Here is a 72,089-nt window from a genome sequence, read left to right as displayed (position 1 = left end):
TCTTTCGCACTGAATCGAGCCTTGGCACTAAATTGCATTGCTTGTCCTGCAAAAAATGACAATTTAAAAAAATCTTCTTTAAAAACTACATTTACATGATGGTCAGCAGTCAGCCTTATTGTGTCATAAAAAAATAAATTGAGAAAAACGTAAGATAATAAGTTGTTTGATTGAAAAATAACTAAATTAGTGTAGTAATTTAGATGCATGATCAACATATTTATTACATTTTGTTTATTTTAGTGAAAATGAAATGTTAAATATTTAATTGGTCAAAGATTACTGATCAGTGATCACACTAGCCTACTTCGGCTAACTGAAGAAAAAAACGCAATGCTGATCCTGAAAAATATGACAAGGTAAAATTCTGTTGAGGAGTGTATTTTGCTGTAACACTTCTCACTAGAAATAGAAAGCAAGAGACGAATGGTAGGAACAAAAGTGCACAGAAAATGAAGACATACTCCAACGCAATCTAGTTACATAAACGTTGAAAGCAGCTACAAAAAAAATAAGCAACATTCAATCAGATGTTAACGAATATGATAAATTCTTGATAGTCAAGATAAAAGTAAAAATAGAAGGAATTCATAAAAAACACACGATGAAAACTGAAGAACACCTGGAATAATTGCTATTGATGGTTATAATGAAAGTAAAGCAAGGATAGATTTTTTTTTTTAAAAAGCAAAAGAAAACGCTTATTTGAAACAATAAAAAGAACTTAGCAATGTTAGCATCAATAAATCGGGCACATTCTTTGGCATGGAGACAAAAAGAAAAGAGAAATATGAAGGTTTTTAATTATATAATAAAATAAATTACAGTCTTTATGGTGAAATAAAGAAGCACGTGACATAGGCTGCTAACTTGTCTGAAGTCATGAAGCTAGCCCAACGTCACATGAGCGCTTATTTCAAAAAATGCTTATTTGTTACGTTGACACATAACGAGCAAAAGCAGTAATTTAACCTATAAACAAGTACTAATGGAATCTTATTGCTGTATTAACCAAGTCTATTTATACTTAGGCTACCCACATTATCTCAACAGATGTTTCACAACAAAGTCGTAGTCAACAATAAAAAGCTAAATCAGGCCAAGTTGCTGTAGTGCTAAATTTTTAGGTGTTTTGTTAGGGTTAGGTTTAGGGTTAGGATCGTCGCAGGCATGCCTACGCTATAGATCCCATACGATAACGGATAAGGATGTGTGGAAGCAGTGCCGGTCTTAGGGTATTTCGGGCCCTGTGCAGAATATGCTTTGAGGCCCCAATGACAATGATCTAATTCAGTAGCGTAGCTAGGTATTTTGAAAGGGGAAGGGGGGGTGGTTTAACGGTCGTCGGGCGAAGCCTGACGGCATGTTCGCCGAAGGTGACACCCAGCGGCGGGGGGTCTTGGCTCCCCCCAGAATATTTTGAAAAATTACTTTGAATTTGGGGCATTCGGAGAGCATGTTCAACAAAAATTTGTGTATGAATATTACTGTAAAATGGTGCTTATCCGGTGGCATAGCAAAAGGATAAGATCATGTTTTCTTTGGCATTTTTCGAAAATAAAGTTATGTCTCTTTGTTAAGTCTGGATGCAACCTATTTCGTCCCCTGAAAAATTCGTACCTCGATTTCGTACTCTGAAATCGGGGTACGAAATAGGTTGAATCCTTAAACATTTCTAACCCTGACGTGATTGCATAGCACGAACAACTGTTGAGAGAATGTAATTTCCAGCGCATTCTAGGGCGCATATGGAAAATGTTAATACTGTATCCCTTAGCTTCCATTTAAGCATAAAAGCTTTAGATTTTTAGGTTGCTTCAACGATTGATGACATTGAATCAGCGAAATAACGATGAATTCTTCGCTAAGAATGGATGGGAGTACCTACTTCTACACTAATCAGCGCAATTTAGATCTCCGAGTAATATTGACAAGGCAAGGTTGGTTACAAAATTAAATTATACGAGTAGGGTAAGTTTTGGTATTACTGTACAGTAAGAAAGAAAAAGCCCAGGGAAAGTTCTACAAGTGAGAATGAATACGATGAACCTACTTGCTCTTCATCACGTTCACTCACATGACACGCAAAACTAAACCTAAGGATAAAAGCTTAGTGAAACGTTGCACAGCAGAAAACAGTAACGTGAGTGTAGAAGTTTTTTGACTCGTGCCCAGAGCATTGTGACGCAAGAAGCCACACGACCTCGTTCGGTGGAAGTTAATCAGTTATGTTGTGTATTGGGCACCTATACGTACAGGGTGCTTTGACTCTTCAATGGTCTGGTCTGATGAAAGCCTTTCAGAGTGAAGAATTATCAACATAAAGTGATTAAGCATGACGATCTAGGTTAAATCTGGTGTGTCCGCCGTGAGACTTAATTTGTTCGCCAAGATAGCTGCTCAGACTGGACACGTTTGTCCGCTGTCAACAAAATCGAATTTCGACCTATTTCGTCCCCTGAAAGGATCGAGAGAAACTTTGAAATGTTTGCGGCAACTCCGATCAGCGACTTCGGCTCTGTTGTTTTTTTCTCGATCTTTTCAGAGTACGAAATGTTCAGGGTACGAAATAGGTTGCACCCGTTGAGTCTCTATGTTTTCTTGTTGCTAATTCCTTTGTTGAATTCACTTTATGAATTTTTCCATTGGAAATGACAAAAATTATTGCTTTTTCTGAGTAAATTGCCGGCCCCCTAATTTACGGGCCCTGTGCGTTCGCACGGTTCGCACACCCCAAAGACCGGCACTGGTGAAAGAGATGTCTGATAAAGAGAATTGAGATTCTGTGGATTAAATATCGGAGAGCATTAGATGTGAGGAACTATCCTTCCCGAAAAAAAAATCCCTGAAAATATCCTTAAATATCTTAAATTCAACCAAATCACAATTTTCCAGTTATTCGAAAGAAACTCTACCTGCATTCCCACTGTATCCTCCAATAGTCATCGTATAATCTGTTCCAACTCCAACCACGAAGTCACTGAAACAAAAACAAAACATAGAAACCTAAGATGTAAATTTCACCTGTATGTTGACGAAGGACACGGAACACATACAAAATTATTTTCCAACAGATCGGTGAATGTGAAAGTTACAACTAAGATACAGGTGGCATACAAGTAGCCGTACTTGAGTATAAAGATGATAATTATGAATACAAAATATATAAAATAATTTTATGTTGCTCTAGTGGATAAACTGTTCCATATTTGATCTGTGAACGTAAGTTCAATACCTTGTCGGGTCATATAAAAAGCTCATCAAAATATCCCTGAATCTCGATTGTGCTCCTCACAGAATCTATAGATTTAGAATGGTACTGTAATGTAAACTTGGCTCTTATGTGACTGCGTGAAAGAATTCTATTTGAAAATTTGTTGAAAGCAGCATGCATCGGGTGCGGAATGAAACAGAAGGCATGTGTATTAGCGACGGAATGCAAATCGGCGAAGAAATGTGTCGATATTTCATATTTACTCAATAAACAATGTTAACTTCGTTGGGTTAGGTTTAAATGTGAGTTTGTTACATTTTAATTGATCAGTGAATATTTTTGTGAAATTTATCGCTCTTCTTGCCAGAAAGTTTTACTATTAAAATGTAAAATCATGTTTAGTTATATAGCTAATATTGATTTTATTCAATGTTGAAAATAAAAATGTATCTACTTGTATGAAGCATGTCTAGTTTGGTTTTCAAAATCCTCCATATCAACTCTCATTTCATATTCTCCATCTTTAGTCAATTTATGGAGAACATCCAATCCTGAAAGGAATGAAACAATTTTACAAAACTTATTAAAAACATTGCCTTCTTCCAATCTCACAATCTTTTTTCACTTACACACTAAGGCAAGACGGCCCACCTTGTTGTTTGCAGGGCGTTTTAACAAATCATATTGCTAAAATTAATTGAAAATTTGGACAGGCATGTTGTATGTGGCTTAGTTTTTCATTTTGTAGTGTTTACATATCCAAGAAAGGAAAGATAGGCTAACCCTAAATAAATTTTTGCAAGAACTTAAATATTTAAATCAGGGCTGGCCAAGTTGTTTTAAAATTGAGGCTTATTTTAATTTGATCAGAAATGATATTTTTTTCTCAGTTACGTTGACAAGTGCTACTTGCTCTTTGACGTCATACATAGAATTTTAATAAGGAATGTCTACACCGAAGCGCAATGTAACTGCACAGGAAACGGGGAAGTTGATAGTGGGCCATTTCAAATTCTAAGAATGGTTTATGTTTCAGTAAGATTAAGTTGGGCTTTTATAAATATACGTACACAAAAAAAATGTCACTAGATATACTGTAACAATGGAAATGTTAACTTGATAGTATAAGTAAGTGGTAACTTGTGTTGTGGATTTAGGCAATAACATCTGCATGCATTCCATTATGCAAATATCAATCACCTGATGAGAACATATTGTGTTTAAAACAAGTTTAACTATTTCAGTTCACATTTCCAATATATTTCTTCACTCAAGGCCGTGTGAGCACCATCTCGGCTGTCATTTTGCACCATCTCGGCAGATGTCGGCTGCGTAGCCGAGTGGTGAGAACGTTTGCGCGACGTTCGAAAGGACGTGGGTTCGACACCGTTCCAGAGCACGCCGCTGTGTCTTGGCAAAGACACTTAATGGCAAGCCAAAACAAAGGGAGCAGCCGACTCGAAGACTATATGTCCCTTCGCTGCTTCCTGTCGTCTGTTGTATTGCATCTGTGATCTCAGTGTACTGTATGTTATCGCAATGGGCGCAAATAAAAACCCGATTATTATTATTATTACTATTATTCGCCCCCCCCCCTCAGAAATTCACTAGTGACCTTCTATGTTGATTGATTTCTCTTAAAAGTAGCACCAGAAAGCCTTTAGGGCGGAAAACTCTTTCAATGTGGGGAAAAAGTTTACATTCATCATTTGAACAAATAGTAAACAACTTTTAAGATTTCATAGAAAAAATAGTTAAAATAGGCTATGCCGACAATGCAGAAGGGGATCTAGAAATAAGTTAGGAAAGGACCAGAGTTTTAACAAAACAAATTTGTAACATAAATGAACATTGCAATGCAAAACTTGTCCAAATAAATGAAACCAAAAGGGCGTGTGGGGGGGCTGCCCCCCAGAAATGATTTGACAAATATAATATTTTTTTGGTCACTTTTTAGGCATTCCTAAGAGCAATATTATTTTTGTCAAGACGCACTCTTTGTATACAATTCAATTCATCAAATTAAAATTGGATTGGTGTAGAAGTTTTGTTTAATATTTAAGGTAGCCTACCATTTCAAATTTGTTTAATCACAACCACAGATGGATTTCAATAATTTACTTCTTGAAAGTTTGTATAGCCTGGTGTGTTGTAGTCTTTCAGCACGCTAGAACTTCGAAAATTTTACCTGGGGTTTGCCCAACGCTCATCTTCACAGATAACATTTTCACTTCATAATCTATCTCGGTTCACATTGAAAGTTATCAATGCAATTATTATTAACTTGGCTATTTGAGTAAGCAGTGTTTACTTGAAAATATTGCATCATTTTGTTAGTTTTTAGACACAAAAAACTGTTCACTTCCTTAATCTCCAACTACAGCCTACTTGCGCAGTATATCGCCGAGATGAACGAAATGTGGTTGAGCAAGCGAAGCGAATAAAGAAAATGTTCAAAAATGGAAAAAAGTTGTAAAATTTCAAGGCAAAAAACGCTGCACGAACTAAATATGAGTGGGCTCCTAGTTGGAGGTAGGCCCCTATAGTCGGAGTTTGGAAAGCAGTGAATACGGCCTTGCATGATTTAATTAGCTATTGATTATCTAGCTTTTAGAGTATTTTTTTTTTACTTTTTAAACAGTTAAAAAAAATTAAACAGACTAAAATAAGTGGGCTCCTAATTATCCGTGGGCCTCTCCCATTTGGGGGTTACGGGGGCGCGGTTAACACGGCCCTGTTCTCACCCAACCAGAACTCCGATTCCAATTTCCCAAAACCTTTAACGTAATCGGCAAAATTTCTATAGAAATCCTCCGAACCATCAATTCTCCTCTGAAAAACCTGAAAAATTGTTTACAGTGAAATCCTAAGGTGTATCTGGAAACTATCGTAATCCAAGCTCAAAATCATAATATACCGCAACTCAATGTTCTCAACAATGCTTGAAACCAAACAAGTTATATCGACCCGAACCAGAACCAAACTTAAACCCAAATGGCAAACCAGTGTTATTTTTAATTTTTTAAGTCATAGAATACTTTATGCATGAAATATTCTTACTGAACACTAAACGAAATTGTATAATCATGCAACAAAATAAACAGCACAACAAGAATTTATTCACTCAGTTTATCTCAGTGCGATATCGGGGCCTGTTTAGATGAGCACAAAGTTAATATTCGGACAGGAATTGCAGAAACACAAACCGGAAGCTTATATAATTGTGATCTTCGACTGGTGTTCCACTGTTCCATGGTACACGAGTCAAATTAATGAATTTCTTTCGAAACAACTGACAAGGTTTCACGGCACACCAAGAGTTTAGAGAATGCCGGTTAAATATCACTCCAGTAGACAAAGCCAATTATATCTAACCACAAAAAGTTGTCAAATTTTGTATGACCGACAGCAGATTCCAGTGTTGCCTCTGACCCATATAAGTTGCGCGCTGTCAAAAATGTTGCCACAGCATCATGTTGTTTTATTTTGACCATCAATTCAACACTGTCATCAAGCGGCAATAGTGCTTTGCTGCGTATTTACCGAACCATGTACAAATGGGATATTTTTTTACGTAACTAAGCAACAAGATGCAAACAAAAGTTTAACAAACATTCAAGTATAGTTTGGTTATATTATTGTGTATATATAATATAGTTTATCGTATGGTTTATAGATCGTTCTTGGATAGGTACAAAAAAAACAACTCTATAGAGTCTACTGTAAATTAGCTTTGGTTGATGAATAATTAATTGATGCATAAAAAAGTATTTTTGTCACTCACCATCCATCCACCACCATCAGTTTCCATGTCACAGTAAACCCTTAAACGAGTCAAGTCTCCATTCCCATATGGATAGATGGTATAAACTCCACTCTCGTTGATTCCATCATCGGAAAGAAAGTCTGAGCATGTTTGTGGTAATATTGCACCTTCAAAATTTTAAATATTTCAATAATGATCTAGTAACCGAATCATACTTTTTGATAGAAGACATCCTTCAATGAGTTCTAACATGAATTGAAAATCATTCAATGAGTTCTTCGTGTCCCACCACATCATTGCACTGTGCATATTAAAAATAAGTTACGATTTCACGATTTCTATAGGCTATATTGGAATATATGATTATTGTCTGGTAAACTAAAAAAAAGTATACCAATGTAGACAGTGGCGTACACAGGATTTTCTCAAGGAAGGGGGCATTCGAAATTTTTTCGAATTGAAACAAAGCGAATTGAAAAAATGCCCATTTGCTAATAATAACCGCTACGTAATATCATGTAAGATTAGCCTACCATACTCAGCTTGCCTTGACGGTACTTTTTTTAGTTTGCAGCAACTAGTTTACTTATTTAGATAGATTTTGCGTTGAAAACAAAAAATATGATATAACATTCTTGACTTGACGTCGCATAAAATGTTTTACATAGACGACGTAGTTAGCTTACGCAATTCAGTGAACCACTCGTATTGAGGGTACGTCAGTGGCGTACGCAGGATTTCTTACTGGGAGAGGGGAGCGTTCAATATAAATTGACATTTTTTTATCAAGAGTAGCCTAATGCTACTTTATAGTCTGACCAAAGTTTAAGATAGCCGAGGATATCTGTTGGTGTAATATAAACTTTAATGGTCTTTGCGTACGTCACTATACTTTTGGATTGAATGATTAGATATGTGAATATGAAAAGCATGATATTAGGTCTAAAAATGGATAAGTAAAAACTGTAATAGTTCTATTAACAGGCAATGTCTTTCGATTAAAGCATGTACCGAACCTCTTTGTGAAAGTTTAAATATCAAACGCAATTTATTACGGTACCGTACTTTAAACAACAATGATCGCACTCTGAAGATATATAACAAAAAAAAGGCCTAGGCTACTCTACAGGATTGTGTGAGCACCATCTCGTCGTCCCTTGTTCAAAATTTACAAGTAGGCCTCTAATTTTTAATAAAGGTGCCTAATATGTTTTTCAAACCCACAGGTTGTGAATTCAAATTAAAAACATCAGACTGACGACACGATCTGTTGGGACGCCATCTTTGACTACATAACAATGAAAAGGGCAATGGAGTTTAACTAAAAAAACTAAAAGGTTTTACAGGGCCATTTTTAGACGGGAATTTTGCAATGAAAAACGCCGTCTTTAAAACGTGTAATTGCATAACTTTTGATCTACAAAAAAGCAAAACTAGAGAAAAGAATGACGCAGTGTTTGTCTTAAAAAAAAACGCTCGGTTGATAAAAAAACAGTTAAATTTTTTTTTTTTTGTATCCAGGCTTACACCCGGTGGTTGAAGATTTAGATTAAGTGGACGGGAAGGCAAGGAAGCCAATCTCCGTGTCCACCTTCAGGCATGCCTTTAAGTGTCTTGCCACAGACACAACCGCATGCTCTTAAGCGGTGTCGAGCCGACGCCCTTTCGATTGCCGTTCCAATGTTCTCACCACTCGGCTATGCAGGCATAAAAAAAATCATTTCTAATGCAATAGTACACGTTGGATAATGCCTGTCAACGCTTTTGACTTCTGTTATTGAACATTTTCGTCGTTTCATGAGCATTTAATTTTGAACAAGTCTTATGCTATCAACCGTTGAAACACATTTTCCAAGAAAGCGAGAGCGTAGTACAGTAGGCTAGTATTATTTCTGTAAATTTTACAAAATAGCATAGATTTACAGGTTTCGCTGATTTAAAATAGTCATTCCAAATGAGGATCAAGAATAGAATACCAAAGGATGCAATCTTAGCTATAAAATGTCGAGTTTATGTTGCAGTATACAGTAACATTGTTTACAGTTAAATGACGAAAAACGCTGCACCAACTAACTATGCACACGGGTGGGGCGTTAAACAGACATGTCAGCCCACTAACCGGGGTTTTAAAAGTGGTAAATAGGGCCTTGCGTGATTTAAGCTATTGAATATTGAGCTTCTGTAACAATGTTTACAACATTTTTGTCATTTCAATTAAACAAAAAAACATAAAAATAACTGAAATGAGTGAGCCCCTAAACAGTTGGGACTCCTCCCGCGGGAGTACGAGAGGCGATTAATACGGCCCTGCTACCCAAGACCATTCTTGAATAATAACATATTTGCACTTCACAACACATCAACGCTGAAAAATAAACATTTTTTAAGATTGGGGCATAACATTATTGAAGATTGGGTTATGGCCCAATGGACCTCCCTTGCGTACGCCACTGAATGTAAAACGTTTATTTTTCGTTTCAAATAATTTTTATGTTATTTTTAAGCAAATTACTAAACTAAAAATCAAACAAATTACTACAGTAAGTCCCAATAGCGTAAAATTACTTGGCCCTGGGAACAATGTTTTCTTTTGCAAACGATTACGTCATAGCCACGAAGAAACTGAATTAAACTTTGCGATTTTTTAAATGAGGATAGCGCATAATTGTTTGTTGTATTATGACGTACGTTTTAACTCTTTTACGTCTTGGCAGCTGCATTTTTCTGCAGGGTTCTGGATTTTGATGGGTATCTGACTTATTGTTGGCAAGCCATTTCCATCCCCATCACACTGGAGTTGACAAGTTTTTATATCAATCTGAGCCTGGCAGCCTAAAGTCAAGATCACAAGCAGAAGAATTGTTACAACTGTCATGATTAATCTGCAAAAATAACATTGGTTAAAAATCTGTAGGTTTTTTGCTCATCATCGGTAAGCTGATGAAGCCATAGTTCGTCCTGAGCATTACAACCTTTAGCAAAGATCAAAGTTTTTCAAATGACTACCAAAGTCATAACTTTTTTAAAAATTGTGATATCAAATACTTTATATTTTGCACCTAAACAAGATTGTTATCATCAAAAATTTAACTACCTTGACACAGACAATATAACCTATAGCTAGCTCTACTAATGAAAAAGCATCAGGGATTTATTGAACTTTGAACTTATGCTTGATATCTAACGAGTCAAAGACACCACTTGGGCGATGATATGAGGACAAGTTTGATTCTCATTATAAAATCCCTACTGGCGTCTTCACATAGTAGCATCTACTGTGGAATCTCACTTTCGCAACCGCAATTTATATTAAAGTACCTTCCGCTTTGTACAGGAAGTTTTTTTTCTATTTTTTGCAATGCGCCAGAAACTTTTTTCTTGCTGCTGTTACATTGAATATCTGCCTGATACTAGAAATAAGTTTTGTCAAATAAACTATTCTTCATTCGCTGCTGCTGGGAATCACTGATAAAGTTTCCATTACTTTACAGCATGACGTTGTTATAAAAAATAACTTATAAAAATAATAAATAAATAATATATGTAACGATTTAAGTATTTTGTCAGCTGTATTGCCGAGTGGTGAGAGCCCTGGAACGTCACTCGAAAAGGCACCGGTTCAACACCGTTGAAGAGCATGCGGCTGCGTTATTAGTAAGACACTTAAAGGCATGCCTGAATGTGGACACGAAGATTTTCTTCCTTGCCTACCCGTCCACTTAATCTAAATCCTCATCACTGGGCATAAATCTGGATACGACAAACAAACATCCGAATATTACAATACGATAAGTTCAGTTTATCTTTTTGTTTTGTTGGCGAAAAAGAAAGACACAAAAAGCAAAAACACAATAAACACAAATAATTCGCACAACAAGGATGGAAGCGAAAGACCAAAAGGTCACCAAAGTCAGCTGCCCCCCAATGTGTGTAGATTTATTAGCAAAATAGTAAGGTTGTAAGTAATCCTTTATACTGGCCTTCTGGTTCTTGTGTTTTTTTTGTCCACAGAAGTTCTACAGAGTCTGCAGAAGTTTTTCCATCCTCTTCGACCAATCGCCATCTTTCGGTGAAGCGGTGGCCATGTGCTCCAACCAGTTGTTTTATATCAATATCTTGGTCTGGATCGTCATGCTGTTGTCTGATTGTTTATCTATTTTTCTATCATGCCGAATTGGATTTTTTTTTTCACTTTTGTTATGGTTTAACGTGTATAACATACGGTAACCCAAATTTATCATACTACTGTGACATGCCACTACTACATCCCAGCTGGCGATGCCTGTCGTTTTTGCATAAATTCAACGTTTGCTAACGTTGGATCAGTGTGGAGGTGACGAGTTTAGCTGACTGGGGTCTAAAATTATCGCTTTATCAATGCAACTTTTATCAAAGAACGCTTCATATCTTCAAGATATAACTTCCCTGGGTATAAATTGAATTTCCGCAAGATGATGATGTTGTTTTTGCTAGTTTGTTTTATTTGTTTTTGTCATTGTTTTCATGTCGTCAAGTTATAGCCTATCTATTTTGTGAGTCGTGCAAGGCCTATGGTGCTTTGCGCTTGAAATGGCTTTGCCCGTGGTATGATTTCTTTGTGGGGTTTTCTTTGCCTGCCTTGCTCTTTTTTGCTATGAGCTAAACGCATGAAGACGTGTTCCACTTACGACCATCAGCACTCTTGATAACGCACCATGGCCGATCTTCATAGCAACTGTCCATACAAATCTTAAATATATCAGCTAAAGCTATGTGGGCTAATAAAGCTATAGCCTAAATATTATGTTGTTTATTTGTTTGTTTTTTTTTGTAACATTTTCTTTTTTTTTTTTCCCTTTATACTTTAAATTTTTCTGAAGATGTTGCGACCGTGCCAAATTTCTTTCAACTCAATAACTTACTTCGGTCTCATGCACGTTTTAACGTTCGCGTTTTGTCGCTTCTACCTTTTTCTCGACCTTTGCTATGTTGACGTGTATTGTTTTGATATGATGGTCAGAAATAAAAACAACTGAACTGAATTGAAAACAAAAGACCCAAAATTAAGAACATTAACACATAATATAGATAAGATATTCAAGTATAAGATTCAAGTATATATTGGAATTACTCTCAGGGCTTGTGAGAATCATTTGCCCCTCCTCGAAATCCATAATTGGGCCTCTATGTCTATTGATAATGCATGAAATGTTTCTCAAACTTGGGCCCGTTTATAAATTGTTCAAGAAAGTGCTATAAAGGAAAAAGAAATGCATTTATCATATTAGCAAAAAGTAAACAGTTCTCAGATTTTTTAAAAAAGATTAATTAATGTACCGACAATGCAGTGACGGATTTAGAAACCAAAATTAGAGAGACGTTAGATTTGTAAGAAAACGAAATTGAAGGTAAATGAACAATTCGGAAAGCATAATAAAATTAATAAAAAATTTGAAAGTAGATTGGAGGCTTATTCTCCAAGAAAATTTTGATTGATTTTATATTTTATATACTTTTTGGACATTTTTAGGCGCATTAATATGTTGCTTTTGTCCTTTTATCAACAAAGCACAATTTGTATTTAACCAAACATATCAAGTTAAAATTATATTTCTGTTTAAAAGTTTAAAGGTTTAATAGAAAGTTTACCTTAGCTTACATTAAAAAATATCATATAAGACCACAAAAACTTTTTTCTTGAAAGGTTTTTTACAGCTGGGTATATTGGTATAGCCTTTGAGCAGGCCAAAACTATGAAAGTATATCTGAGCTGTTCACACCTTCACCTATCTATATATTTCACACCCATCTATTCCACACCTGAACCATTCCAGTCAAAGCTACTGCTTGTCAACATCCAACATTTCCGCCATTTCATGAGCGTTTAAAGTGCTACTGCACGATCAAATTAACATTGGCTAGAATCCATTGCCAAGACATCCGGTCCCTGTTGAAAAACTCATTTCCTTACAATTAAGACCCACAGCCAAGAAATCGACACTTTTTCCACGCTCTCTAGCGCTTCTCTCTCACGCTACCTGGAAGTGGCAAACCAGTCAACGCCACCTAGTGATATGACGTCAGTTGGAGTCGAACAGTGGAGACCAAACTAGCTTGGCTTGGTAGATAGGCTTGGTTGCTAGTGAATGCGCAAATTTATAAGGCATCCATAATGAAGACGCATCTTGCAGCCAGCACTATACAAATTTAGTTGTTCATGCCTGTGTGCCAGGAGTGGTTTGCGAAGCCCATCACCGAAGGCTAGTTTCGTAGATTACAACAGCCAAACTTAATTGGTTATATCGAAAACACTTTGCATTGTAAAACATAGTACAGTCGACCATGAGTCCACTATCATGCGATAACGCTTTAGCATTCATTGGGACTGTCTTCATCTAGCTTTTTAAAAAATAATTTAGATCAGGGGTGGGCAAACTTTTTATCTCTAGGGCCGTATTCAGAATCTGAATTTTTTCGAGGGCCACAGTTTAAGATTAGGCTATAAGCCAAAATATAAAACCTAAAATACTCAAAGCACAAGCTTTTATTTAGGTTTGAAGTGACGAAAGAAACGGAGATTTTATATACAGTACATGTGTTACATAAAAGATATAAAAAATGTTTGTCTTAATTGTTTATTTGAATACAACCCACATCAAGATAACACTTTGCCAGACGAACGTTGAGCGAAGTAGGCCTAAATAGATTACATCTGAGCTAATTAACACAATTAGAAAAATTGTCGCAATCGCTGCTTTTCTCTCTACCAAGAGTCTTGGCCTTGATCCAAAACTAAAAGAAAGTCTCATGATGCGACAGGCTGAAGTCAGAAATTTCGATTGTAACTTAGGCGAATAAGCTTTTTAGCAATGGCTGCTTTGACACTAATAACAGCCATGCATTCATGTAAGATCACAATGTGGCTGGGGAAACAAACTACTACAATGCGACAAAAAGACTATAATTTATCTTTATCAAGATGAAATATATGAAGAAAAAGTTTAATTAAGTCATTGTAGTAATTAAAATTTTCAAACAATTTTAGGATTATGTTTTTATATAATTACTTCAGGTTTTCGCGGGCCGCAAAGAAAATTGTTTCGGGCCGCATGCGACCCGTAGTTTTCCCACCTTTGATCTAGATGGTAAAGCTTTGGGAGAGAGTTTGCTTTGTTGAACCATAGAGAAATAAAACTCCTGACTCCAACTGCGTGTTGCGCAATGCAACCTGCCATTGCAGGAACGTGGCCAAAAATACAAGCGCGTGGAAAACCATGGTTTTGATAATTTTTATTGAGATAAATATAGCCTTAAAATGTAAGGGCGAGGTTAGTATTTATAGATTGAAACATGCTCTTTCAGATAAAGTGCAGTTAAAGTCATCATGGAGCATCACTTTAATGAACAAGTCCCGTTATATTAGCTGTTGAAAGACACTTTTCAAGTATGTGAGAGGATAATATTTGTTGTTTTTCAATAAATTCTAACAAAGCAGCATAGATTTGCTGGTTTGTTTAATTGGAAATCGTCATACAAAATCATGACTGACAATATAAAATCTCATTGATGAGAGTTATTGCATGTCGAGATTTTGTAACAATGATTTCTCAATTTTTATTTCAAATAACCAAAAAACGCTGGGCCAACTAAATGTGCATGGGCACTTTGATGGATGTGGGTCCCCAAGTGGGAGGTGTGGAAAGCAATAAATACGGCCTTACATGATTTAAGGCAGGGGTGGGAAAACGTGCGGCCCACGGGCCGCATGCGGCCTATTTCCATTTTTTGTGCGGCCCTTCATCTTCTTTCAGCTATTTTTCCCCAAATAAGGCTATTTAAATTAAGGCTATTTTCATCTCGATTTAGACAATTTCGAAGCTTAAGAAGTGATATGACCGTTTTTCACTCCCCTGTAGCCTACCTGTAAAATAAGTTTTGCGCCTGTTGAAATCCAGCTTGAATTGAATTTGCTGCAGGAGGATGGCATTCTTGTACAAAATTTCAATAAGATAAACTCCATTGCTGAAAATATGAATTAGTGTTTATTTGATGTGCGGCCCTCTTGTAAGCATTACATTTCCCTAAGTGGCCCTTGTGTTAAAAAGGTTGCCCACCCCTGATTTAAGGTATTAAATATCGTGCTTCTGTAACAGCTTATTATATTTTTAAATAACGCAAAAACATTCAGAAGACTGTAATGAGTGAGCTTTTAAACAGCTGTCCCACCCGGCCGGAGTGTCCGTCGTCTGTGGTTTTCAATCTTACTTCACATATGGCCCATTGTATGGTAAGTTTTGTGTCCCACTACCACTTTTATGCAAGCAACAACTCGGAAATATACGCACAGCCTAAGTTTTTTTTGTTTTTTTAATTGCGTATTAATAAGAATTTTGACTATTGACAAACAAGCTGGAATCCAATTCAGTTAGCCCCAATAAAGTTTTCGTTCTGGCCAGTTTTCCCTCTAAGGTGCGCAACTGAGCAAATGTGCAGTACCACCAGACTTGCGCAGTAAAATCTCATTCTTGCGCACTTGCAATTTCCAAATTTAAAAGTAAAATGATCTTCAACATTATTTTTGAACAGAACGCTTCTGCGCTTATCGCATTTATACCGTGTGTTGATGCACATGAGCATACAGTAGCAGTGCCGGTCTTTGGGGTGTGCGAACCGTGCGATCGCACAGGGCCCGCAAATTAGGGGGCCCGCAATTTACTCAGAAAATGCAGTAATTTTTGTCATGTCTAATGGAAAAAATTCAATTCGATTCCCAAGCAAGTACCGGTATCCTTGAAGTCAGTTGCGGCTTGAGGGTGAGGCAAGTGCTGAAATTGTCGCGTCGGGCCACCTTTACATGCTTTTAGGCCCCCCATGACATTTTACCATGTGCCAAATAGTTAACATGGCAGTGTGACAACAGAATTTCGTTTTGTGACAATTGCATTTAAATAGAATACATGTTAGTTTCTATACAATGACCATTGTTATTATGCCATATATATGATGTGTAGTTTTAAAACTAATCATTTAAAGGGCCCGGATTTTTAAAACGCCATGTATCAAATCACTTAATATTCTATGAATTCAGGAAACTTCACTCTTGTGAAAATTTAAATGCATGTTACTTCCAGCATTAAACTATCATTATTTTGCCCTATGCATGTAATTTTTAAAATCTAATATTGAGGGGCCACCATGTAGGCTACCAAATGTTTAACATTGCTCAGTGACAACAGAAACCAAAATTTTTAACCTTGTTGCAACTGTGTTTAGATACATGTTACTTCCAGTGCGGTACTAAAATGTCATTGTTATTCCATGGGTTGAAAAATAACATTTAAGGGGCCCGGATCTTTTCAAATTGTTTCAAGTTGATTACTCTGTAGTACCCAACCTAAACAATTTTTAAATCTTAATATAGGCTACTTGTTATTGTATTTAGATATGTACAGTTTGTGCAGTACGCTACAATGTACACTTATTCAATATTCATTGCTTGGATTTTTTTCACTGAATAGTAATATAATCAGGACTGTGATTGATTGATGCTATATAAAGACACTGCTGCTCTAGTTGCAACAATTGGGAGATGTTACCTGAATTGCTGCCTCATAAGCAAGAAGAAGATTGATGATATACCAATGTAATTTTTGTACCAGCAAAGGTTGTTTAACTCAATAATAGAGTACCATTAGTGATTTATCCATTAGGCTACCTAATCATTGTAAAAGTGGAGCAAAGAAAAAAAGAATTTAAAAAAAGAGTTGTTGAGCAATTATACAAAGCATTCTTCAATTTCTAAGTTTTTAAAATATACTTATAGTTGCAGTAATGACACCAGTGAATCTACTTCTTTGACAACATCTTAAATGATGTCACTACTGGTGGTAACAGATTAATTCCACTAAATTCTGAGGTCAGCTTTGCCTTATTCAAACTCCATCTGCTTGCAATGATGTTAGATCAATAGCAGAAATGCTCGATTTCCTCTAAATGTGATGTGCTGGCTAATTTTTACCCAAATGACCTAAACGCCAAGTCTTTGCTCGAAGAGCTAGTGTGCGTACAAAATGTCTATTCAGTTAAATTTGGTGTTGATGATAAGAAATCCCAGATAAACATTTTCTCAAACGGCCCTGGCCATAGCATTTTTGCATGTATTTTACATCATTCATTATATAGCCCTAATGAACTACATGGCATGCTTAGTGTGCGCTATACCATAACCTTAAAATTGTTTTACAACATGTCTTTACTCTGAGCTACTAGATGTGGCATGCAAATAGCAAGTGCAGTGGTTTTCATTTTTTTATTATGTTATATATGATTCTTCATATTTAACTTATTGAGATATACATCTCAATGTGCTTTTTTCCTTGGATTGAGTAGCTGTATTTATTTTTCAATATGTTTGTGTAACATGACTGAGGTATTTCACCGCAAAGTATTTAGATGCATGATTGCATGGTTTACGTACTTGATGCATGATGTCTTTAATAATAACACCTTCACTCGTCTTCAAAATTTCCCCTTGTTGTCTTGCCTGTTGTGGCTTAGTTTCATGTACGAATCCATTTCTAGCCTGCTTGATTATGTTTTAACTTGCATTTGCAGGAATGAGGCAAACAATTTAATTAAATGCTGTTCTGCCACTGTATAGAAACTGACTCTGACAGAGAATATTGCCCATCTTCAGTTGCAGGGTTACTTTGAGTTTGGCAGCCAGCAGTTTTAGTAAAAACTTTTTCTGAAGTGAACCTGCTGGACATTTTGCAAGCATTTCAAACAACTTTAATCTAGGTACCTACTTCTGAGTTCAGATGGATTCCGACCAATTTAGGCATGATAAGGAGTCCTTGCTGGTTGCTGCACAGGTACATTTGGTTGGGTTTGTTTCTTTCGCATTGTTATATTTCATGCTTAAATATTCCCATAAAACAATATGCACACATTTCATGAAAGTTGAGCATTGTGTCTTTGATGTATTTTCATTCATGCCTTGTATGCATATATATTTATGCAACCAAGTAAAAGTAAACCGATTTTCTTAAATCAAATTAGATCAGTAGCGTAGCCAAGTGAGAGTTTGGGAGTTACACCTCCCCCCCCCCCCCCCTTGGAACGCTTGTGATGTCACGATATTGAAAACTATGCTTTCAGTCTTTTGTGCTTTCTAATCAACACTAAATTAGTATGGTATAGGATCTTAATGCTCTTCAGCTGTTTAGTATCCATAGTAGTTTGCAGCTAACTCGTACAGTCCATGGAAACACTGCAATATCCACAACTGTGAAAAATTGCACTGATCTTTTATATATAGCTGATTACAGTGGTTCGTTATACAAAACTTGAATATATCAGAAATGAAGTAAGTTCACTGTCTTAAAGCTTTTTGTCTGATACTCATCGAGATGAATGGCGTCTGTTTACATTTTCTAAACTTTGGGTTAACTTTAAAGCATAAAACTTGGTGGCTTACCGGAATAAGATCGTTTTTTGATCAACCAAGGACAAAATTAATCAATAATAAAACTGTAATAATCTGGCAAAAAAGCGATCAACCTATGTCTCTAAAACAAAATTTGCCTCATTTTAAATGAAGCTACATTAAAAGAGCTAGTTACCAAACATTCAAATATCTCCGCCAGGAATTAGCAACAAGAAAACATAGAGACTTAGCTTTATTTATGAAAAATGCCAAAGAAAACATGATCTTATCCTTTTGCTATGCCACCAGACAGCACCATTTTACAGTAATATTCATACCCAAATTTTTGATGAACATGCTCTCAGAATGCACCAAATTCAAAGTAATTTTTCAAAATTTTCTGGGGGAGGCCCCCCAGACCCCCTGCCGCTGGGTGTCGCCTTCGGCGAGCACGCCCTCAAGCTTCGCCTGCCGGCCGTCAACACCCCCCTCCCGTTTCTAAATACGTTACTGAATTGGATCATTGTCCTTGGGGCCCGCAAAACATATTCCGCACAGGGCCCGCAATACCCTAAGACCGGCACTGACAGTAGGCTACCCTTTTGTTACATCACAATCCTTTGTCTTTGCTTTACAAACACTCCACACTCGTGGATGCAACTAACTTTATTACTTAGCTTGCAAAAGATAGCCTATTTTCCAGTTTCGACTCTGAAGACTGGTTTTACTATTTACAGTAAATACATTTTCTAAACTGAGCGAATATTTATAAGAAGAAAAACTATTATGAAAACAAGAAGAAACTAATTGAAGTAAATGTGTAATTTGTTCGCTTTTTATTAAACTTCTTCTAGACCAGTGGTTCCCAAACTCGGTTCGCAAAGTTGGTAATTCATTTTATCTCAGCATTAAAATGCTCATGCTCACTTAATCAAATATTTGCTCAGCGTAAAATTTCTTTAGAGGGAACACTGGTTCTGGCATTTTAGCTGTCCCTTACAGTGTTGGAAATGTCTAAAAACATATAGTGTCTTTATAGTGTCTTTTATTGGAAATATCTTTTTACCAAGTAATTTGATAAACTTTTATTCTATTTGAATAAAAACTTCTGATGATCCGTTAAAGGTGAAACAGGCTGTTAAGGATTCAGATAATAATAACTATATTTGATTTAATTTGCTCTGCTTTGCTTTTTTGCATAGCATTGAGCACTTTTTGTAGTATTAATGGTTTTTATTGTTTTTAAACTTTTATTATAGGCTATATCTAAGGAGCAAAGCTATAGAGTTTCAAAACATTTTTCTTTCATTCTTGTTGCATATTTGGCCGTTGGCCACAGATTCCGCGTAGGCCTTACATTGAGAAGATGCAAATTTGACATCAAATAAATCTAACAAGGCTAGTTCAATCATATAAAGCAATGCTCCTCAGTGATGTAACAATTAACTTATTATGACATCAACTTATTAATTCAACTGCTACAATAGCAACAATGACGCATAATAGGACATGTTTCTTAAAACAATAAAAAATCAACCAGGTTTGGTAACTACAAAAATTTATTGGTAGAGCTTTCGCCGCCGTAAAGGCGGCTTCATCAGTACTCTTATTCAAATAGAATTCTATTTGAATAAGTTTGAATGATGTTTTTTTTTGAATGATGTTTTTAGTTTGAATAAATGTTTTTATTTGAATAACATTCTATTTGAATAAGAGTACTGATGAAGCCGCCTTTACGGCGGCGAAAGCTCTACCAATAAATTTTTGTAGTTACCAAACCTGGTTGATTTTTTATTTATTATTATACGTTTGGTTGAATCCTCTCACATGGATCCTACAATTATTGATGATTAGCAATTCCCATAACACCGAGAAGCCAGAACTGAGGTTAAGAGTCTGCAGAAACCTTTTATTACTATTTCTTAAAACAGGCTGTATTGCAAAAACTTTAAATCGCAAATTGTAAAAATCCCGACGTGATGGAGACGAAGTGACTTCATATTCATAATTAGAAACTTATATACCTAAAAAGCCGTTGCAGAAGGCCGTTGTTTACAAAGCCACCATTGATATCAGCCCGAAGGTTCTTAATTACATTGGTTGTTGTGAAACTACTTTTAAAAAACGTTTTTTCAACCATAAATGTACCTTCATGGATAGGTCTAAACCAGTGGTTCCCAACCTGGGGTTCGCGGACCCCTTGGGGGTCCGTGATTACTTTGATGAATTTTGGGAAAACAAAGAAAAGCAATCTTTTTACTTTCATTTCTCTGTTTAAATTCAAATGTGTCAAGTACACCATAGGCTACTTTTAAAGCGTTCTGTCAAGAAGTAGGGTCGGATTACGAAGTACTTTTGTATCATTTTGAGGTAGGCTACGTTGGTTATCTAGAGGAGAAGTTTTAAAACGACTGCAGCAGCTAAAAATGAGGTATTAACTCTTTTGTAAGCAAAAGGAAGTCTCCTCTCAAAATTGTTTGAGAGTAAAAATTTTCTATACGGCATGGCCTACTTAGCCGATATTTTTGGTCATATTAACAATGTTAATCGTGACATTCAAGAACCAGGTGTGACAATAATTGATGCAGCTGAAACACTGAAGGCATTTTTAACCAAGTTGCCAATTTGAAAACGCAGATTGGAAGCAAGTAATTACGCTAACTTTCCAATGTTAGAAGATCTTATCTTGATGGATGAAACTCAAAGAGAATGTACTCTTTTGATCTCCACGAGAGAAAAATTTTGCGCACACTTGGAAACCCTGCAAATCTCATTTCAACGTTATTTTAATTTAGAACACCTGCCGAACGAAGTTGAAACATGGATTCGAAATCCTTTTCTTTTTGACTTAAACAACATTAGCGATGACGATCTCAGTACATATGACCTAATTGATTTGAGATTAAAAGAGTTATTACGCATTGAATTTATTTAAAAACTGTAGAAGAATTTTGGTTCTCACAACTGCAAACCTACCCATTCTTGGTAAAACAAGCGATTATTGTTTTGTTACCATTCATAACCACTTAACCTTTGCGAGGCAGGATTCTCAGCTCTTGTTACAATAAAAACTAAACATCGAAATTGCCTGGACGTTGAAGATGAAATGCGTGTTGCATTGTCAAAAATTCAACCACAGTTCAGTCGTTTAGTTCAGGAAAGGCAACAACAGCCCTCTCATTAAATTTGCTTACGTTGAAAAAGTTTCGGCATGGCACTTTGGGTCACCTTAATATTCAAATACTGCTGACATTTCTTGAACAATTGATTCATTTTCTTATTTGAGCAACTGTTTAACCTGATATTTGCCGCAGGAGTCATAGCGGCAATACAATATGACACAGTACAGTAGTTGAGGCAAAATTTAGGTAAGGGTCCGCAGAATTAATAAGTTGTCTAAAGGGGTCTGTGACAACCAAAAGGTTGGGAACCACTGGTCTAAACGAAACAGCACCGAACTATCTAAGGAAGTTTGGGACCTTAAGGACAAGGGTGTTGATCCTAAAATAACTTGGTCCATCCACAGCTGTGCTTGGCCTTATAGTGGAGGTGGTCGTAACAATTGTGGCTTATGTTTGGCTGAAAAGCTGGCCATTCTGAAGGCTGATAGTGGCCACCTTTTGAACAAGCGTTCGGAACTGGTCGGCAAATGTCGTCATAGAAACAAATTTAAACTCAAGTACTTCAAAATAAAATAAATTTCTTTTGATTTACAGTTTTTTTTAAAAAATTTCATTTGATTTTTACAGGCTATAAATCTCATTTAATTTTTACAGGTTTATAAACAGATTTTATTTCATTTGTTCAGGTCACTACAGGTTACATCATCACAATTCCTTGGGATTTTCACAGGTTATAATTTTAAAAAAATTAAATTTCATTTGATTTTTACAGGTTATAAATCTCATTTAATTTTTACAGGTTTTAAAAAACAATTTTTATTCATTTTGTTCAGGTTACTACAGGTTGCGCTGATCATCACACATGCATTTTGCTTCTTTGTGATGTCATAGATGTTGCCATCAATGTTGCTTGGTTTCCATTGGGACAAATTGATTGAAACTTTGTCGTGGCGGATGGAGGTTGTCCTTAGTAATTCTGAAGTTTTTTTTTTGCAGATTGGATTACGGTTATAATATTTAATATCTTTTCAGAAATTCAGGTTTAGAGGTTTTTTTTGCAGATTAAATTACAGCTGTAATATTTAATATCTTCTCAGGAAGTACAGGTTTAGAGATTTTTTTTGGCAGATTAAATTACAGTTGTAATATTTAATATCTTTTCAGAATTATCGGTTCTTTACTGTTTGCATGTTTTTTCAGACCTTCTGATGATCCGTTAGGTGAAACAATTTGTAAAGGCTTCGGATAGTAATAACTATATTTGATTTATACCTAAAAAGTGATATTTTTATTCAAAAATAAAAATCATGTCGACCGGGGATAGTTTGTTACTAATAACAAGTAATCATTAGGGCGATTTTTTGTCACTAAAGTTACTTTTTTTTAGTTGTAGCAATCAACAAAAGAAATGTAGAACCAAAATTTCATGGTTGTAAGGTCAATATTTAAGAAGTTGTAAAGTTACCAAAAGTCACTTTTTGTGTTTTTAGGTTACTTTTCATTTGTTAGGTCACTTTATTTTGCATACTTTTTTTGCCTAATTCCCCTATTCATTTATCTTTCATTGCTACTATAGCAGTGGTTCGCGTACCACTAGTGGTACGCGAAGTCATTTTAGGTGGTACGCAGTTTGTTTTCAAGTAAAATTAAAGCTTTAACAAAACGTTAAGCAAATTTTTTCTGTTGTAAACTATGCTATACATTCATTGTAATGATTGTATAGTTCAAGAGGAAATAAGACAAGACGAGTCTTTGAATTGAGGAATGAGTTGCTTGTATTTTGCAGACAAAAAAAATTCCGATTTTAAAAATGATTTGGAAAATGATGCATTAATTTCGAGGTTGGCTTACTTGTCGGATATTTTTGAAGCTGTTAACATGAACTTGTTTTTCGAAGGACCAAACTGCTCTATTTCAGATTTTATCTCCAAGCTGGAAGCATTTATTCGCAAGCTAGACATCTGAACGAAAAACAGGGAAAATAAGCAGTACGGAATGTTCAGATTTCTAACGTCTCTTCAAAGGCAACCCAATGATAAATTATGTTAAGAAATCGGATGTTATCTGGATCAGCTTAGAACCGAATTAATGCATTATTTTTCAGACATGGCATGCTGTGCATACATCATAAATCCGTTCCCCATTAATCCATCTCTTCTACCGGGTCTGCTACTATTCGGCGACAGCCCTTTCCTGAGAGTTCCCTATTCGGCGATTTTTTGAAAATCCACCACGCCTTCTGTAAATCCAACGACGCCTTCTGTTTATTTAGAGAATTTTGTATTTTATTCCACAATATCGTTTCTTTTGCATTCCAACAAAGAAAAATAAATTGAAATAAAATTTAGGGAAAAATGTTTGAACTACGGTATTAATTTAAAATGTTTGCTCACATAAAATTGACATGTATCCTACGTCACCGTCTGTATGCAAACTTAGCTGACTGGGGTACGATCAAAGCATTTTTCTGCAAACTGCGGCAATCGGACTTCTTTTCATCTCACCAATCCCTGTGACGTAACAACGCAAACTTTAACGGTTGAAATTTTTGATTCAAGTGTGCTATTTTTAGCTCCGTACCTGCTGCGTGTGTAGTTTTGAACTTTTGAGTATGGAACGTGGCCTACAACAATAGAGGTATAGTAGAAATACACCGCTCGCCCTCACTGTTTGTTCTGAAACTGCAAAGATTTTTTTTTAAGTCTTTTGCGCTGCCTCGTTAAATAATAAGTTTGCAATGTTCTTCAATTGCACAAATGAAATTACGCACACTACATTTCACAACAATAAGCTACTTTTATTCAACAATCTAAAAAAATAATTTCCAAAGTTTTCTGGTTTAAACTTTTGAACATGCTTTCCAACACTTCCCTCTCAAGCCGAAATAATTTGTCCGCGTCCATTCCTTGGAAGGTCGCCGACGGATGACATCAAAAGCATTTCATGTGAGCAAACATTTTAATTTAATAGTTCAAACATTTTTCGCTAAATTTCATTTTAATTTATTTTTCTTTGTCGGAATGCAAAAGGAAAAAAATCGCCGAATAGAGAACTCTTCGAATCGGACTCGCCGAAACGGGCCATTCCGCTTCTACCTGTTGGGACAGGAGTGCAAGAAGGTATCACTGACATTCAATCTGACGAGACAGCAAAAACAAGGCACAAGAAATTTTCTCCAATAAACTTCTGGCTGAGCATGGCCTCTACATACAAGATTTTGGCTCGTAACGCTATTATGCAGCTGTTAGTTTTTCTCAGTACATGGGAGTGTGAACAGAGTTTCTCTTCCTTGGTGTGCATCAAAACCAAGAGTCGAAATCGCCTTGAAACTCCTGGATACGATTTCCGATGCGCTGTGAGCTCAGTTGGACCCGGCCTCGATCAGCTTGTGGAGAAGAAACAATTGCAACCATCACAATAAATTTCGTCTTGTAATTGTGTGTTATTAATAAAAATTAGGGGATGATTGGCCTGGCGGGGTGACTTTTTGTCATCAACTTGAACTTCTTCGAGAGTTGTGGGCCGTATTTGTTTCGAAATTTCCGGGCTCGTCGTCGTCGTCGTCTGAGCTTCTGGGGCCGAGGGTCTATCCTTTTACCACCCCAGATTCACGATGTTCCCGGACTACACTGGAAGGCTGCTAGAGAGCAGCCAGTCTTTAGTTTCATCATCCATGACGAGCAGACCTTCCACTCCGTTAGGTGGCTTGAAGATGGTGGCTTGAAGATGGTACATTTCCGGGCTGACTAATTAGTTAATCCGCCCCTGTTAATAATCCTATATACACTTTGAGTAAAGTTGAGTTTTTCGATAATTTGTTGGTACGCAACAAGATCATAGAACCTCGAGGTGGTACGCGCTACGCGGTAAAATAAGGTTGAGAACCACTGTACTATAGAGATGATTTTATATTCTATGTAATGCCAAGACTTTTAATATATCTTCTACTATGGTACGGATTTTCGGCTTGCACGAGCCCATGCATGTTCGTATCGCGTGTATCCCCTAAACCTTGTAAAGTAACTTTTTCGATGAAACAAATTGTATTAACTATATTTAACCACTTGTTTTCCCTGCAATACCTAAAGTGTTTGATTGACAGAAACTTCCTGCCAGAGAATGTAAAACATTACATGCGTAATTTGAATGTGTAATTATAATTTGAGCACAAATTGAACTAATTTAGATGCTTCTTTATGTTGAATTGCTGTTTTTCTTTTGCTTTTTTGTTTTTGTTGCACAAAGTTACTTTTTGGTTACTTTTTTGCAAAATTAAAGTCACATTTTTGAGTTTTTAGGTTACAACAAAATCGCCCTAGTAATTCTTTCTTGACGCGTGTAACAATCGTGTGCTGCAAGTGTAGCCTAATGCATGTTGTAAAAGAAACGGTACCGTTTTATTATCGTTTCCAGATTTTAACAATAGTTCTACAATTAAGCGTAGTCCTTTCCATTTTATTATTTAATTTTAATGTCTTATTAGTTATGAAAAACTATTGCCATTAGTTCTATGCTACTTAATATAAGCGCACAAAAGTAAAACGGTTTGATAACCGGTTGCCATGCTGTGGCGTCCTCCATGAAAAAGGTTCAATTAAAAAAAAGTAATAGAAAAATCTCATCCGGTAATAGATGTAGCACTATGAAAGGAAATATACTTTTACCGGAAAAAAGGCGGCTATTATCGAACCATTGCTTGAGCATAAGGAAAGCAAACGTTTGTGTTTGTAAGACGACAAACGAGAAGGCTTCTGTTATTTTAAACGACATCCATATTCAATTTCTTACTTTCTTAAACGTTTTCTAGATTTCAAATTTTAGTTCCATTAACTTTGTTGAGTTTATGAAGCAAACTTCCCACGGCGTGACAACGTCATTTTATTTGCTTCTACGCGAGAGTCTGCAAATTACAAAGATTAATATGAACCTGTCATTCACTTCCTGCTTAAACAATTAGTAAAACCTGAATATAGTGCCTTGATTGATTGAATCTTTATCCTCGGACTGGGAAAGCTTTTTGCAGAGCTTAATCCTGGCAGTTTCTCATACTTGTAGAGGCTTTTCATGCAGGGCCGGTCACCGAGATCGACAGAGTGAAGTTTCCGATTGTTGAAGTCTTGTTGCCGGGGAATTATTTCATACATTAGGTAGCATTAGGTTTAGATTCTCACGTAGGCTACAGTAGTTTGTGCTTAGCCTGATGAGGAATTATCTTTAATCTATACAACAGAAATAATGAACAAAATTATCTAAAGCGATCTTCAGCCAACGAATTCAGAAAAAAAAATGTACGAACTTGTTTTCCCGGAGTGTCCAAGCTGTTAATTGATTAGTGCATTTGTTGTTCTAATGTTTTACTGTATGACCTGCACATGACCATTTTACAGTATAGTTTTTGATACTTACTGCGATATACAAAGACGTTTTTCATTTCAGTTACGTGCATTTCGTAGCAAAAAAGCTTTTATATTACTTATTGCGGTACTACGACAGTTTATCGAACGACAGTTTATTGAACGACAGTTTATCGAACGACAGTTTATCGAAACGACAGTTTATCGAACGACAGTTTATTGAACGACAGTTTATCGAACGACAGTGTATCGAAACGACAGGTTATCGAACGACAATTAATCGAACGACAGTTTATCGAAACGAGAGTTTATCGAAGCGACAGTTTATCGAACGACAGTTTATCGAACGACAATTTATCGAACGACAGTTAATCGAAAACCTAACCCCTAACCTAAAACCCTAACCCATACCCATTACCTTAACCACTAACCCCTAACCACTAACGCTAACCCCAAACCCCTAACCCAAACCCTAACCTAAACCCTAACCCAAACCCTAACTCTAACCCCTAGCCCCTAACCATTAACCCCTAGCCGCTTAACCCTTAACCATTAACGCTTTTCCTGCTTATTGGAATACTCAGCAGTAGGCTGTATTTTAAATATCATGTTCGGTTGACTTTTTCACAGCTACACAGGTAAGTCCATATTCTGTATGCCTACATGCAACATCTGTAAGAAAGTTGTTCGCAGCAACCAGAAGTCTATCACCTGCAATGAGTGGAATTTGTCTAATCATCGTAAATGTACTAACTTAACTCAGACTGATAAATCTTATTTCTCTACAAACTGTTTACATCACTCTTTACCGTTTTTCAACTGTAGTGATAATATATTTGCCCAACTTTTTTTTTACAAAACAGCACAACTTCTCGACCACGAGCCTGCAGTACTTAATGAACTTTTTTCATCTTCACTTGGAAATGAAATTGTAAATACTGAAGAACTGGAAACTTGTTTTCATGCTAATGATATGTATATGTATTCTAACAAAGTACATTTCTTGGCAAAAAATATGCAAATAAACAAATCTCTAATTACTATGCACCTTAACATCAGATCTTTATCAAACCCAAAGAATTTCACAAAATTGCAGGTTCTTGTAACATCAATGACAGTTAAACCACATATTATATCTATTAATGAAACATGGCTAAAAGTAAACTAAACTGGGGAATTCACCTCCCTTGAAGGGTATGTATTTCTCGCTAATAGTAGATGTAAACAAAAGGGTGGAGGAGTGGCTCTGTACATTAAAGATAGCATTATGTTCTCTGTAAGAAATGATCTGACTACTATGAAAAAAAAAAAATTTGAATCTATTTTTGTTGATATATTTGTAAACAAGAAAAAGTTAACATGTGGTACTATATATAGATCACCTCAATCACTATCTGCTGCTAACTCAGATTTTCTACAGACACTCCTTCTTACAATAAAAACAATATCAAAATCACTTGCGCAATGTTTTATAATGGGAGATTTTAATTACAATCTATAGGACCATGATAATTGTTACACCATTAACCATGTTGATGCAATGTTCGAACACAGCTTCCATCCATTGATAACTAAACCAACTAGAATTACTCCGTCCAGTACCACAGCTATTGATCACATATGGACAAATGTCTATAATGCCAAAACAAATGCTGGTATAATTGTTGACTGCGTCGCTGACCATCTGCCTGTAATACAATGCTCTCAATTAGGTACAATTTAATCAAAGAGAAAAGATGCTACAGCAACTTAAACACATGTCATTTTGTTGAAAAATTATCTGAGCTCAGCATTAATGACATCATAAATGAAACCAACACTGATGCAGCTTATAAAATGCTTTTCAACAATTACATTGAAGTATTTAAAAACAGTTTTCCAGTGAAATCTGTAAGAAATGTAACTACAAAATGCTGGTATGATCATGAGCTCAGTGATCTTCACAGAAACAAACAACTAGCATATAAAAATATCTTAGAAAATCATCTGAAAAAAACAAATCTAATTACAATGCTCTAAGAAACTTCTATACCAGGTCACCAAAGCTCAAAAAACAAAACTATTTTAAAATTTTACTGTTAAAGCACAAAAATAACCTGAAAAAAACCTGGAACATTTTAAATAAATTATTAGGTAAAACCAGATGCCATGAACAGTCCCATCTTGTTAGAGGTGACGAAGTACTTATACAGAATAATGATAAGGCTAACTACTTCAATGAATATTTTTCTTCAATAGCATCAAATCTGATGGATAAAATTCCTAATACAAGTACCAAACTTTTAAATTATCTTTCAAATCCTATCAGTTAATCCATTTTTTTGCGCCCCACTTCTGTTGATGAAGTCAAACAAATTCTTTCTTCTTTTCAATCCAAACTGAGTTGTAGAATAGATGAAATATCAACAAAGGTATTAAAAGTTGCACCACAAAACATAATCATAGCACTAACACACATCTTCAATTTATCCTTAACTAACAGCAAATTTATAACCGCATTTAAAACATTTAAAATAATACCCATATTTAAAAAAGGCAAAACTGAAAACTGTAGTAATTACCGCCCCATCAGTCTTTTATTTTCCTTTTCCAAAATACTTGAAAAAATAATGTAGGGGAAAGTAGGGCAAAATGAGGTGGTAGGGCAAAACGAGGTTGTCGTTTTTAAAAAAAACTACTTACGCAACATAGCGGAAATTTTGGTAGGAAGTAGCCATCTTGGAATTGAATCAGTTTTTAGTTTAATTCTGTAATTTTAGTGTGCAGAGGTGTTTTGTGCAGCAGAATTAAAAAAACAGGTAATTCGTTAAAAAAAACGGCCAAATGTTTCCTTGATTTTTTTATACTAAATAATTATTTGTTGCAGTTGTTGGTTTTTCTCATAATTCTTTAGGAAGTAGTGATAGCATAAGAAAAAAAATATTTGAATTTTCTTTCACTGCAAGTGTTTTACAGCCAGTTTTTTTCTGTGTGATGCAATGGGGCATAATGGGATAGTTACATCAGTGCATGAAACTACATGTGAAATGGGTTTCTTCATTTTTGTTAGCCTACTTCTGGAAGCTATATGCTACAGGACATAGCAGAATTAAACTATTTGTTTATTAATAGACCTCAGGGATTCATAGAATAGGAATCGCCAACTCGGCTGGATATCTGACAAGCGGAGTGTAAAAGTGTTGCCAGATATTTTTTTAAATTTTTATTAAAAATATCATTTTGGCATTTGTAAAGTAGTGGTTGCCCAAAGTTTGCCCGTAAATAAACAGACAAGCTTTGGGCGATCACTATTCTTTAAAAATGCTAAAAAATTAGTTTTTCTGAAAATTTAAAAATATATTTGGCAACACATTTACACTCCGCTTGTCAGATATCCAGCCGAGTTGGTCAATTGGTCATCCCTATGGTCTTAAATTATAGCTTATAATCATTCAGGAATATCCTAGCTAATATTTTTTATCATAAGTGTGGTTCAAATGTTATTTCTGCTATTTTGCATGTTTATTGTTTAATCATCAACGATAAACTTGTTTCTAGACTGTCAATGCATTGTTGCTGTGCAAATTTCTGATTCACTTCTCTCATCCCATTTTGCCCCACCCATGGGGCAAAATGGGAAAAAAGGCACCTCTGGGATTTATTTGATACTTAAATGAGCATTATCATTTTCAATATTTTTTTGTTTGATTTGTGTAGCATGATGCCTGACCTTTCTGCTAAAACAAAAATTGTTCGTTTTTCTTAAGTCTCTTGAATTTTATGACTGTTTAGGCTTAAGTATCCCATTTTGCCCGACTTTCCCCTACAACAGAGTGTATAATTTTCTTGAAAACCATAACTTTTTTTACCCCCATCAATTTGGGTTCAGAAAAAATCATTCAACTAACCTCGCAGTTTTGCATCTTGTTAGTAAAATTTCAAATGCATTTGAAAAAAAAAGAAGCCACGCTTGGTATATTTTTAGACCTGTCCAAAGCATTTGACACTACTGATCACCAAATTTTGTTAAACAAGCTTTACTATTATGGTATCAGGGGTGCAGCCCATGACTGGTTCAGCAGTTACCTACTAAACCGATTTCAACTAGTAGAAATATCTCAATCAATGTCTACTAAACGCAAAGTATGTTTCGAAGTCCCGCAGGGTTCAATACTAGGACCTTTACTGTTTTTGATATATATAAATGATTTCTGTAACAGCTTACAACACTCTGAATCTGTAATGTTTGCTGATGACTCTAATTTGTTTTTATGTGGTAACAATATTAGTGAGCTTTATAGACTTGCCAATATGGAAATGTTAAAGGTAACCAACTGGCTGGCAGCAAATAGGCTGTCGTTAAATGTAAATAAAACTAAGCACATTTTATTTAGCAATAATAATAATAATACAAAAGTGTTTTAACTTCACCCATACATTATCTGTTTATAATCAGCCCATTGAACGTCTTTACACTGTTAGTTTTCTAGGTATTTTACTGAATGAAAATTTGTCATGGAAATCTCATATGATTCACTTGCTACAAAAACTTCGACAAAATTTCGGAATAATCTGCAAGATTAAACCTTACTTAAACACCACGAACTTGATTTCTCTCTATCATTCACTTATTGAAAGCAATCTAAGATATTGCATTAGTGCTTGGAAACATGGTCATGTTACCATTGTAAATAAACTGCAAAAAATTTGCAACAAACTCATAAAAATGATCACCAAGCATGAACCTCAATACAATGTTGACAGTTTTTTCACAATTGATAACCTTTACACCATCGAAACTGGCAAAGTCATGTTTAAACTGAAACATAATCAACTGCCAAAAAACTTTAACTCATTATTTCAACTTAACAGCAACTTGCATCACATATCAACCAGAAACAGCAATCGATTTTTTCTTCCCTATTACTCCAAGAAGTTAACCCAACAATCCATCCAATTCAGTGGAGTTAAAGTTTGGAACGATCTCCCTAAAAGCATTACTGAAATCGAAACCTTTTCATTATTCTGCAGCAAACTGAAAACCCATCTCCGAACTGAAACTCAAGCTGATTAGCATGCTCTAACTTTTGTATATTTAATCTTTCAAGTACTACTGTTTGACACCAAGTATCTGCTTAGCTTATTTCAGCAGTCACTGTCGTGCGTCTGCCACCACCATCTAAAATTATTCAATTTCAATAGGCTGCTATATAAGATGCTAATATGTTACCAGTGGTCCGCAATACGCCTTTAGCCCTTAAATTAGCCGAACTACGTATTTGTACTTGTTCAAAGAACCTTTTGACTCTCGTTACTTTGTTGTATAGATTTGTTTGTAAAGAATACGGTACTACAACAATGAAGCTGCAATACTCTCCAGCAGTTTGGTTGGAAATTCATTCGAAAAACGCCAAGAAACTCCATCCCTCTCCAATACCGAAGTCACCCGCATGCCATCAAGACCATTTTCATTGATCGTCACTATAATATACTGTTCAAATAATAATTAGTGTATATTCCTGAACCCATCAGTTATCGATTCCTGTTTTAAAACTACACCACTGTCGTTGCTGCAAACAGTTCATTTTATTTACAAACGAAACACTGTATATAGTTTTTTGTATAATAGGCTCACCGTACGTTTATTAAATGCTCGTGTTTTTCTTTTTCTTTTTTTGTATTGGTTGTGAGATTCAATCGTCCCCACATAACTACATCAACTGTCACACCTCCAGTTGCTTTAGGTATGTGGAGCCAACTGATTCTTTCAACTAATTCATCTATTTTAAACTGTTTGGTTTGGTGGCCATGCTTAACTTTACTTTCATCGACTTATGCTTTAAATTTACATCGTATGCACGTTTTAAACTTCTGTGGTTTTTCCGCCGTTTCCTTTTGTTGGTTTGTTTCCGTAAACTATTAGTAACTTTATCATTGCTGTTTTTTTCCGACAAAGAAAAATACATTGAATTGAATTGAATAGATTTCAATGCAAATATTGATGTTTTCTCTTGGAAGAAACAAATTAAATTGATTTAGTTTTTCAAGCAAATCTGACATTAATTGCATAATTTCAAAAGCTAAATGCGAAAATGGTGGACCAAGACTGAACTTTATTCTGTTGGAGAAACCACGATTTCAGTTTTCAACGTTGATTGGCTAGCCATTTCAAACCTTTGACTTTGAAAGCCACCTCACTTCACGATGCAGTAAAAATGTTTTTAACTCCGATTCCATTTCACCTCATATATTTTCAAAAATAGAGCAGTCTATTGAGTGCGCGACTTTTAATAAAGTTAATAACTGTCACAGCGTTTCGCACAGAAGTGTTAATATGCATTACCTTGTGCAAATTGGTATACTTTCTGCGACCCCTGAAGTTCGTTACGCGACCCCTTGGGGGTCGCGACCCACAGTTTGGAAAACCCTGGGTAGTGCATGTGAGAAAGTCTGTGTTGTCGTCGTTCTACGATTTTTAATTTTTCTGCTTAACTCTTATGTCGCCAAATGCATTTTCTTATTTTTTTGAAGTCTTATCTCTTGACGTTATTCCTTGGGTCTATTCTTGTTTGCAAAACTTCAGGAAATTATGAAGGTAGACATGTTGTCATTGCTTCTATGTAAATTGATATAAGAGCACAGAAACAAAACAAAATACTTTGATAGCCGAATGGCATGCTAAAGTGTCCTCCATGAAAAAGACTTAGAAGAATGAATGGAGGTTTGCATCTTATAGTGTTGGCTGAGGTAATTATTAATAAATCTTTGCTCAAGCACTAAAAATAAATTTGTTCTAAGAAGAAAGCAAACGAGTAGGCTACTGTTATTTTAAATGACGCCACTGATTAATTTCCTACTTCAAATATTTTCTTTATCGTCTGATGCTTCCAGGTATTTTCTTCTTTTCAGTGTGTGAGACTTCATGGGATTGCTTGAGGAAGCCTGGGATAATTTATCATACAGGAGCAATTCGATTGAATTTTAATGCTTCAGGTGTTTTCTAACCCTTTTACTTATGAATTTGTTGTAAGTGAAGGATTTTTCTTACCGAAATGAAAGACTTCCTTTTTAAGAAATAATATTTTGTCACTGTATTTACGTCACGATGACGTCATATTGCATTTACAACATGTTGTTCATGAACACCTTCATGAAGAACGGGATAAAAAAGTTTGGAATGAGTTTTAACCCTATCTTAATACAATCTGTTTTCGTACGCGGAAAGCACGTCACGGGCTATCTTAGCCCCGTGATAATTAATCGCTAATATCGGGAGCTATGAAAATCATAGAGCCAAAATATTTTACAAGATAATAGCCATGTGTATTGTGCGTATAGAAAGTAAATTTTTACCTAACAAATTTATTGAAATAAAGTGTTTGAGATGAAAAGACGTCAGAAAGTCGGTTTTCATTCTAATTTTCCAAAAATAGTTTCAAAATTGAAATTTTTAAATTATAAGTTAGCATAAAGTAATGCTAAACTAAACAAAAAATATATTTTTGCTCATAAATATAAGGGATATTTGGGCGTTTTTACATTTTAAAGTAATTGCACTAACCTTTATATTGCACTTACATTAAATTATATATATCTAGCATTGCACGAAAATGTCTAGCCACCTGAGACGAAGTGCTTATTGTGAAGGGCAAGAAGGTAGAAAAATGATCATTGTAGGTTTAGAAAATTCACAAAGAACAAAAACTGAAAGTCAAGAAATTTCACATTTCTAACATTTTTCCTTCTGCGAAATATTTCACAACTAGAGTGGGGCGTCCTCATAAAACCCCGTGTCGCTACAGATAGGGTTAAACTGATCATAGATGAAACGCCATCCCACTACCTAAACTAAAACTTGTAAACCAACTTCTGAATATTTTACCAAAACAATTACAGAATGCTTTGTTTGTTAATGCAAACTATGTTGAATATAGTTTAATTTTAATGACGTTATTACACGCAGAGAACAGAAAACTAGTTCCAAGGAAATGGTAAGTTTAAGCAAAACTTTAATATTTTACTTTTCAACTTTTGTACAGAAAAGTTGGTTTTTAACTTATGGTATAATTTTTTTTAAGCTGGTCACTGGGTAGCATTTGAATAAAATAAGATTTAGCCTCCAAACGACTTCCAATCAAACTAAAATCAAAAATTTTTAACACTTACGTTTTACATGTCGTGTTATACAGTCTAGAATGTGTAAATTAAACCTTCACAACAATGAAAAAACACCACTTTCCAAAATCACATCATGAAAACAGGCCCGAATTTAGGGGGGCAGAGAGTGCAGTTGCCCCGGGCCCCCTTTTTGAAGGGCCCCCGACGTAGAAAAATGTGATTTTGTGTTATTATAATTATTTTCTCTCAGCTTTTAAAGTTTCTGCAAAATGCATCCTTTCTCTTTCAAGGTTAATTTTTAGTCACAAGGTTGCAACTGAGCTTGGCGTAAAATCATTAGTAACTGTGTGGGTGACTTTGAAGTTACCCTGTAAGTTTTTGCACACCCCCCCCCCGATCTAAAAATGCCCCGGGCCCCCATTAGTTAAAATCGCCACTGCATGAGAAGCATGACCAACAAAAGGCCACTTGACCACAAAAAAGTAGACCTATTAGCTACAACGAAGCTACACCCAATTGCAGCAACAATTAATACAAAAATTCTAAACTTTTCGGCCATACTAAAAGATCAAAATAAGGATTCAGCAAAATCTACATGGAAGGTAAAGTTAACGGGAAAAGAAATAGAGGCAGACCACCAAGGAGATGGCATAGCAACATCCAGGCATAGACCGAATTCAATTTGACGACATTGGGCGAGCTAGCTAAAAACCGTGACTCATGGAAACAGATCACCCAAGTTGATGCGCAGTCTGCTGTAAGCGGAGATGGCGACTAAATATGTAGATTTCTTACTAGCTTTTATTTTAAACATTTCTTTTTCACTTGAAATGTCCTGTGTTTGTTTCCTTAACATCTACATCTGATGTAATTTTGTAATCTTCTCTGTGTGGTATTGTTTCTGACACACGCTGCTGCTTTAATGCTAAACACACACCTTTGAGCATCTGAAAGCAAATCCAACCGGCATTGAATGTAGAGTTTCGGTTTCAAGCCAACTTGTTATTTTATATTTTACTGCTATTTTGCATTCACTAAAATTTAATCTCTTAGGATATTTGATCAAAATCGATTTCGATATAACAATAGCATCTTCACTTTTATTCAAACATAATTATGTTCTGACATGCTTAATAGGGTGGAGTGAAAACACTTTTTTCCTCATTTTGCTTAGCTTGGGGTTGAAAAACTTGCCAATTACTACCAAAAACAATTGTGCAAAATTAGAATGTAATCTGACGACATCTTGATCTGCCACCAGCCACTTGAAAATTTATTATTTCCTTCTACATTAGGGTCTGGCGAAATCGAAAATCGAAATCTGGCGAAAAGAAACTGTAGTGGCACTACTTAAACCAAACAATCCAGCTGATGATCCCAAGAGCTATCGTCCAATATCACTACTCTGCGTCCCATATAAGATCCTGGTACGGCTCCTGCTATCTAGACTCGAGCCAGTTGTTGATCCCCAGCTACCAAAAGAACAAGCTGGATTTCAGCACGGACGCTGTAGCCTACGACTCATCAAGCAGTCAAGCTGACATAGATTATAGCGAAAAGTTTCCAGAAGGGCAACAAAGCAGGAGTAATCTTGGTAGACCTCACTGCTGCCTATGATACTGTGTGGCACCAAGAGCTAACCTTAAAGCTCCTCCGCATGATCCCAGACAAAAAGGTAGTGCGATTTCTCGCCAACATTCTGGCAAATCGGACTTTTTTGCTGAAGACGAGTGATGGGCAGTGCAGCCGGCCCAACCGCTTAGGAAACGGTGTTCCGCAAGGATCATGCTTATCATCTCCACTATATTTAACATTTACATCAGTGACATGCCAAAGACTACGTCACGCCAGTACGGCTATGCTGATGATCTGGCACTACTCCATTCTGACAAGTACTGGCATGTGGTAGAGGAAGCAATTACAGATGACATGGCCCAAATCGCAGACTAACTGAAGCTTTGAATGCTTAAACTGAGCCTGGCAAAGATCACTGTCACACCTTTTCACTTTTGCAACATTGAATCTACGCGCCAATTGTCAGTCTTAACGGAAACCCACTCCCACACAACCCATGCCCCACCGACCTAGGAGTGAATCTCGACCGACAATTAATCTACAAACACCATGCTGAAGCCTTCCATGCTAAGCTATCAGCACGCAACAACTTGCTGAGATTCTTAGCTAGAACATCCTGGGGTTCTAGTACATCTGCACTCCATACCGTACAAGTGCTCTTGCTCTTGTTTACAGCACCTCGGAATATGCTTCTCCCACTTGGGGCCGCAGCGCACACACTTCCAAAATTGACACTGCCCTCAACACCACCATGAGAATAATCACAGGTTGCCTGCTTCCAGCTCCCACTGACTTTTGCTGGTGCTATCCGGCATCGCCCCAGGTAGACTACGTAGGGAAAATCACGTACGCAGTCTAGTTTTACAAGCTATGTCAAGGGATGACCATTGACCACCTCCTCAACTAGATTGTCCTAAATTCGCACCCTCAAAAGCCCCAGGGCTTGAAATCTCGACGCCCCTTTTCCCAACATGCTGCAGCTATCTGTAAATCCATCTTCCACATTACCGAAGTTTGGAACAGTGAATGGAGAGAAGTTGCGAGACCAACCCAATTCACAGTCCCTCCCAATACCAACACTCCACCTGGAGCAGAACTACCTCGGAAGGAATGAGTGAAGCTCAATCGCTTGCCGACTGGGGTGGGCCGTTTCAACAGCAACATGTTTCAATGAGACCTCACCGAATCACCATCTTGTGCATGTGCCTCAGAATCTCCGACTGCATAACACATTATCTACCAATGTCCTGTATATCGACCCCAAGACAGGTCTCATGCAAATACACGATACTGTTCTCCAGAGAAATAGATACTTTGCACACTCAGAAAACATTACGTTGGCCATGATCACAGATGAAAGGCCAATAATCCGTGAGCTTGGACAAGTGAATTCAGAAAGCTCGATCAAGCCATCGCGAATAGAAAACAATGCGACGATTCTGCATTCCGCCCTTAAACTTTGACGCCAACGAATACTACGATATGGTACGATACGATATGGTTGACTGGCGGGCTCTCGATCTCACCGAGCCTCTTGTAACAAGAAACATGGGGGACAAAGAATTACGAGACTTGATTGCAGCTAAGGACACTCCAGAACTTTTATTTTCTCGATTTTCGTGTCACACACTGGTGGTGGAAAGGTGCGTCCAGTTGGTGACAGAAGCTTCAGCAGCGGTGTGCGGGGTTTATTCGCGAGATGGATTTATACGCTCACGCATTGAATCACGACAAGAAATTCCCAAGTTTGAATCGAAACGTGACTATTTCATCTAAAGTGAGGAAGTTTGATGCATATTATCATGTCCATTGCATTGCAATAAATCTCTATGCTAACGTCAAATTCAAATACATTTGCATGGATTTTTGCGTTTTTAGTCGATAAGTAATGGCCTGGTTGCAGATCAAAAATTTGTTCGATTGAAATATACTTTTAACACAGTGTTCTATATACCCAATGGCAAGTTTTGGCTACCCAAGATAAGCAAAATGAGGAAAAAAGTTTTACACCCCCCTAAATTGATCCACCCTAATGTAGAAGGAAATAGTAAATTTTCAAGTGGCTGGTGGCAGATCAAGATGTCGTCAGATTACATTCTAATTTTGCACAATTGTTTTTGGTAGTAATTGGCAAGTTTTTCAACCCCAAGCTAAGCAAAATGAGGAAAAAAGTTTTTCGCCTACCTAAATCGATCCACCCTAATGCTTAATTGCTTATCACTATTGAAAAATAAAAGAAGGAGATGAACTACAAAAGTCTATCGAACGAAGAAACAACTCATACCGCAGAGTCACAAAAATTGAAAAATTTTCAAAGGCAAATTACTTCATTGGGTATGTTATTACTCATTTTTTTTTGTAATAGAAATTTCGATAAATTTTAATAATATATGTAGTTAATAAATCAAATTGCTTGATTGTTGTTAACTTTTCAATTCAGTGTAGCCTACATTGACCACATATAGGCTACAAATTAAAGACACACTTTTAGTAGCTACTGTATAATGTACATTGTACAGTAGGCTATATACCTCCTAAATATACCATAACTTTTTGAAACAGTGAAATAATTGAAACAAAATTTTTGTTTACCTAAGGTACTAGCAACAGCGTTATTTATGATAAAATAAAGGCTTCATTTAAGGATGTAATCTACCAGAACGAATAATTCAGTTGCCAAACAATTATTGTATTATGCAAGGTTCTTCAGGTGCATTGTTTCTACAACTATGCTCAGACTTTCCCTCCAGTGATCGAATAAACGAGAGTGGGGTTTAGGCTACACCATGTATGCATAATGCATATTATGTGTGACGGTGACTTGACCAGTTGATGGTGACTTGAGATGTTGACTTGAGATGGTGACTTGAGCAGTTGAAGGGTTTACTGTGACATGGAAACCAATGGAGCGCAATCAACTACAGTATTTCACTTTAACATATTTTGCCTGCTTTTGCCTTATTCTGTTGTTTGTGACGTACAAGTCTAATAAAAATACAACAAAAATTTCCAGGATTGCAGTAGTTGAACAGCTAAGCAGCAGGCACCCAGTCATTATTGTTGAGTGCAGATAGTGGTACCAGACTAGCCTTCTGCTATATTTACTGCGAGAACAGTAGGCCTAGTTACGAATGTATTATAAGCCTACCATCAAAATGCAACCGTCTGTTCATGTGTTTTAAAGAAAAGCACATCAGTTGTGTTTCTGTCATCCATGCACATGATCGGAAAAGTCTAAGCAACACAATCAAGCAAACCATCATTTATACATTGATAAGTAAGCGATTTGGCAACTCTGATAACTTTGGACGGCGATAACTCTTGGAATGTTACACTGGATGGGCATATTCTGCAGTCAATTCTTTTGTGATGCAGATTATTATGAAAGTTTTGAAGAATAAATGTGTAAGGTCATTTCAAAGTGTGCATTGAGATGCTTCCTACATTCTGAGATTCTTGTGCGTTTCGTTTCGAATGCGCGGCCAATAAAATGACTAGAAACTCAAAACAAGATTCTTAACAAAAATATTTCGAAACAAAACGAAACAAGATGAAGAATTTTTAGTTGAAACAAAATGTTTTGAAACATTTAAGAATTTTTGAACAGTCGATAGCCTATTACGAATGTGTGGCTTGTAATCCAAACGCTACATTGGTTGACTTATCCCAAAACACAACTTAACCAAACGTGTTTCATTTTATTTCTGAGAGTTTTTGAAAAAGCGTAACTATAATTGGATGAAGTTCAACTTCAATTCGGTAAAAATACTTTCAAACAACCTTATAGCCTACTGTCTGTAAATAAATGTAAATAATTGGCTGCAAATAATTGGCTGCAGCTACAGTACAACAAGCTATTCAAGCTTGTATCGCTTAAACTCGTTCACTGACATGAATTAAAACTTCACATACAAAATTCCTGAAAAGAAGTAAAATAGTAGCTGACAACCATCCAAGCAGGTGACTTTGCTTACATTCCATCCGACTTTGAGCGTTGTCCAAACAGCAATAACCTGCTTATGGTCTATAACTTTAAACTTGCAACCAATCATAGTTATGAGATCTCATTTGTTTGATATTGCTTTGACGTCATAATGAAAATATATACACTTGCAATAGAAAGTCGATGACTATGATTGTAGTTGAATTTATTGTTTATTGTTTATTATCATTACAGCCAAGACGAAATTACATTTTGCAAGCAAATGGATGACTACGAGTTTTGTAAAACAAGTTTTTATTCAACTTTCATTGCATGTCACTATTTTAATGACATCACAATTACGCAAAATTGATGATAAAGGTTGTGCAAGTTTTATTTTTTCTTAAGCTTCATCTCAATTCGTTTGAGAGAGTAATGGTGTCCTCTCCACTCCTTCCAGTTTATTCCATCTGCATATGACTCGTGTGGTCCTCCCAAGTATAATCCATTGGGATTGGCATGATGACAAGCTGTATACCACCAACCGCCTTTGAATGCATTGGAGCAACTGCTTCGCGCTGTATCCTGATGACGATCTTTGGCACTGAATCGTGCTGAAAACAATGCTTGTCCTGCAACATATTACAATTAAAAAACAACTTTTTAAAAAAATACAATCACATGATTGTCAGCAGTCGCCTTATTGTGCCATAAAAAATAAATTTTGAAATACATAAAATAATAATTTGTTTGATTAGAAAATAACTAAATTAGTGCAGTAATTTAGATGCATGATCATCATATTCATTACATTTTGTTTATTTTAGTGAAAAAGAAATGTTAAATATTTAATTGGTCAAAAATTACTGATCACACTAGCCTACTGTACTTCGGCTAAATGAAGAAAAGAAGTAAATGAATATGAATGAATAGAATGAATAACGCAATGCTGATCCTGAAAAATATGACAAGGTAAGATTGTATTGAAGAGTTTATTTTGCTGTAACACTTCTCACTAGAAATAGACAACGAGAGAGGAATGGTGGAAACAAAAGTGCAAAAGGAAGACATACTTCAACGCAATCTATGTACATAAAAGCTGAAAGCAGCAACAAGAAGAATAAGCATTAAGCAACACTCAAGCAGAATTTAACAACAAATATGATAAATTGTTGATAGTCAAGTTAAAAGTAAAGTAAAAATAGAAGGAATTCATAAAAGAACTATACAATGAAAACTGAGGAACACCTTGAAATAATTGCTATTGATGTTGATGGTTACATTGGAAGTAAAGTAAAGATGGAAAGAATTTTTAAAAAGCAAAAGAAAACGCTTAATTGAAACAAGAAGAAGAACTTAGCATCAATGAATCGGGCACATGTTTTGGCATGAAAACAAAAAAAATATGAAGTTTTTCAATTAAACAATAAATACTTTTAATACTACAAAAAGTGCTCAATGCCAAGCAAAAAGCCAAGCAGAGCGAATTATATCAAATGTAGTTATTTTTTACTAAAATCTTTTACAGCCTGTTTCACCCAAAAAGGGATCATCATAAGGTCCTTATTCAAATAGAATCTATTACTTGTATAGATTCTATTTGAAAAAGGACCTTCTGATGATCCCCTTTTTGAGTGAAACAGGCTGTAAAGGATTTTAGTAAATAATAACTACATTTGATGTAAGTTTTTCAATTATACATTGAAATAAATTACACTATTTATAGTGAAATGAAAAAGCACGTGACGTAGGCTACTAACTTGTTTGAAGTCATGAAGCTAGCCCAATGTCACACGAGTGCTTATTTAAAAAAATACTTGTTTGTTACGTTTACCCATAACGAGCAAAAAGCAGTAATTTAACCCATAAACAAGTACAGTACTAATGGAATCTTATTGCTGTATTAACCAAATCTATCTATACTTAGGCTATCCAAAGTATCTCAACAGATGTTTCACAAAAAAGTCGTATTCTACAATAAAAAGCTAAATCAAGCTAAGTTGATGTAGCAGTGATCAAATTTTTAGGTGTTTTGTTTAAGATCGTCGCAGGCAGTCCTACGCTATAGATCCCATTCGCTAATGGATAAGGATGTGTGGAAGAGATTTCTGATAAAGATCATTGAGATTCTGAGAATTAAAATATTGGAGAATATTAGATTTGAGGAATTATCCTCCCGGAAAAAAAATTGCTGTAAAATATCCTTAAATATCTTAATTCACCCAAATCACCATTTCACAATTACTCGAAAGAAGCTCTACCTGCGTTCCCACTGTATCCTCCAAAAGTCATTGTATAATCTGATCCAACTCCAACCATGAAGTCACTAAAACAAAAAATAAAAACATAGAAATCTAAGATGTAATTTTCACCGGTCTGTTGGCGAAGGACACGGAACACATACAAAATTATTTTCCAACACATCGGTGAATGTGAAAGTTACAACCAAGATACAGATTGACATACAAGTAGCCGTGCTTGAGTATGAAAATGATAATGATGAAAAGAAGATATATATAAAATAATTTTATGTTAAACTGAAGCTTCCTCTTTGCTCTAGTGGATAACTTGTTCCATGTTTGATCTGTGAACTTAAGTTCAATACCTTGTGTGGTCATAGGCTACCAAAAGCTTGTGTGGTCATAGGCTTTAGTGTTACGCCCCATCGGCCTAACACAACCAAGACAGGCATGGGTGCGCCTCAACCGTCTCCGTACGGGCGTCGGGCTTTTCCGCTCAACCATGCACCAATGGGGAATGGCCTCTTCCTTCTCCTGTGAATGTGGTGCCGAGGAACAGACCGCAGACCACATCATCAATGACTGTTCCATCTTCAAGCCACCTAACGGAGTGGAAGGTCTGCGTGTCATGGATGATGAAACCAAAGACTGGCTGCTCTCTAGTAGCCTTCCAGTGTAGTCCGGGAACATCATGAATCTGGGGTGGTAAAAGGATAGACCCTCGGCCCCAGAGGCTCACACGACGACGACCAAAAGCTCATCAAAATGTCACTGATTCCTGATTCTGATAATCACAGAATGTATAGATTTAAGGTGATAACATAAGCTTGGCTTTCATGTGACTACGTGAAAGAATCCTATAAATTTATTGAAAGCGGCATGCATTGGGTACGGAATGAATCAAAATGCAGGTGCTTCAGTGACGGAATGCAAATCGGCGAAGGAATGTATCAACATTTCATATTTACTCGATAAGCAATGTTTAACTGCGTTGGGTTAGTCTTTTATGGGCATTTTGTTAAGTAAAACGTAAAATCATGTCTAGTTATATAGCTAATATTCATTTTATTCAATGTTGAAAATAAAAATGTATCTACAGTACTTGTATGAGGCATATCTTGTTTGATTTTCAAAATCTTCCATATCAACTCTCATTTCATATTTTCCATCTTTAGTCAATTTGTGAAGAACATCCAATCCTGGAAGAAATGAAACGATTTTTACAAAACTTGTTAAAAACATTGCCTTCTTCTAGTCTGTCAATCTTTTTCACTTGTTGTTTGCACAGCGTTTTAACAAATCATGTCGCTAAAATTAATTACAAATTTGGACAGACATGTTGTCTATGACCTAGATTTTCATTTTGCAGTGTTCAAATACCCAAGAGAGGAAATATGGGCTAACCCCAAATAATTTTTTGAAAGAACTTAAATATTCAAATCAGGGCTGCCGAGTTGTTTTAAAATTGAGGCTTATTTTAATTTGATCAGAGATGATATTTTTTTCTCTCATTTACGTTGACAAGCGCTACTTGCTATGTGACGTCATACATAGAATTTTAACAATAAAAGTCCACATCGAAACGCGATGTAGCTGCACAGGAAACGGGGAAGTTGATAGTGGGCCATTTAAAATTCTAAGAATGATTTATGTTACAATAAGATTAAGTTGGGCTTTTATAACTTTACGAACACTAAAAAAATGTCACTAGAGATAGGCTACTGTAACAGTAGAAATGTTAAATTGATGGTAAGTAAATGGCTGCTTGTGTTGTGCATTTAGGCGATAACATCTGCATCCATTCCATTATGCAAATATCAATCACCTGATGAGGACCTACTTGTGTTTAAAACAAGTTTAATTATTTCAGTCCACATTTCCAATTATATTTCTTTACCCATGGCGTCGACGAATAAGGGCAACGCAGGTACGAGCTGGGGTGCGACAGCAACAACTCTGCGCACCACTACCCTGGCTCTTGTCCATTCCACCGCGGAGTACTGCGCCCCTATATGGTGTCGTAGTGCTCATACTCACTTGCTCGACAAACCCATCAACGACGCCTTGCGTATTGTATCGGGATGCCTGAAACCTACACCTGCTGAATTTTTACCAGTTCTTTCAGGCATCGCCCCTGCTGAGCTTCGCCGCAAAAGCTGCCACACTCTCCCTGGCTCGCCAGTCACTGGAGCCACACCACGTGCTCCACAGCTACATCACCAGATCGGTAATAAAGAAACGCCTCAAATCGAGAAGCCCCTTTGTCGCTCAAGCACAATCCTTGCTGGAGCACAACACCAGTGCCTCATCCTGGATCGCCAATACCTGGCAAGAGGAGTGGACAGACAACACCTCCGGACTCCACACTTTTGTTACCAACGCTGGACCCATGCCACCAGGAAAGGAACTCAGACGACCTGCCTGGGTACGGCTGAATCGCCTCCGCACGGGTGTTGGGCGCTTCGCTTCTTTGGTGCACAAATGGGGCCTATCAACATCTGCGGCATGCAACTGTGGTCCAGAGGAACAGACAGCAGATCAAATCCTCTACCACTTCCCGACGTTTACTCCTCCAAGGGCAGTTGGCCTGGCAACGCTTGAGAACTCTACAATCAAGTGGCTGATCGAAGAATGTCCGGAAATTTGACCCCAATGAAATGTACTCCAAAAAAAACAACCTCTCATACGAAAGAAGAAGACCCATGGCGTGTGAGCACCATCTCGGCCCCCACAGAAATTCACTAGTCGGCTCCTTACGTAGTGATTGCTCTTAAAAATAGGACTAGAATGCGTTTAGGGCAGAAAACTCTTTTAATGTAGGGAAAAAGTTTACATTCATCCTTTTAACAAAGAGTAAACAACTTTTAAAATTTCATAGAAAAATTAGTTAAAATAGGTTATACCGACAGTGCAGAAGGGAATCTAGAAAAAAGTTGTAAAAAGACCAAAGTTTTAACAAAACAAAATTTATAACATTAATGAACATTGCAATGCAAAACTTAATGCCTAAATAAATAAAAAGAAAAGGGGGTGTGGGGAGCCCCCAGAAATTCTTGACAGATATAATCTTGTTTTTGCCAGATTTTAGGCATTTCTAAGAGGAATATTCTTCTTTTTTTTTTTTGTCAAAATGCACTCTTTGTATACAATTCAATTCATCAAATTAAAATTGGATTGGTGTAGAAGTTTTGTTTAATATTTAAGGTAGCCTACCATTTCAAATTTGTTTAATCACAACCACAGATGGATTTCAATAATTTATTTCTTGAAAGATTGTAGCGTAGGCCTATAGCTTAGTGTGTTATATTCTTTCAGCAGGCTAGAACTTCAAAACTTTTACCTGAGGTGTGCCCACCTTCACAGATAACATTTTAAACTTCATAACCTATCTAGATTCACATTGAAAGTTATCAATGTAATTATTATTAATTAACTTAGCTACTTGAGTAAGCAGTGTTTACTTTGAAATATTCCATCATTTGGTTAGTTTTTCTTTTAGACACAAAAATGTTTTCATAATACAATTTGGGTAGAGAGGTAACTCTTTTAAACCATAAACAGACATAAATGGTTTAAAACCATTTATGTCTGTTTATGGTTTAAAAATGTTTTCACTTCCTTAATCCCCAACTATGCTTGCGCAATATCGCCGAGATGAACAAAATGTGATTGAGCCCGGGAATTGAGCAAGCGAAGCGAGTGAACAACAAATACAACATTGCAAAGAAATATTTGTAAAATTACAAGCCGAAAAACGCTGCACGAATTAAATATGAGTGGGCTCCTAATTAGAGGTAAGCCCCCGGGGAGCGGTTAGCACAGCCCTGTCCTCACCCAACCAGAACTCCGATTCCAATCTCCCAAAGCCTTTGACGTAATCGGCAAAGTTCCTATAGAAGTCCTCTGAACCATCAATTCTCTTCTGGAAAACCTGAAAAATTATTTAACATAAGATCTCAAGATGGTAAGTTTTTTAAACGCACTTAACAATGAAGCTATCAAAAGTGTAGTCAAGAAAATGAAATATCTTCTGACAGGTGTCAAACCCACAACAATGCTTGATATGAACGAATAAAAGTGTGATGTTTGCTTTCAGCTTAACTGAAGATGATCTAGCTTCTAGCTGATCAAAATTGATTTTTAGCTATCTATTATTAAACTGACTCGTGTGAAAATAAATTCCTTTGCAATATCTAAGGTGTATCTGGGAAATATCGTAATCCAAGCTCAAAATCATAATTTGCAGCAGCCCGATATTCTGACCAATGTTTGAAACCAAACAACGAGTTATATCGACCAGAACCAGAATCAATGTGAAACACAAATGGCAAACCAGTGTTTTTAATCTTTTTTGAGTTATGGAACACTTTATGCATAAAAAAATATTACTGTACACTAAACGAAATTGTATAATCAAGCAACAAAATAAATAACGCAACAAGAATTTATTCACTCAGTGTTTCTCAGTGCGATGTCTAGGCCTGTTTGGATGAGCACAAAGTTGATATTCGGACAGGAATTGCAGAAACCGAAACTGAAAGCTTATATGATTTGGATCTTCGACCGGTGATCCATGGTGCAGGAGTAAAAGCAATAAACTTCTTTCGAAAAACCTGACAAGGTTTCACGACTCACAAGAGTTTAGGGAATGCCGGTTGAGTATCACTGCAGTAGACACAGCCATTTATATCTAACCACAAAAAGTTGTCAACTTTTGTATGACCGAAAGCAGATTCCAGTGTTGCCACTGACCTATATAAGTTGCGCGCTGTCAAAAATGTTGCCACAGCATCATGTTGTTTTACTTGACCATCAACTCAACACTGTCATCAAGCGGCAATTGTGCTTTGCTGCGTATTTACCGAACAATGTACAAATGAGATATTTTTGACGTAACTAAGCAACAAGATGCAAACAAAAGTTTAACAAACTTTCAAGTATAGTTTGGTTATATATATAGTATAGATAGATATATGTATACTGTAGGTTATGCAGTAGATGATGATGATGTTGTTTTCGCTAGTGTTTTTTATTTGTTTTTGTCATTGTTTTCATGTCGTCAAGTTATGGCCTATCTATTTTGTGATTCGTGCAAGGCTTGGTGCGTTGCGCTTGAAATGGCTTTGCCCGTGGTAGGATTTCTTTGTGGGGTTTTCTTTGCCTGCCTTGCTCTTATTTGCTATGAGCTAAAAGCATCAAGACGTGTTCCCCTCACGACCATCAGCACTCTTGATAACGCACCATGGCCGATCTTCATAGCAACTGTCCATACAAATCTTAAATACATCAGCTAAAGCTATGTGGGCTAATAAAGCTATAGCCTAAATTGATGTTTTTTATTTTATTTTGTTTGTAACATTTTCTTTTTTATTTTCCCTTTACATCTTAAATTTATCTGAAGGTATTGTGACCGTGCCAAATTTTTTTCAACTCAATAACTTACTTTGGTCACATGCACGTTTTAACGTTCGCGTTTTGTCGTTTCTACCTTTTTCTCGACCTTTGCTATGTTGACGTGTATTGTTTTTGATATGATAGTCAGAAATAAAAACAACTGAACTGAACTGAGATCGTTCTAGGATAGGTACAAGAAAGCAACTCTAGTGTCTACTGCAAATTAGCTTTGATTGATGAATAATTGTTTGCATAAAAAAGTATTTCTGTCACTCACCATCCATCCACCACCATCAGTTTCCATATCACAGTAAACCCTTAAACGGGTCAAGTCACCATCCCCATATGGATAGATGGTATAAACTCCACTCTCGCTGATTCCATCATCGGAAAGAAAGTCTGAGCATGTTTGTGGTAACGTTGCACCTACGAAATTTTAAAGATTTCAATAATGATCTGGTAACCGAATCATACTTTTTGATAGAAGACATCCTTCAATGAGTTCTAACATGAAACTGAAAATCATGAGTTCTTCGTGTCTCACCGCATCACTGCACTGTGCATATTAAAAATAAGTTACGATTTCACGATTTCGAAACGTTGTAGTATATTTTTAGAAATTGCCTACATGGCTACGAAACAAACGTGAGTCTATATATTGGAATATATGGTTAATGTCTAGTAAACTAAAAAAAAGTATCCAAATGTAAGCAGTGACGTACACAGGATTTTCTCAAGGAGGGAGGCATTCGAAATTATTTTCGAAATAAAACTAAAACGAATTGAAAAAATGCCCATTTGCTAATAATAACTAGTAAGTCATATTGTGAAAGATTAACTCAATCTATCTCAGTTTGCATTGACGACACTTTTTTAGTTTGCAGCAACTAATTTTCTTATTTAGATAGATTTTGTATTGAAAACAAAAGATGTGATATAACATTTTTGACTTGACGTGGCATATAATGTTTTACGCAGACGACGCAGTTTACTTACTCAACCTAGTGAACCACTCGTATTTAGGGTACGTTCAGGGGCGTGCGCAGGATTTCTTACTGGGAGAAGAGAGCGTTCGATATAAAATGACTTTTTTTTATCAAGAGTAGCCTAATGCTACTTTACAGTAGGCTATAGTGATAGTCTGACCAAAGTTTAAAGTAGCCGAGACTATCTGTTGGTGTAATATAAACTCACTCGGTCTTTGCTTATGTCACTGTATTTTTGGATTAAATTATTACATATGTAAATATATAAAACATGATAGTAGGCCTAAAACACAGATAAGTAAAAAATGTAATAATTCTATTACTGTAACAGGCAATGCCTTTTGATTAAAGCATAAATCGAATCTCTTTGTGAAAGTTTAAATATCGAATGCAATTTATTACGGTACCGTACGTTAAACAAAAATTATCGTACTTCAAAAATATATCTGGTTGTGTGAGCACTATCTCGTCGCCCCTTCTTCCAAAATTTATTAGTGAGCTTCTACTTTTTAGTGACTGTGCCTAATATGTTTTTCAACCCATAGTTTGTGATTTCGAATCAAACACATCAGACTGACTCCACAATCTATTGATGGGACGCCATCTTTGACCATAACAACGAAAAGGGTAATGGAGTTTAACTAAAAAAACTAAAAGATTTTATAGGGGCATTTTTAAAGGGCAATTTGGCAATGAAAAACGCCGTCTTTAAAACGCCGTCTTGAAAAACGCCGTTTGTAATTGCATAACTTTTGATATACAAAAACGAAAAAACTAGAGAAAAGAACGACGCAGTGTTTTGCCATAAAAAAATAAGACGCTCGGTTGAACGTAGAATAGCCTACTTTAAAAAAGATAGTTACAAAAAAAAAATATGGCGAATGGAGTTTCCTTTCGTATGCAAGCCCTCCTCTCTTAAAATGCTTTTGAATTAAAAAAAAAATCATTTCGATTGCAAAAGTATACGTTGGATAATGCCTGTCAACGCTTTTGGAAGCTATTATTGAACATTTTCGTCGTTTCATGAGCATTTTATTTTGAACAAGTCTTATGTTATCAACCGTTGAAACACATTTTCCAAGAAGCGAGAGCGTAGCCTAGTATTATTTCTGTAAATTCTACAAAATAGCATAGATTTACTGGTTTCGCTGATTTAAAATAGTCATTCCGAGTACGAGAGGCGGTTAATACGGCCGTGCTACCCATGACCATTCTTGAATAATAACATGTTTGCACTTCACAACATATCAACGCTAAAAAATCAATATTTTTGAAGTATGCCACTGAATGTAAAACGTTTGTTTTCCGTTTCAAATAATTTTTATAAAATGTTATTTTTAAGCAAATTACAAAACTAAAAATCAAACAAATTATTACAGTAAGTTCCAATAGCGCAAGAATACCTGGCCCTGGGAACAATGTTTTATTTTGCAAACGATTACGTCATAGCCACGAAGAAACTGAATTAAATTTTGCGATCTTTTAAATAAGGATAACGCATAAAATTTTATTGTATTATGACCTACGTCTTAACTCTTTTACATCCAAGCAGCTGCATTTTTCTGCAGGGTCCTGGATTTTGATGGGTATCTGACTTATTGTTGGCGAGCCATTTCCATCCACATCACATTGGAGTTGACAAGTTTTTATATCAATCTGAGCCTGGCAGCCTAAAGTCAAGATCACAAGGAGAAGAATTGTTACAACTGTCATGATTAATCTGCAAAAATAACATTGTTTAAAAATTTGTAGGTTTTTTGCTCATCATCAATAAGCTGATGAAGCCATAGTTCGTCCTGAGCATTACAACCTTTCGCTAAGATCAAAGTTTTTCAAATAATTACCAAAGCCATAACTTTTTTAAAAATTGTGATATCAAATGCTTTATATTTTACATAACACCTAAACAAGATTGTTATCATAAAAAATTTAACTACTTTTACACAGAAAATAGAACTGACATTCCAATTTTAGTAATTATTAGCTCTGCAAAAGAAAAAGCATCATGGATTTATTGAATTTTGAACTTGTGCTTGATATCTAACGAGTCAACGACACCACTTGGGCGGTGATATGAGGACAAGTTTGATTCTCATTAAAAAATACCTACTGGCGTCTTCACATAGTAGCATCTACTGTGGAATCTCACTTTCGCAACCGCAATTTATATCAAAGTACTTTCCGCTTGGTACAGGAAGATTTTTTCTATTTTTTGCAATGCGCCAGAAACTTTTTTTCTTGCTGCTGTCAATTTGAATATCTGCCTCTGCTACTAGAAATAAATTATGTCAAATAAAATATTATCCATTCACTGCTGCTGGGAATGACTGATACAGTTTCTATCACTCTACAACATGACGTTGTTATATAATTATAATGATTCAAATATTTTGTCGACTGCATTACCGAGTGGTGAGAGCCCTGGAACGACACTTGAAAGGGCTTCGGTTCGACACTGCTCAGTGCTCATGAGCATGTTGCTGTGTCTTTGGCAGGACACTTAAAGATATGCCAGAAGGCGGTCACGAAGATTGGCTTCCATGTTTTCCACCTAATCTGAATCTTCAATCACCCGGCGTAAGCCTGGATAAGACAATCAAACATTCGAATTTTCATACGATAAGATTCAAGTAATCACTCTCAGGGTGCATGAGAATCATTCGCCCCTCCTCGAAATCCACAATTGGGCCTCTATGTTTATTGATGGTGCATGAAATGTTTCTCAAACCATCAACGCGTTTATAGATTGCGCAAGAAAGTGTTAGAAAGGAAAAGAAAGTGCATTTATCATATTAGCAAAAACACAGTTCTCAGACTTAAAAAAAAGATTAATTAATGTACCGACTGACATGACCTACATTGAAACCAACAAACTCATTTCAGTAAAGTAGGCTTTAATAAACTTAAAACGTGATTATCTTGCAATTGAAAACTAGCTTTAAAGAATGTTAACAGAAAGTATTACATGACAAACTAAAACAAGACTCTACTTAAACTGCCGATTGCACTGCTACACTGCTGAAAACTAGAGAATGAACCAACACGAAAGAAACCAAGAGAAGCCAAGCCAGGCAATCGGCAAACTCACACTGCGCTTTGCTACTTGTCGGTTTGTTGTCATCAGTCGAATCCAGGGCTCACCACGTGGACGTGCTGGAGCTAATCTGTTTAGGTGGGGATTGCATAATTCGCCGATATGTGTCTGCGGAGCGGTAGAACAAACAATGCAACACATACTCCACGAATGTTCCATCTTACGGCCGTCAAGTGGAATCACTGGTATTCGACAACTGGACCCAACTACCGTATCTTGGCTGCACGAGAAGGCATTGCCAACCTAAGCTACTACAAGTCAAACGAGAGAAGAAGAAGAAGACTGCGCTGTCGGCAAGAGAGACGTGGTGCGTGACGACACGCGCTACACCACACCGACAATGCAATGATGGATTTAGAAACCAAAATTAGAGAGACGCTAGAGTTTTAAGAAAACAAAATTTTTAAGATAAATGAACAATACGGAAACATGTTAATAAAAAATTTGAAAGTAGTTGGAGGTCTTATTCTCCAAGAAAATTTTTATAGATTTAATCTTTTGGATCACTTTTTGGACACTTTTGTCGCATCAATCTGTTTATTTTTCTTCCTATCAACAAACACAATTTGTATTTAACAAAATATATCAAGTTAAAATCGTATATCTGTAAAAGTTTTAATAGAAAGTTTACCTTAGCGTACATTAAAAAAAAATTATTTAAGACAACAAAAAACTTTTAATATTTTTTTTTCTTGAAAGGTTTTTACAGCTTAGTATGGTATAGCCTGTTAGCAGGTAGAACTTCGAAAGTATATCTGAGCTGTCCACACCTTTACTTATTTATAGTACGTTATATACAGCGCCTTTGAGCAGGCAAAACTACGAAAACATATCTGAGCTGTTCACAGCTTCACCTATCTATTCCACACCTGAACTATTCCAGTCAAAGCTACTGCCTGTGAACATCCAACATTTCCGCCATTTCATGAGCGTTACAAGTCCCGTTATATTAGCTGTTGAAAGACACTTTTCAAATATGTGAGAGGATAACATTTATTGTTTTTCAATAAATTCTAACAAAGCAGCATAGATTTGCTGGTTCACTAAATTGGAAATGGTCATACCAAACCATGACTGACAACATAAAATCTCATTGATGTGAGCTATTGTATGTCGAGATTTTGTAGCAATAATTTCTCATTTTTTATTTCAAGTAACCAAAAAACGCTGGACCAACTAAATATGTATGGGCCCTTTGATGGACGTGGGTCCCCAAGTCGGGGTTGTGGAAAGCAATAAATACGGCCTTACATGATGGCAGGGGTGGGCAAACGTGCGGCCCGCTGGCCGCATGCGGCCTATTTCAATTTTTTGTGCGGCCCTTCATCTTCTTTCAACTATTTTCCCCAAATAAGGCTATTTAGATTAAGGCTATTTTTATCTCGATTTAGACAATTTCGAAGCTTAAGAAGTGATATGAACGTTTTTCACTCCCCTGTAGCCTACCTGTAAAATAAGTTTTGCGCCTGTAGAAATTCAGCTTGAATTGAATTCGCTGCAGGAGGATGACATTCTTGTACAAAATTTCAATAAGATAAGCTCCATTGCTGAAAATATGAATTAGTGTTTATTTGATGTGCGGCTCTCTTGTAAGCATTACATTTTCCTAAGTGGCCCTTGTGTTAAAAAAGTTGCCCACCCCTGATTTAAGGTATTAAATATCGTGCTTCTGTAACAGCTTATTATATTTTTAGATAACTCAAAAACATTCAGAAGACTGTAATGAGTGAGCTTTTAAACAGCCGTCCCACCCGGCCGGAGTGTCCTGGGAGCGGTTAATACGCCCCTGAAACATCTGTGGTTTTCAATCTTACTTCACATATGGCCCATTGTATGGTAAGTGTTGTGTCCCACTACCACTTTTATGCAAGCAACAACTCGGAAATATACGCACATCCTAAGTTTTTTTTGTTTTTTTTAATCGCTTATCAATAAGAATTTTGACGATTGACAAACAAGCTGGAATCCAATTCAGTTAGCCCCAATAAAGTTTTCGTTCTGGCATTTTAGCTGTCCCTTACAGTGTTGGAAATGTCTAAAAACATATAGTGTCTTTCATCGGAAATGTCTTTTTACCGAGTAATTTGATAAACTTTTATTATAGGCTATATCTAAGGAGCAAAGCTATAGAGTTTCAAAACATTTTTCTTTCATTCTTGTTGCATATTTGGCCGTTGGCCACAGATTCCGAGTAGGCCTTACATTGAGAAGATGCAAATTTGACATCAAATAAATCTAACAAGGCTAGTTCAATCATAGAAAGCAATGCTCTTCAGTGATGTAACAATTAACTTTTTATGACATTAACTTATTAATTCAACTGCTACAATAGCAACAATGACACAATAATAGGACATGTTTCTTAAAACAGGCTGTATTGCAAACATTTTAAATCGCAAACTGTAAAAATCCCGACGTGATGGGGACGAAGTGACTTCATATTCATAATTAGAAACTTACTTAAAAAGTGATATTTTTATTCAAAAATAAAAATCATGTCGACCGGGGATAGTTTGTTACTAATAACAAGTAATCATTAGGGCGATTTTTTGTCACTAAAGTTACATTTTTTTAGTTGTATCAAAAAAATTTTGTTTCCAGGAACTACCAAAAACGTTGTACAGATTTAGGGGGGGCATAAGGTGAAGTTTTCTCGGGACCCCCTTTTGAAGGGATCCCCGACGTGTAAAAATGTGATTTTGTGTTGTTATTATTATTTTCTTTCAGCATTTGAAGTTTCTGTAAAATGCCTCTTTTTTCTTTCAAGGTTAATTTTTAGTCACAAGGTGGTGACTAAGCTTGGCGTAAAGGTATTAGCGGTGTGGGTGACTTTCAAGTTGAAAGCTTTTCGAGCCCTCGGCGCGAAAAACTTTTTACACGACGGGGTCCCCGATCTAAAAGTGCCCCGAGCCCCCATCCGTTAAACTTGTCCTTGCTCCCAGTTGACAAAGAATGCACTTAGAAGATTGGAAAAACTGGTCTTATTCTCACTGCTTTATTCAAAAAAGAACACATTTGATACCGCTTATAAAGTCATCGGTATGACCCAATCTGGAATCGATATTAGATCTACAAGCACTAGAGCAGAAGGCGATAGCCACTCGGTCACTCAGCTGGTTGTGTTTCATTTATAATCAGTTTAAAACTGACCCAAATTTTTTTATCTTTTTCCTCATGAAGTTGTTTATGAACAACATTTTGTAAATATATTATGACGTCATTGTGTCTTAAATTTAGTGACGAATTATTATTTATTAAGCAGTAATTTTTACATTTCGGTAAGAAAAATCCTTCACTTAAATCACATTCATAACTAAAAAGGATTAAGGTAATTAAAAAATACCTGAAGAATTGAAATTCAATCGAATTGCTCCTGTGTGATAAATTATCCCACGCTTCCTCAAGCAACCCGATAAAGTCTCACACACTGAAAAGAAGGAAATACCTGGAAGCATAAAATGATAAAGAAAATATTTGAAGTAGGAAATTGATCAGTGACGTCATTTAAAATAACATTAGCCTATTCCTTTCTTCTTTCTTTTTGTGCTTGAGCAAAGATTCATTAGTAAGTGCCTTAATGCAAGTTACCGGATGCAAATCTTTATTTACTTTTTTAAGCCTTTTTCATGAAGGACGCTATAGCATGCCACTCTGCTATCAAGTCATTTTGTTTCTGTGCTGTTATAGTAAGTTACATAGAACCAATGGTAACGTACCAATCCTAATATCTTCCTGCACTTTTGAAAGAAAGAAATGACCCAAGGAATAAGGTCAAGTGAGAAAACTTCAACAAAATAAGAAAATGCTTATGGCGACATAAGACTTTAAAATAAAAAATCTTGGAACGGCGACAAAAAGGTTTTTCTCACGTGCACTACAAAGTCGCCACACCGGACAAAGAACAATAAACAATTAATAATAATAATTCCAAATCAGACAAAAATAAACTTAAAGAAACGTAGGGCAAAAATTATTAAGGACTTAACTTGTAGCCCAGCAATAACTAACACCACTTAGCAATAAAGTAACACAAACTTGCGTCGTATCTTAATCGCTTATTTGAATCGTCATGAACAACAACGTCATTTGGCGGAATAATGAAAGCTTTATTTACGTCACCAAATTCAGCATCGGATATAAACCACTTCAGCTAGCAAAATCTGTTTCTTTGTGGTGATTTAACATCTCTAAACGTTAAATCAACATAAAAAAGGCATTTATAACAAAGGCTAATAAAAACTAGTATGATGTTCCACCAGCTTTGCGATATAGTGGATTCCCACTCATTTTTCACAGAAAAATTTAATGCTTTTTTTGGGTTGTAGGTCACTTAACTTTGCTAAGTCAACAAAGCCGACCATAATTCTCTCATTACTACTTCACTTCAATCAATATACTTTATACTTCTGTCTAAAACGTGTTAGCCACTGAATAGCAAACAGAAATTTAACCTAATTATCAATTAAATTGTTTTTCAGTCAAAGACACAGTTATTAGGAGACTGTTCATTGAATCCAACTAGGAACAAAAGTAAATTCATCGATTTTACAGTAATTATGATATAAAAGCAACCAATCTGTCGTATCGATCTTTTTTTTTCTTAGTTTATTGAAGAGATTTCTAGAAGTACGGGAAGCGAAACTACCTTCTCAAATTGGAGTGTGTTGAATAATAGTGTTGCCAGTTTTTATTGTTTCAGCATAAATGCTATTCTTTATTTGCTCAAAAGTAAATTAATGCTTATTTGGTAAATCCATTCCAAAATTTGCAAACACATTGGCTGATTTTTAGCTATTTTATTAAAAATAGCATTTCATCTGAAAATGTGCAGAAAATCTGGCAACACTTTGCGTAACACAAGAAAACTAGAAAAAATGTAGAGAACGTTTTGAAAACTGAGGAATTAAACAATGATATCGTTTAAATTAACAGTAGCCTTTAGCTTCCCTTCTTAAAAATACAAACTTTGCTTTCTTTGTGCCAAGCAATGATTTGATAACAGCCACCTCTTTTCCGTTAAAAAATTTTATTTCAAAATGCCACCTCTGCTTCCGCTAACGAGAGATTCTCCAATAACTTTTCTTGAAATCTTTTTTACGGAGGACGGTCTAGCATGCTAACGGCTATCAAACCTTTTTGATTTTGTGCGCTTACGTTAACTTACATAGAACTAACGGCAACATGTCTACCCTTCTAATTTCCGAACTGTTAAAATGAGAGGGAAGATCAAGAAAATAACGCTTATTTTAACATAATAATAAAATGAAAAAACCTACATTAAATTTTAGATCTATTTTTTAAATATAGAAACGTCGGTGACACAACGGCATAGCTTGTCACTTTACATCGTGCACGATTGTAACACCCGACAAAGAAGAATGATTGCTTGTTACTATTACTTACCAGGTGAACAGAAAGTCACATGGAGGTATATATGTCCATGGCCATACCAGTGTACCTACTGTACTAAGAAGGCCGGAAGGCTGAAACGGTGTGTACTGTCTGCAGTTATGGAAGATCTTGGCTTACGCCGATTGAGAACTTAACTGGAGGCACCTTGCTATGCATTGCGCAAAGCTCACTGCTTGCAGTTGGAGCACTTTGGCAAGGTTGGCAGTAGTATCATTTTTGGAACTTAGGTATCGAAAATGGGAAAATGTCACATGGAGGTATATATCTCCATGGCCATAGCAGTGTACCTACTGCACTGAGAAGTCCCGAAGGTCGAAACGGTATGCACTGTCTGCAGTTATTCATGAAAATATATTTTTCTATATATTCAAATATTTTTCTTGAACGTATAATTATCAGGCAGTGCATCCTATGGATCCGTAATTGGGCTTTTCTCTAGCACCAGCTCGCTGGGCGTGCAGTTGTTCTTTTGCGTTGTATTGTATTTTTTCACTATTCTTTGGCCTTTTTTCATTTTATGATTAAACATATTGAATGTCACTTAAACAATAATTACTATTATTGCTACAAAAAGTGCTTAATGTCAAGCAAAAAAGCTAAGCAAAGCAAATTTCAGCAAATATAGTTACTACTTTCTAAAACCTCCACAGCCTGTTTCACTAAGGGGGATCATCAGAAGGTCCTTATTCAAATAGAATTATTTCTAAAAGTATAAATACAGTATATTATAGAATAAATTCTATTTGAACAAACACCTTCTGATACTCTCCTTTTTAGGGTGAAACATATTTTAGAAAGTCATAATTGTATTTGATTGAATGTAACTAATATGCTTTTTCAGAAACTGGATATCTTGCTAAACTCTCTAAAATTTAGGTCTAATTGTGAACATTAATCGTAGGCTAAGCATTGATTGTAATGTCTAAAATGAGCCAAAATGAAGCAGCCATCATTCAGCATCGCGCGGAGAAAGCCAACTCTGCGATAAGCTCTTAAAAGTTGCCAAATCCACCGTTTACTATGTTTTAATACAGATATATCCGTCAAATGACCAAAGACATGAATGTGAGCAGCATTTCAATGAGAACCATTGTGGAAAGGATTTTCAGTTGTCTCGTTACAAGATGAGAAAACGGAAATTCCTTATACCTCTCCAAAAGCAAACGAGACTTGAAAGAGCACAGATTTTTCTTAGAGAACTAAAGGCCGGCATGGCAGGGCAAGATATCATTTTTTTAGACAAAAAACTCTTCACAATTGAAGCTTAGTTCAATAATTAAAATTATAGAATTTTTGCAAAGTCTTCAGCAGTTAAGATTCTGTGAGAACAGTTTAAGATTTCGCGACCCGATAGCAACCTTTTCGTGACCCATGATTGGGTTGCGACCCTGTAGTTGAGGACCTCTGGCTTAAAGCATTCAAGGCGGTATTTACCGCTTTTCGCAATTGCGACTGAGGGCCCACCAAAATCTTTTCAAGTGTCTGTGACCTGCATTCGAAAACCTCCTAATGTAAAGACTGTTGAGACTGAAGGATTTCGGCGTATTTGTAGCAAAAGTAGGTGTTTTATTGTTTTTAGTTAAACTCCAATCCCTTTACATTGCTTTGGAGTCAAAGTCGGATTTTTCTGATCCAAATTCTCAACTCGTGTTTAAAACACAACAAAAGTGTTATAACTAGCCTCTAGCCTAAACTAAAACATATTAAAGGGAAACACAAAAAGAAACCAAGTTTATACTTGGCACACTGTAGTGCAAACCAGTAGTGTTTTTTTTTTGGTTTTGCAAATTTTCTCGCTTACTTTGCTCTCTCAACCACATCTTATAACATAACCGGCATTTCTGCAATATTGAGCATGCATAGATTTAGGCAATCTCCCCATACCTCTATTCCAACTATTTTATTAATCCTATTTCATGTGACGTTATTTTGCAAGTTGACCTGTGCCCGGGGTGGGGAGAGGAGGTCTGTTCGACAATAGCACTTTGAGCTCGTGTAACTCCAAAACTTCACAAGATACATAAATCAAATTTTCACATGGTGTAGATAATTTATCTGACAACACAGCATCAAAAAGCTTTTACAATTTGTAAAGAAAACTTAAAAAATCAAATAACTTGATGGTAAGTCATATTTTTTTTATTTGACTTGAGAAATCGCTTCTTAACATTTCCGTTGCATATTGTCTATCTATCTTACATTTTTTGCCTTGCTTTGTTAAAATTGTAGTTCAGTGCTACTCAAACTGTGGTACGTGTGCGGTGCCAATACACGAACACTTGACTTCCGGTACGCGATTAGTTTGAAAATAGTATACTCAGTATTGTTTTGATTCGAATGTGTTTTTCACCACGTTTAGGCTGTTTTTGTTTCTCGGTATTAAGTACTTTATTGTTACCCATGCAATGAAAAAGATCTGTTATCCCTGGCGTATCACTAAATTTTTCAAATGACAAAGCTTGGTTACATGAAAATTTTTTGAAATGAAACAAATTAAAAGCTGCGCAAATATAGATAAACAGACTCTCTAATATAAATGTGAAATCTTTGCGTGCATCCTATGAAGTTGCGGTAAAACTGTTAAAGCTCAAAAACCACACACCGCTAGTGAAATGGTAGTCAAAAACTGTAAATTTGTTGAATTTAGATTTTTAAAAGAAAGGTTGGACTTACCCTGTAGTAGGGTTAGTCTTTTTTTTTTAATGTGTGACCGGTACGCCGAATGACAATAATTCCTCTGCCGGTATGCTGTGTCAAAACGTTTAAAAGTAGTAGTGCTTTAGTTCATTTTCCAATTATGGTTGCTAAATCCGTCACTGCATTGTTGGGACATTAATTAATCTTTTTTAAAATATCTGATAATTGTTTACTCTTCGCTAATAGGATTAATGCAAATGTTTTTCTTAGTTTGAAATAATTTGCCGCCATTACCTAACGCTTTCCTGTACTATTTGTAAACAAGTCCATGGTTTGAGAAACATTTTAAGCGCTGACACTCGACATATAGGGGCCCACTTGTGCATTTTAAGGAAGGGGAGAAGGAGCGAAATGGTGCTCACACGAGTAATTCCAATACAAGCGTCATTTCGTATTGACCTATTCGAATCATTATCTGTCAGAAATTCAGGTTGCACAGCCATGGAAAGTTTATCTAAATCATTTGCAGCAATAGATGAAGAATATTTTAGTTGACAAAATTTATTTCTCGAAGCAGGCTTGATATTCAAATTGGCAACAACAAGAAAAAAAGTTTCTGGCGGCATAGTCAGGAATAGCAAGAAAAAAGTTCCTACACAAATCGAGAGATATTTTGATATAAATTTGCAGTTGTGACAATGAGATTCCAGACTAAGTGATGCAATATGAAGAAGCCAGTAGGTATATTGTAATGAGAATCAAAGTAGTTCTTGTGTCACCTACCAAGTGGTGTACTTGACTTGTTACAGTAATTGTTTTTACTCATCAAGCACTAAGTTGAATGAATCTCTGATGTTTTATCTATTGGTGAACAAGCAATATTACATAAATTAGCATCTCAGGTCTATTTTCTGTGTTTAAAGTATTTTATTTAGTACAGAAAACGGAGTCGGTACAGAGTCATGGCTTTGATAGTTATTTTAGACCTTTGACGTTGCCAGGAATTTTGAAAGGGGGGGGGGGGGTGACGGCAAAATCAAAAATGTTGAAAAATTACTTTGAACTTGGTGCATTCTGAGAGCATTTTCAACAAAAATGTGGGTATGAATATTCCTGTAAAATGGTGCTGTCCGGTGGCATAGCAAAAGGATAAGATCATGTTTTCTAGGGCATTTTTCTGAAATAAAGCTAAGTCTCTATGTTTTCTTGTTGCTAATTCATAGCTGAGATATTTGAATGTTTGGTATTGGCAAAACTCGCTCTTTTAATGCAGTTTCGTTTAAAATTAGGCAAACTTTGTTTTAGAAACATAAAGAAACTGAAAGCATCATTGTCAATATCGTGACGTCACACGTGTGCCAAACGGGGTTGAAACCCCTAACCGTTCTCCTTGGCTACGCCACTTCTTAATGTTGTTAGGCTCAGAACGAATTATAGCTTCATGAGCGCACGGATTCAAAAGCTAAATGAATGAAATAAGCAAGAACCTATTGAGTTTTAACAATGTTTTTCTTGCAGCGTATTCATGACATTTGTAAGTGTTGTCGTACTCGTGATGTTGGCTTTGGGCTGCCAGGCTCAGTTTGACTTGGGAACATGTAACCTTCAATGTGATGGAGATGGAAGTGGTTCACCAAAAGCATCCTCCAATCAATTAGCCACCAGGATCCAGGGACCCCCTGGTAAGAGAGGAGTGACGGGATTGAAAGGATCTAAAGCAGGGGTTCTTAACCTTTTTTCCCTTATTACCCATTTCTGTCCAGATCAAAGTCCCATTACCCAAAATCTAATTTTATCTATTTTACCATATTAAAAATATAAAACAGCGTTATTCAACAAAAACAACATTTAACGTAAAGAACGGCATCAATAGTTTCAGTGAGACATTTGCGCTTTTTTTGTGTACAATCGATGCAATATTGGGTGCGATTTTGGATACTGCACAAAGCAAATCTGACTTCAGATCTAACAGCTTGTTTCGAAATTTTGACTTCAAAGCAACAACACTTGAAAATGCTGATTCACAGAGATAAGTGGAAGGGAACATAGTCAACAATGTTAGTGGTTTTGCACAACTTTTGGATATGCTTTTCCCATCATTTTCCCAAGTTTTCATCTTCAAAAGAATATAGCTCGCTCGTCTCAACACTAACTCTAAATGTACACTTAGCTATATAAACTACTTCAAACAACTGCTAACAGCAACGCAGCCATCAAGCTTGCTTATAAAACAACTGTAACTGAACTGATTATACAAGAAAAATCTTACTATTATGTCGCAAAAATGAAATACATAAAACCGTAGCTAACTGCTCTAGGCTGCTGCTGAGCTGAGTCGGAGTCTGCCTCGCTTTCTGACCTAGTCTTGTTCTAAAACGATCCCTGTTCCATATCTAGAAAGCTAAAACCTCAATTGCTAAGGTAACAAGGATCAGTAGTCAGTAGATGTAACAGAAAATATATTTCGCATTTGTTAGTGCGTCGTCAGTTCCGATAAAGGGCAGTTAAAACCTACAAGTAATGTTTTAAATAACAACTTAACTGCCCTTTATCAGAACTGACGATGCACTAACAAGTGCGAAATATATTTTCTGTTACATCTACTGACTTACTGATCCCTGTTACCTTAGCAATTGAGGTTTTAGCTTACATAAAACCGGCAACAAAAATGATGCGAAAAATAAATCACTATGACGAAACAATTCTAAAAATGATAAAATATCACTGTGCTTGTTTGGTTGTTTTGAACGGACTCAAATAATAAAAAAAGCATGAGTAATAAAGCAACTTTACCACTTACAGCAGTGACATTGTTTGTTACATCTATAATTCTAAATATTCTGGTTCAGCTGATTACCCACCTGCTATCCTGAAATTACCCACATGTGGGTAATTACCCATAGGTTAAGAACCACTGATCTAAAGGTTATCAGGGACTTACTGGACCGAAAGGAGATCCAGCGGAAAAGTGCAACTGTTATGATGTAGAAGATTTAAAACGTACGTCATAATAAAATGAAAAATTCATTTAAAAATGAATCTCTTACAAGTCAACAGTTGTGCATTGAGAAAATAACTGTTTAGCAAATGACAACTGAGCTAGCAATATTTCAGCAAGTGTCTGAAGTAGGTAAATGAAACTGAGAAAGTAACAACTGAGCAATAAGTAATTTGGCATGTCACAAGTCAACAAATCCAATCAATCGATAACCAAGCAAGTCCGGTACTAGATGAAAATCACATTCGCTGACTTGGATAGTAGCTGAAATGTAAATGCTAAATTACAGCACTTGCTGAATTGTCGCATGCCGAGTGGTCTGACTACCTTTAAAAATTCACAAAGTTTAGTTTATATTTATTGTTCTTCTTCTTCAATTGCCTGAACCAGGTATCGACAGCCTCAGATTTCATTTGTTGCTGTGTTGTTTGTGGGGCAGTAGCATTATAACGATCTTGCCAGCCTGCCCACAAACTGGAGTCCTACCGAGCGAGGAACCTCCCAAAGGGATTGTTCTCTTTATGCTGTTCTTGTTATACTGTAACATGTACCATGTTTTTAATTAACAAATTTATATTTTAACGTTTGACCGAAATTTATCATTATTGCAAAATGCATTTCAACGCTGCAAATTCAAAACCTAACGTTCTCACAGAACATAAGTCAAGCTTCCTGTTAACAAACGCCACTCACACAGAATCTAGCTCAACACATCTGTATTTCTAATGCGACATAACTATGAAACCGGTATAGCGTTTCCCTTGATTCTTACGATAGCTGTTATTGATGAAAAGGCTCTACCGGGATATTATGATATAAGCGGGGAATTGAAAAATGCAAACACTCAGACAGGCATTCGAAATTAGACTTGCAAGCGAACAGACTGAACGACGGCAGAACGAGAGAACTAAAATTCACGACTGGAGAATGTCGCTCTTCTGACACCGGTCGCAATAAATTAGATTGGTTAGATATTTTTCAATTCCCGAACAGCAAAATTGTAACTTTGATTTAATAAAAAATGATCCATTTTATTTAATTCGTTTGCTTTTTTGTAGGAAGTCATACCCCTAGACTAGACAGCCAGAAGCCTAAATTATCCTTTTAATTAGAGACAGAGAGCCTCAATGTCCTTTAAATTATCCTTTTAAATTTTACTTTTATAAACAAAAAAATATAACAATTGGAATCGTAAAAACCCTACAATACTATATTTTTGTAATATTCATGAGGTATGTTGAGCCACGATTTGACTAGCACAGGCCATTGTTATCCATTGTTACGTTAACGTAATTGCTTGAAAAAAAAATTCCTTTGTTTTCAGCATCAATATTTTTTTTTCTTTTGTGAGAAATTTTATTTAAATTTTAGTTTTGTAATTTCTGAAAAAACAAATTTTATAAAAAATGATTTGAAACGAGAAAAAAATTTGATATTTATTTTTTTGAAATATCAGGCAGTATTCATTGATTTAAATTTATAAACACACGTTTGTTTCATAGTTATGTAGGCAATTTCTTAAAATATGCCATAACTTTTCAAAGTGGTGAAGTTATAACTTGTTTTTAGTACATAGTATGCTCTTACTTGCTAACAATATAGTCACTTCATGTTACAGGTAGAACTCATTGAAGGCTGGCTTGTATCAAAAAGTATGACTTTGTTGCCAAACAATTTTTGAATTATTTGATCTTTTGTAGGTGCAATGTTTCCACAAACATGCTCAGATTTTCTTGTCAATGACGAAAACGAGAGCGGGATTTATACCATTTATCCATATGGAGATGGTGATCTGACTCATCTAACATGTCGCTTATCGAAACGTGTGATTCATTTGTTGAATTCTATGTTGACTTTTTAGGTGCAATATTACCACAGTCATGCTTAGACATTCTTTCTAATGATCGTGTTAAAAAGAGCGGGATTTATACCATCTATCCATATGGGGATGGTGACTTGACCCACTTAAGGGTTTACTGTGACATGGAAACCGATGGTGGTGGATGGATGGTAAGTGGCGAAAATGCTTTTCCATATTTCTAAAGCAACTTCATCAATCAAATCTACTCTACAGTAGACACTAGAGTTGTTATTATGTTCCTCTAATAAAATGATCCGTGACCAAACTATACTTGAATGTTTGTTAAACTTTTGTTTCCATCTTTTTGCTTAGTTACGCCAAAAAATTTCCCATTAGTACATGGTTCGGTAAAGGGGCACCAATTGTATAAGTCAGTGGCAATACTGGGCACCACTTTCGATCATGCAAAAGTTACCAATTTATGTCGTTACTTATTCAAATGGCTTCAACTTCTGTAAGTTAAATTTTGATTTTAGTTCTGTTTAAGGTAACTCGTTGTTTGGCCCCAAACGCTCAGTTATCTTTCTCTGTCATTCGCATGTAATATCTCGATTACAAAGGCTATAGCCTATCCTGGTTCAGAAAACTCCCCTATCTTTAATGCAGTCAAACTATCAGGTTTGCTGTATATGATGATTTTGAGCTTGAACTATTTTCTAGATACACCTGGATACATTGATTCTTGATTGAGTTTGCAAAATTACTATCTCAACAATTTACGGTAAACAATTTTCCAGGTTTTCCAGAAGAGAATAGATGGTTCAGAGGATTTCTATAGAAATTTTGCCGATTACGTCAAAGGTTTCGGTCGATTAGAAGGAGAGTTCTGGTTAGGTGAGAAAGCATATATGAATTGTAGTGTAAAATGGTTTAGACATTTTTAGTTTACAATGGTTTAAGGCGCCTTTTTTTAATTTGAGAAAAAAATATTATCACAATGTGCCAAACTAAGAATGAATCTATACTGTAAATATTAACAACTCAGCTTTCTGGCTTTGTTTTGACTATCGGTATTTCAGTTTTTACAAAATTTATTTGTGGGCTAGCTTATATTTCTCTTCCTGGGTACGTCTGAATTACAGAATGAAATGTTCTCCTCGCCAGTGCCCCGTTTCTGCAAATGCCATCGCTTCCCAACTAGTGCAGAACGGGATCTACAAGACAAAGGACCGCAAAGCACCCCGCCTTGTCACAAAGGAAGGGTCTGCCCTTTGGCGAGTGGAAACACCACCAGATGAAACAATACCGGAAGATTTCACCCCAGAGGAGTTTACCTCCGACTAGTGCAACCACACAAGTCTCCAGGGCCGGATAACATCTGCCATGAGCTTGCGCTCCATCCTGGCCCTACCCTTATGTCTTGGTTACGTAGTTTCCTTTCTTTCTGATTGCACCAATTTATAATACAAAAAAAAAACTGGAGAAGAGCTTCAGTGGTTGCGATCATTAAGTCTCACAAGCCACCAGAGAACCTACAGAATTATCGACCGATATCTCTCCTCTCTGTTCCTTCAAAATCCCCGAAAGACTGATCTATGCCCACGTCAACCCAATTATCGACCGGCTCCTCCCAAAGCACCAAGCTGGGTTCCGCGCGTGCAAACAATGCAACAGAAAATTTCTGTCCTTCTGCCCCGAATTAAAATACCTTGAAGTGACATCAGATAGATTTCTCACATACAGCCATCATTTGATGTCACTGCGCAAGAAACTGTCATTACGCGCCGCGCTCCTCAAGCGACTGGCAGTCTCCCGCTGGGGAGCTAGTGCTGACACTTTGCTTATAACACCTGGGCACTTGTATATTTCTCAGCAGAGTACTGTGCACCTGTTTGGTGCCGCAGTGCTCATTGCTACAACATCGACACTGTCATCAACAGTGCTCTGCGCACAGTGACTGGATGCATGCGTTCCACACCAATAGACAATCTTCCCATTCTTGCTGGCATCCAGCTTCCTGATCTTCGTCGAGAAAAAGCTACCCGTCTCTTGGTCGACGGGCACTGGAGCCTAACCATCTTCTCCAATACAAGATCTCTGCTCCCTCAAACGAGCACCCCGTCTACTGAAATTAAGACACTCACTCGTGCCAGCCGCTTAACTCTTGATCAACGAAGCAGATGAACAAGACATTTATGCGGCTAATTGGGCTAACAATAAATGGAATTCTCAATGGAAGTCAAGCACCATCAAACTCCACTCGTTCATCCCCGATCCCGACACCTGTCTCACCGGCTTAACACTATAGAGACAGGCGTGGGCACGCCTCAATGTCTCTGTACCAGAGTAGGACTTTTCAGCTCAACTATGAATCACTGGGGAATGGCCTCTTCCTCCTTCTGTGAAAGTGGTGCTGAGGAACAAACCGCAGATCACTTCATAAACGATTGCACTATATTCAAGCCACTTAATAGAGTGGATGGTCTGCCTATCTTAGATGAGGAAACTAAAGACTGGCTGCTCTCTACAGTAGTAGCCTTCCAGATAGTAGTCGTCATTCTCTTACAGTAGTAGCTGTCCGGAAACCTCGCAAACCTACGGTAGTAAAATGATGGACCTTCGGCCCCAGAGGCTCACGCGACGACGACGACGACAGAATTAAAACCTGGGCCACAGACAGCATGACTGGCTAACTTTTGTTCATTTTGGATAACATATTTATGAATATGCTTATGTTTATGAGTGTGGTTTAAAAATCTCTTCATTTCTTCCAGGATTGGATGTTCTTCGCAAATTGACTAAAGATGGAGAATATGAAATGAGAGTAGACATGGACGATTTTGAAAATCAAACAAGATATGCTTCATAAAAGTAGGAACATTTTTGTCTTACAACTTTAATTGATACAGCTTCGGTAGAGAGTTTGTCTTGTTAAACCATAGGCATACGAAGCCGAGCAACGTTATCAAGTTTAGCATATTTAAAGATTGTTATATTTACAAAAACACAAAACTACGCAACAATTAAATATCGAACGTTTTCGACATCACAAGATGTCCTCTTCAGGAATAACATACATAACTACATCTGAATAAAATACAATGGTTAACTAAATCTATAAACAGGAAAAGACAAAAAAAGCCTTTCTACCATATCATGTGATCTGTTTAACACCTTTTGATGCAGTTACCTTTGATTCTCGTGGAGCCTATCGTTGAGTTTGAGCTAGTCAGAAGTACTGTGCAGTTTTTGTCTTTTCCTGTTTATAGATTTAGTTAACCATTGTATTTTATTCAGATGTAGTTAAGTTGTATGTATGTTATTCCTGAAGAGGACATCTTGTGATGTCGAAAACGTTCGATATTTAATTGTTGCGTAGTTTTGTGTTTTTGTAAATATAATAATCTTTAAATATGCTAAACTTGGTAACGTTGCTCGGCTTCGTATGCCTATGGTTTAACTTTAATTGAAATCAATAGCAACGAAACTAGCTATGATTTTATGTTTTGTGTAGTACAACATTCAAGTACGAAAAGCGCTAAAATTAACAAAAAGTGACACTGCTCAATCATAACGTAACAAATTCCCATCGAAAGCTTCACCATCTGAAGCTTTCATTCTTTATCGAGCTAGTATAGAATGTAAAAGCATCTCTTCCACGATTTGCATTTTGTTTCAAACGTATTGTAGACTTTTCTCCCTCATTCCGTGCGGCTTACACCATACACGATGCTCTAGAAAATATACCAAATAGAAAGTTTTCAAGCAGTCACATCACTATCAAGCTTATACTTGCATCACCACTCTAAATCTATAGATTTTGTGATAAAAAGGATCGGGATTTAGTGACATTTTGATGAGTTTTTGATATGACCTGACAGGGAATTGAACTTATGTTTACAGATCAAATATCAAGTACTGTATTCTCTTAGATAGCAACGATGCAGTTTCAGTTTGACATAAAAATAATTTTTTGCTCCTTTAGCCAGTATCATCTTCATAATCGAATAGGATTGTTTGTAAATCTATCTATGATTTGTTTTTTTTGCCATCGCTTTTGTGTGAATATTTCTCTTTATGTTCCATTTCCTTCGTTAACAGACCATTATAATTTACACCTTAAATTTGTACGTTTCTGTGTTTCAGTGACTTTATTGTTGGAGCTGGGACAAATTATACTTTGACTTTTACAGGATACAGTGGGAATGCAGGTACAGCTTGCATCAACTGTGACCTGACAATTGGTCGAAACACAATTGCTCAAAATGACATTTCTTCGAAAACTGCTTCATTTAAGCCACAAGGTTTTAAGCGAGATATTGGGATTCGAGTAAATTGAGGAATTTTGTCAGAGAATTTTTGTCGAGGGGATTATTTCCCGAATTCTAAGCTACAATATTCCAATTATTTTCAAAATCCAACTCACTCATTTGATTTAGGTATAGCTAGTGTAGCCTTCACCCTACACTGAAAGCCTGCCTACAGCAAGATTAAAAACTCAACAATTTGATCAATTTGATGCTTTTGATAAGCTACTTTTACACATTCATTGTTTTTTTGTCTATCATCATTATCATTTGTCTATCATTATCATATCCTCATTTGCACGATAGTTGTTGCAATAAACTTTTTTTTTTTTATGAAATCATATTTTGCACAACTCCAGTAACAACAACATCAACAAAATAGATTTTCTATTGTTCTTTGATTAAAAAATTGTGTTTATAACTATTTTACCAATGAATCATGAATTTTTAATTGTCATCTTTATATTACTTCAGTTTTTCGAAACATTTGTAAAAAAATATTTTTACAGAATCTCTTTACAAAAACGTTACGTTTCGTTGTCATATTTTGCAGGATCAGGTTTGCAATCAGCACGATTCAGTGCAAAGGATCGTGATCAGGATACTTGGCCAGGCAGTTGCTCCAATACATTCAAAGGTGGTTGGTGGTATACTCATTGTCATGGAGCCAATCCTAATGGATTGTACTTGGGAGGACCACACGAGTCATATGCAGACGGAATAGACTGGAAACCTTGGCGAGGATATAATTACTCCCTCAAACGAATTGAGATGAAGCTCAAGAAAAATTGAAACTTGCATAATGTGTATAGTCCATTTTGTGCGTTGCAAATTCAATTATGATGTAATTGAAGCAGTGACATAGAATAAATTTAATGTAACTTGAAAAATGACAAATTGCATATTCAAAACTTATAACCACCTTTTTACTTGCAATTTTTTTTCAACCTTAACAGTAAAATAAACCGCATATTTGTCGGTTTTTATTACAAGTGTACATCATTTAATTATGACATTAAAATCATACCATGCAAACGAGATCTCCAAACTCTGGTGTATCAAATACGCAGGCTTGTCCATGGGAATGGGATTCCCACGGGAATCCCATGGGATGGGATGGGATGGGACAGCACGAATTGCATTTCCCATGGAAATTGAAAATTTGCTGAATGAGCACAGTGACTCGGAATATGAGTGCCAATGATAATGAATTGTCATAGATAGACAACTTTTCTGAACTTTAAAGTTAACAAAGTCAATAAATTTTGTCGTTTTGTATCTCTTTTTGTACATTTAGTCCTATCTAGTACACATTAGACTTACATTTCCATAAATTTAATAACATTTATTGAATTGTATTTTGATGGGAATCCCATGGGATGGGATGGGACGGGACAGGCATGAATTGCTATGGGATGGGATGGGATGGGACAGAAAAAAATGTCCCATGGACAAGCCTGCAAATACGAATTAATTAATTAAACTACCATTCAACGTTTTATAGGCAGAGAAAACTTTTTCTCGATACGAATTGATATCAAACAAACTTGAACAGCTTGATCTAAGTGATCAAAAATGCATGGGGAGCGCAACTTACGCCATCTTGGTGCTCAGAGTAAAGTGTGTTATGAAAAAGTGTTGCCAGATTTTTTGCTCGGACAGAGAACCTATTTTATTTAAGTTGCTCAAATATCAGCCAATGATTTCTAGTCAATTCTCCACTACCATTGGCAAATACTGTACGAATTATTTAATTTTCTAAATTGATCTGTTGTCAACTTACCAATCTGGTGTAAGCCAAGATATTAAAAAAATAACTTATCAAAATATTGATGTTGATAAATTTAAACCAATTATGTAAAAATAACAACTCAACAATAAATTACAAATGTAATAAATAGGCTATGTAACTTTTACTTGAATCATCCAGAAATACTATCCTTAGGCAGAGATCTGCATAATCACCAGTTTTGGTGATCTTGAAGGTCACGTTCAAGATCACTTTTGTGGACTTGAAAAAATGAAATTTTTATCAATGACTTTCAAAAAAACAAATTTTACCATAGGCAATTGGCTAAAGATAGTTGTTATTAAGCTAACTGTTGCTTTGAACTACTCGATCACTGGCCTAAGAACTGTAATAGGCTAAGTTAGTGAGTGTTGGTATTTAAGCTTATCAATCTTTGCTGTAGTTTGAATAGATTCGTAGCGTCATACCCAAGGCAGAGGGTAATTATAACAGTCTACTGAAAAAGTCACAAGATTTGAAATTAGTTTTAAGCTTTTTATTTAAAAAAAAAAAAATTTAAATTGCATCACTTTTTACTACCTGATACTGATGCCTCATACACTCACCTGGTAGACTGCTATCTGCTATCAAAAACGTTTGGAGGTCTGTGGTAAGATAAACCGCTCAAAACAAAAATACAAAGATAATTATACAAAAAAGAAGCATCACATGTTTTCACATTTAATATAATTGTTGATACTCAGACCCTAAACAACTATTAATCTATTTGGTTTGATGCCATAAACCACTTTACATGACCAAAGTCGGGCTGTAGAGTCCAGTTATTTTAGCACCGCCATTTCAAACTATTTAAACATCTAAAATTGTGTTAAAGAAAGCAAACATTCTTTCAGAATAGTGAACAAAATTGAATGATTTTTCATCATACTTTAACACAAAGTATATACGGAAGTTGACTTCTTTATTATTATGACCAACACAGAAAACTTTTTAAATTTTGAAATGGCAATACT

At 36.0% G+C, this 72,089-nt stretch overlaps 2 protein-coding genes and 2 pseudogenes across 3 annotated transcripts in view; 2 read left to right on the top strand and 2 right to left on the bottom strand.

The window, feature by feature from the left end:
* LOC145783981 (ryncolin-1-like) overlaps nucleotides 1-9,843 on the bottom strand; it is a 10,183-nt gene extending 340 nt beyond the window's left edge. The window contains exons 1-6 of the mRNA XM_082595745.1: nucleotides 9,669-9,843; nucleotides 6,999-7,147; nucleotides 5,959-6,055; nucleotides 3,669-3,765; nucleotides 2,916-2,980; nucleotides 1-46 (exon numbers count right to left, since the gene is read on the bottom strand). The exon at nucleotides 1-46 is cut by the window's left edge and continues 340 nt beyond it. Coding sequence (XP_082451871.1) covers nucleotides 1-46; nucleotides 2,916-2,980; nucleotides 3,669-3,765; nucleotides 5,959-6,055; nucleotides 6,999-7,025 — 332 coding nt within the window. The 5' untranslated portion in view covers nucleotides 7,026-7,147; nucleotides 9,669-9,843. The remainder of the gene's footprint in view (nucleotides 47-2,915; nucleotides 2,981-3,668; nucleotides 3,766-5,958; nucleotides 6,056-6,998; nucleotides 7,148-9,668) is intronic.
* A 10,970-nt stretch (nucleotides 9,844-20,813) lies between these two features.
* Nucleotides 20,814-24,969, top strand: LOC145767765 (zinc finger BED domain-containing protein 5-like; annotated as a pseudogene).
* A 15,250-nt stretch (nucleotides 24,970-40,219) lies between these two features.
* LOC145783946 (microfibril-associated glycoprotein 4-like) lies at nucleotides 40,220-50,792 on the bottom strand. The gene is made up of 6 exons (XM_082595709.1): nucleotides 50,604-50,792; nucleotides 48,369-48,517; nucleotides 46,532-46,628; nucleotides 43,800-43,896; nucleotides 42,719-42,783; nucleotides 40,220-41,089 (listed from the first exon to the last, which is right to left on the bottom strand). Exons 1-6 carry the CDS (start codon nucleotides 50,788-50,790, stop codon nucleotides 40,851-40,853), a joined length of 834 nt encoding a protein of 277 aa, XP_082451835.1. The 5' UTR covers nucleotides 50,791-50,792; the 3' UTR covers nucleotides 40,220-40,850.
* A 10,953-nt stretch (nucleotides 50,793-61,745) lies between these two features.
* Nucleotides 61,746-70,274, top strand: LOC145767749 (microfibril-associated glycoprotein 4-like; annotated as a pseudogene). The gene is made up of 6 exons (XR_014288898.1): nucleotides 61,746-61,902; nucleotides 65,080-65,228; nucleotides 65,817-65,913; nucleotides 67,794-67,890; nucleotides 69,166-69,230; nucleotides 69,880-70,274. The product of XR_014288898.1 is annotated as a microfibril-associated glycoprotein 4-like (transcript).
* The last annotated feature ends 1,815 nt before the right edge of the window (nucleotides 70,275-72,089 follow it).

Source organism: Aplidium turbinatum, chromosome 1 (genome assembly GCF_918807975.1).
Source record: "Aplidium turbinatum chromosome 1, kaAplTurb1.1, whole genome shotgun sequence".
Lineage (NCBI taxonomy): Eukaryota > Metazoa > Chordata > Ascidiacea > Aplousobranchia > Polyclinidae > Aplidium > Aplidium turbinatum.
This window is presented reverse-complemented; position numbering and strand designations above follow the sequence as displayed.

Excerpts from the sequence above, each read along its gene's own strand:
- LOC145783946 (XM_082595709.1), bottom strand. The coding sequence starts at position 50,790 with ATGACAGTTGTAACAATTCTTCTCCTTGTGATCTTGACTTTAGGCTGC. Across the intron at positions 46,629-48,368 it reads CTGATGGTGGTGGATGGATG|GTTTTCCAGAAGAGAATTGA; the intron begins GTGAGTGACAGA and ends ATAATTTTTCAG. Across the intron at positions 43,897-46,531 it reads GGAATCGGAGTTCTGGTTGG|GATTGGATGTTCTTCACAAA; the intron begins GTGAGGACAGGG and ends CATTTCTTCCAG.